Below are 72,089 nucleotides of genomic sequence, written 5' to 3' on the forward strand. Positions count from 1 at the left end.
CATGATCAACAACTAAAGCAAAGACTGTAATGGATAGAAACTTAACTAAACTCACCAAAATAACAGATGCAAAAACAAAAGGCTATTATTTATTTATTTTTAGCTTTTTAGTGGATAGGATGAACAAAAAATATATATAGATAGGGATAAACGATCCTACCGTGGCAACGGAGGCTCTGATACCAGATGATACGGATGGTGTCCCGATCTTCACGACGTAGGATCACGAACAAGATAACTAGCTTTAAAGAAGCTGGATAACTAGCTGCAAGTAGCCGGATAACAGTGCAACATGGCAAATAAAACTCGAAGCCAACCACCGTCTTTAACTGGCAACCTGAATCGAGGATTCGCCCAACCACACTCTCAAAGAACCAACCAACACAACCTGGAATCAACAGACTAGGAGCACCAATTGGGAGCCGATGACGCGGCTGCTTCTATAATCCCGTGAGGAAACCACAAGAGCAAAGGGGTAGAGATCGCTCTCTGAATTTGTTAGGACACAACTGAAGAAAGGAGTTTGTACTTAGATTATCAGAAATCTGCCTATAATAGTGATACAAGGGGGTATTTATACTAGGAACAACCCTCCTAGCTAGGTGTGAAAAGTTGGTGGAGTTTCCTTGAAGATAAGCTAGTTGAAAGGTCTAGAGTTGAAGAGTCTCGCGTGGCCTATTCAGCTTTTGGCAGTCTTTAGTAAATTGGCTATTACTCCTTATTGGGAAGTCAAAATGATGAATTGTTTGTTCAGTGTGAAAGTAGACTTGATTATCTTTCCAACCATGTGTAATATGCATGCCGAATCATCATAGGCTTGGTCGCATGACTCGTGAAAGTTGAAGCAGTTGTCACAAGACTAAGAGTATTAAAAGTTGTGGAGGTGGTTGATGCCCCCTCTTTGTGGTCGATGAGGTGGTCGACGAGATTGACCACTTCCTCTTCATTGTCGTTGTTTCTTCTTCGTGGTCGAGTATCTCGCTGCAATGCTCAGAACTGGTCGAGAATCATGCGGCACTGCTCAGAGCTGGTCGAAGAGCACGCGACGCTACTCGGAACTGGTCGAGGAGTATGTGACGCTGCTCGGAGCTGGTCGAGGATTACGTGGTGCTGCTCGTAGGCCTTTGTATCCAAAGCAATGTCCTTCTCTTCAGGTGTAAATCTTAGCAAAACAAATATACAACATTTAGGTAGTATAAAATTCTCATCATTATTAAAGTTTAACTCAGTAAGAAGCGAGTTCACCTCTTGTTGTATCTTTTTGGCGCGGCTTCGTGTAATCGGCCCTTGGACTAGCGGTGAAACATCTTGGTTTACATGACTGGTTGGGATGTCCGCATCACCCCGCAACACATCAGTGGGTGTCAGGCACTTGGTTCATTCTGAGTATGCAGTAGGATGCCTCGCCAAAGTAGGAGAAACATTTACCCTTCACGCAATGCATAGATATGTTATATAGGTCACGCATGGACTATATTTTGAATACTATTAGCAAGTAATCGAAAGGCTGATGCCATCGTGCAACGAATGTATCTTGTTTCAGTTTCACTGCACGATATATCATGTCCTTTGTTCGATAACAAGTTAATTTTACCATTTTTGGGAATTGACTTCGGTCAGCCAACTGAGGGGGGACCGAGGCAAGGGTACCACCCTATTGTCTAAAGATTCTTGACTCCAGGCCCCCAAAGTCAAGACCAAAACCGCGAAGGAGCCATTGTTAGGGGAATGGTAACGCGTGAGCCCCAGTTTGTTGACTTCGGTTGCAATGGTCAAATCATAGAAACCAAAATAGAGAGGCTAACGTCAAGGTAGGGATAATTCCTTTTATGTTATGCAGGAGTTAGGCTTGAGAAGGCATAGTAAAACTCAAGGAACGAAGCTCAGAGGTGAAGAGAAAGCTAAAGGGGTGCGGCAAAGCCCAAAGCTCGAAGAATGCAGCAAAACCCTGAGACCAAAGTGGTGCGACAAAGCTCGAAGGACGAAGGGTCCAGCGAAGCACTGAGGCCGAAGGAGGGCGGTGTGAGGACCTTCGGTGATAAAGCGAAGGCGTCTAAAGAGGAGCCGACAAGTTAGCTGAAACTCGATAATGAAATGGCTGAAAGGAGATCACTAGTAACCCTGGCGAAGAATCCAGTGCGGGTCCCCCAAGACACATGTTGAGATTTGGTTGTTTAAGGCAATATAGGTAGACAATGACCATAATGCACCTAAGATATTCTAGAATATTCTCTAGTATTAGCTGAAATATTCCTGTGTATAAGTGGTAAGAATGTAATGATGACAAGAGTGGTTGAGGTATGTCTATAAATACCCCCACTCATCTAATATAAGAGAAGAGATGAACATCTATTACATTGATAGTTAATACATTGTTCACTGTGTTGTGATCTCAATATATATATATATATATATATATATATATATATATATATATATATATATATATATATATATATATATATATATATTACGTTGGCACCAAGCTAATTATTTAGTATAATTTAAGAATATTTTTCCCAAATGCTTGACGCATTTGACCAACGGCCTTTTTCACAACTTTTTGTCGACATACAAATCATGTACTATATCTTTCTCGAAATGCCCCACTTAACATTAGCCACCTCCTCCATATTTGCACCTTGGTGCTCCATACTTACTAGGGAACTTTGTCACATTTTATTGAAAATATGATTGCCTAGTCATGCATTCTCTCACATCATCTCTGAAGAATGGTATTTTCTCATTCATCTTAGTCACATTAAATAATTAATTTCAAAAATCATATGTAAAGATACAGGGATGCAAAGCTTAATGAGGTCTGCTAGACGAACATCTAATGTTTAGAGCTATTCGGGATATGTAAACTTGTCTATGGACATTGAAACATTCTAAACAAGTTGGAGCGTCTCTAATAGTATAGATATTAATTATCTATAAGAGTTGTATAGGTCACAAATAGATAATACCATAGACAACATCTCTACTGGCTTAGATGTTACATTGTCTATAAAATTAATTTAGGGATACATACAATAAACTATAAGATTAATGGATTAAATGAGTAGAATATCTACTAATTATTGTTAGGATATATGGGATTCACTATTATATTTGAATAATTTTCTGAGAAATATTAAATATCTAACATGTGATGTGACGTTATAATTTTACTCTCATATTGATAGTAAATGTGGATAAAGATCAACTTAAAATAAGTTGTCTTCTTCACCGCTCACTCATAAGTACTTAGAATAACACACATGAACACTCAGCTCGTCTTGCTGGGGCCGGGACAAAGAGCTCACACAGGTGTGACTTTCTTTAGCAGTTTCATCCTTTTATTGCGTGCGAAAATAGTTAACATGATTATATACTTTATCAAATGAGTGCCACATGATATCATCCCCTTGTTACTGTACAGCGGTTCGCGATAGGACTCAGGAGGCTGACCGGGTCGACTGAGAGAAAAATCAAGCAATTCGCTAACTGGTATATGGAAGTAGGCCCAGCACTAGCATTGTTTTGTAAGACCCGTAGTGCAAGGAGTTTGAACTCGTTGGAATGCAGGTAATAAATCGCACGAACAAGAAAGACATTGAGGTCGCCTTTGAATGAGCCCTGCTATTTAGCGCGCGAGCAGGTCTTCTCACAAATCTTCTGACAGCCTCCGCTCTTTTTTTTGGAATTTTTTCCTCCCGTGTATCTTTTTTTTGGAAAAGTTTGCATGAGAAAATTTTGGTTAAAAAGTTTTGAGAAAAAAATTACACAAGAAAAATTTAGCTCAAAAAGTTTTGAGAAAAATTAACGAGAAAAATTTGCTTAAAAGTTTTGAGACAAAGTTTTTAGAAAAAAATTAGGTAAGTCCCACGCTGCAGTCATCCGTAACTTGGCTACGCGCGCTCACACACAAAAATGGATTTTCGCCTTTGAATGAATAAGTGGTGTAGGATTTATAGAGAATTCAATCTCTGTAGGAAAATTTTCTATATGGGTTTTTGGAATAAAGGAATGCTACCTAATAAATCTTTAAAAATCCTATCGAATGGACTACGGATGGTCGTGGATCAATGGATATCCGCATATATCTATGCACATCCCTAGAACGGGATATTCCTAAGCCATTTTACAGGAAACTAAGCATCATGTCTAACCTCATGTTTTTCTTCCATTGTGTCTTAGGATTCTTGTGTTTTTCGTGTTGCATCCAAATATTACTCTTTAGACTTTCTTGTCTTTTGAATTCTTATAGGATTCCAAGTGTTTGGCACTCCAATACTACGTTTTTTTCTATTACTGAGTTTTGAGAATCTTACATTACAATGAAGCCCTATATGAATGTGACTAGGTAGTGAAATCTTGAGAAAGAAGATGACGTGGATCCAACGTACCATATGAATGTGACTAAGATTTGAAAAGATTCCAAGTAATTGACACTAAGTTAGACCCAAAATTTAAATATGTGTGATTTGTACCGGTGAGAGTTAATATCAAATTACCATGTAATTCCAGTTGCGCATTTGCCATTAGACAACTTGTTAGGGTAGATCAAACTATGCCGTTTTCATGATATTGATAGTTTTCTATTTTTCAGCGAACCATGTCCATGAGGAGGCGATGAGGCGGTTTTCATGGCGACCAGCGATCCGGGCGGCGCGCCGTCATCGCTTTGTGGTTTCTCGCGATATCGAGGCTACAAAGAAGAAGGAGGAAGATGCACGTTGTGCTCAGGCTCGAGAGCACTTGGCGTGTGCTATGAAGGTTGGGTTTTTCCAGCCAGCTTCCGGAGGATCATGCCAATCCCAGGGCTGAAGGTTCTTTTATGGAGAAGTGTGCTCTTCCATCTGATTCGCAGTTGGCTTCAAATTCGGTGAAACTCGCGACAGCGGTCGATGCTCTGGTTCCAACGGGTGATCCGGCAAGACTCGAGGCGATAGGGGTGGTGCATAGGGATATCATCACCTCTGTGACATGACGGCATTCATCATCTCTGCCGCTTAAACCTTGGATTGGGCCGATGCTGAAGCCAAGGTCATCCCCGCTGAGATCACTCGGTGATTTCCTGCCTGTACAGTTCGTTCGAGGTGCATCGCCGTCGCCGGTGTCAAATCTGGGTTCCACGGTTTTTCAAATTTTGAATCAAGCTCCGCTCGATGGGCCTGGTTCTGTTTAGGCCTCGAGAAACCCCGGTTTGGCCTCACTCCGACGACGCCTTAGGGTTTTCCCTGTCAACCCTAGATGTCGTGAGTTTGTCAGATCTCGACGTCGTGGTACTACTGCTCTACGAGTCGCTCCGCCGCGGACTACGGCTCGCTCGTACGCGGAGGTGGTGTTTCACGGGATGGCTGGGGGAGCGTACCCTATGGGAGGACTTGGCGGGCATGGTAGCGGGAGGAGTTCTGGCTGTGGGAATGGTGGTAGGGACCCCCGTTACTTTCGGCAAGGTGGACGCAGTTCTGATGGAGCCGAATATGCGTGCTGAGGATGTGGCCCGAATGGTTGGGGTCACGGCAACAGTGGTGGAGGTTGTAGCAATGCCAATGGCGGTGCTTCTAGACATGGCAACGACCGGGGATCCTTGCGTGGTAACGCACCTCTGGTCCTTGGCGATGAAGCTAACAAGGGGCCTCAGAACCAGGAAGGCACTGATCCAGTCTCGGCGCAGTCAGAGTCTTTGGCGTCTCAATCGAAGAAACGATAGGTGAAGAAGGGTGAGAGCTCAAGTATGATTTGTGCAGAAGCTGGAAAGAAGAAGCATGGGGTGCTTTGCTGTCACATTTGTGAGGACGATCATCTCACTCCGGAGTGTCCACTTCTATGGGCACCAAAGCTGGCAGCTACATTTTGTGGATTCACAGGTGATAATCTTGGTTTCTTCCAAATACCTACAGCTGGCAAAATCTCTCCCAAAAAAGAGACTGCTACTGCCCTGATTCGTATCAAGGAAGGTGTGGTTCTGATCGATTTGATCAAGAAAGAATTGGTTCGACTCATCCCTGTAAAGTGGACGTGGTTGGTCCAGGAACATGAAGATGGGTTCATTGTCCCATTTCCATGCAAAGTGGAATTGCAAAGAATGGTGGCAATTCGAGAGGTCAGAATGGACAAAGGGGAGGGGGTCATGTCTTTTCATGAGTGGGATCACAAAATAGAACCTCGCCAATACTTGCAGAAAATGTGGGTTAATGTGTATGGGGTGCCTTTGGAGATTAGATCGTTCCTTTCTCTATGGGCTATTGGAACCATTCTTGGTGCTACCCAGAAAGTGGACATGAATTATACTAGAAGAACCGGTGTGGTCCGTTTATTGGTGGCTGTTCTGGATGCCAAAGGACTTGATGCCACAGATATAGTGGTAGACAATGGGGTGTATGAGATCTTTTTCAAGGTGGATAAGATCTTGCAGGATGGGAAGTGGGAAAACATTCCAGATAATGACAACGATGATGAAGAACACCCACAGGGGGAGGATGAAGAGATGGAAGATTCTAATGATGACAAAACTTCTCCTTTTGATGATACTCAGGGGGGAGATGATATGCAACAAGATCCTAAAAATGTGGTCTCCACAGCTCTTAATGATGATCGAGTGTTGGGCTTGATAGATGATGCAATCAACTCAGCTGTGGACAACCTCTTGCTGGAGCTTGCGGAGGAGGACTCTTTTGCTCAGGAGATGGCGATTCCTGAGGAGTTATTATCAGAGGCTCCAAAGGTGAATTTTGAGGATAATACTGCTATTTTGAGCTCTAACTTGCAGGGTGTTCTTTCAGCGAAGGGTGGAGATGGTGTTGTGGCTGCTGATAATCAGATGCTGGCGGATACTGATCTTCTGGCGCTGGATCTTCCACCTTGTGCTTGTGCCAAAATGCACGCACAGGGTGATGCTCTTTCGGTCGGTTCGCTTCCACCCAGAAATGCACCACCTGTTGAGGCTTCGTCCTCCCCAGATGCCCCTATTGTACCTCTTCAACGGGGTGATGTCGCAACTTCTCCTCATGCGGCAATGCGCGTCACGTTATGTGTGGCCCTGGACACCACATTCTTTCCAGGTGCTCCACTCGTGCCAGCTCACCGAGGTTTGGTTGATGTAGCGGCCGCTGCATCTTTGCTGGGGCTCTCTGCCAATCAGGCGGACATTTTTGTTGTTGTCAAAGCTCGGGCCTCCTTGTTTATCCTGTCTTGGGTCTCCTGGATGACGCTCCGCTGGTTCCCCTGGGTGATGCTGGGACTGAGGCAGCACCCTTGGTTTCAGCTAAGATGCTAGCAGATGAAGGCATCGATGATAATGGCATTGAGGTAATTGCTGATGATGGTCTGCACAGCCATCGGGTGCTTCAAGTCATTCCTTCCCCTATCAAGATTGGTGTGGCTGAGGGTTGTGACCACCTCAGGAGATTTGTGCTTAGTACATTCTCAAGACAACAATTGCAGACTCTTTGCAAGCAAAATGGTGTGCAGGCCAATTTGAAAAATATTGAGATGATCGAGGCTTTAGTGGTGTTTCCATTACTGGATGGCCTTGATGAAGCGGCCATTACAGAGTTAGATGCTCAGGAGGGGAAGTCCCCGGGTGATTTATTCATGGTCCCAGAGGATTCCATGGTGGCACAGCGTGCCTCTAGCAGGAGGTTACTAAAGGTGATATGCCCTAGAGGCAATCATAGAGATGATTATATCACACGTCTATGTTCATTTACTACCGAATAATGTGTTATTCCAAGAATGACTATTGTTTACATTGATTAGCAAGTATGTGACTTATTCATGAAACTCTTTGTTTATATCAGGATGTTATTTTTAGTCGATCCCTGGTCGCATATCATTGTGATGATACATAAGACCAGTACATGTATTGATTGATGATCACGTTTCATGGATCATAGGTATAGAGATACTAGGTCAATAATGTGGATATTTATGTTAGAGAACATGATGTTGGATAGACCCACCTTAAGATACTGCTGGGATTGTTATTTATGATGTGCCATCAGTTGTTATCTCAAATGGTGTACCTGCAGGATCCTTAGACATGAGATCGTCATTGATTCCTAGAATATGTAGTGGCATATTTTGAAGCTGTCAAATACTATTCCGTAACTGGGTAGTCATAAAGATAGTTTTTAGGTTTGTCATGGAACATGTCATAAGGTATGAGCGATCAAGATGGAATTTGCCCCTCCTTAATAACAGGAGAGACATCTCTGAGCCCCTCGAGGTAGTTGGGTTGAGAAAGTGCATGGCCATGCCAATATGATTAAAGAGTTGATCATGATGAATCCACTATTTGATCGAGTGAATGGTCAGGCTATCACAATAGTGGCACGTATCTTGCCTTGAGCTTGACTTGTATCGTGAGGGGAAGGGATCGGTGCATGTGTATATCAAGGTTCAGTCATGATCTTTTATGTATACTTGGGAGTCAACATGTCCTACTAGGGACGGCTATTGATTTCGGTTTGGAAAGGGTTTTCGAGTCGTAGCCATTTGTACATAAACCTAACGGATCAAACACTTAATGGGTTGGAATAAAACATACGAATTGGATTCATATATGGGTTTTGATTGGATTGTGATCCATGAGAAGTTAGAGTCTTAAAGGACTTTCAACATGAGAGCCAATTAGCAAGCTTTATATAAGGAGAGGCATGGGTAGGGCGTGAAAATGTTGAGCCACTCTGAAACCCTAGCCGCAGCCTTCCACACGATCTTCCAAAACCCTAGCTGCGCATGCGGTGCTAGCACATCGGCACTTGGCATTTCTGCTCGGTACGTGTGGATACCGTAGAGGTGTTGTTGCTATTACGGTGCTGATCTTCTCAGTGAGTTGAACATGACGTGGTCGAGGAGTTGGTCGAGGAGCACGATCGCATGCTCGGAGTTGGTCGAGGAGCACGATCACCTGTTTGGAGTTGGTCGAGGAGCGTGACCACCTACGTAGGGCTAGTCGCAGATCTGATCGAGAAGCTGCTCGAGGAGTTTGACACGCATAACGTTGGATCAATCTACTCTAACTCTTCTTCCGCTGCACTACGCGTCGAGCGGTAACAATCTATGATCTCCTACTAGCAAGATTTCCTGGGTGAAAGCGGTAGAAAATTTTTGTTTTAGGCTAGCGTAGCCTGCCCGCTCCCCAATAGTTACTTGCTCTCGGTGATGAAGATTCCATGACCAAGGCGAAGCATTTAGCAGCGAAGCGAAATCTAGAATGAGGTATGCATAATTCATCCTTCCTTTCTTTACCTAATCATGTTGTTTCTTCGAATATTAAAAACTTAGGTATTTCTATGGATAGAGATGATAAATCTATTATGCATTCTGTTATTTCTATTAAAAACATAAAGCTAGATCGTCTTTCTGTGGCTGCTAAAACACCTAGATCTAGAGGTAGAATTCAACATGATAGCAAGACTCAGGATCCTTATGATTTAGAGGATGAGGATGTTATGGATGGACTTGATGCTACCCTCATTCACATATGCCATGATTTAACTGAGGTTCTCGATAATGAGAATTTGGACCATGTTTGTGATGATCTAAACGCGGTCCCCAGAAAGAAAAAGTCCAATTCCTACAAGAAAAAAGGTAAGGTACCCCGCTTGCCTAAGAAGCCAAATACTCCTTCCAAAATTCATATCGGATGAAAGGTATATTTTGGAATAGCAGAGGTCTAGAAGACTTAGCTAAACACAATTATATTTCAAAAGTAGTAAAAGAACAGCATATCAACTTTCTCGCTATTATGGAACTTGTAGAAGTACTTTTCTTGCTTCAACCCTTAATCACTTCTGTGGTGGTTTGGATTATTTGACGCATGTAATGCCACCGCGAGGGAGATCGAGGGGAATGATTATTGGTGTCAATGCCTCTGTTTTGACATTGGTTCTATAGTTAAAGGGGATTTTTACTCAAAATTCCTTTTAGAAAATAGAGAAGATGGATTCCCTTGAGCATTATATGCGGTCTATGGGCTGGCTCAAGATGATTCCAAAGCAGGTTTCCTCGTTGAAATGGCTCATGTTTGTAGTTTGGAAACTTACCCTATGATCATGGGGGGATTTCAACATTATGAGACATCCTGAGGACAAAAATAATGACAATTTTGATCCTCGTTGGCCTCGTTTATTCAATGCAATAATTGATACGCTGGTTTTACGAGAGATTGAAATGATGGGTAGACAATATACATGGGCCAATGAACTGGATCCTCTAACTTTTGAGAAGCTAGATCAAGTTCTTATGAGTACTGAGTGGGAAACTAAGTACCCAAAAGTCAAGGTTGAGGCTCTTGATCGGTCCCGTTCGGACCATACCCCTTTATTGCTCAGCACTAGGGCTTCCACCCAGTTAAGCGCACAACCCCTTTTCAAATTTGAATTAGGATGGTTGATTCAAGATGGTTTCTTTGATATGGTTACCAATATTTGGCAAAGTGAGCATAGAGGGAATAATGCCATTGAAAAATGGCAACAAAAAATTAGAACCCTTCGACAGTACTTGAAAGGTTGGGCCAAACATACTTTAGGCATCTTCAAGGAAGAAAAGCAACATCTAACCACAATGATAAATGGTCTAGATAAAAGGGCAGAGAATAATCCTTTAACGTCTAATGAAATAGCATTTAAGCATTACCTAAATGAAAGGTTAGCTCACATACTAAGAGAAGAAGAGCTTAAATGGTATCAAAGAGCTAAAGTCAAAGAGCTACTAGTGGGAGATAATAATACAAAATTCTTCCACCTAGTGACCAATGGTAAAAATAGAAAGACAATGATTTACAAGTTGGAACATGAGGATGGAATTGTAATTGGAGATGCCAACCTTAAGAAATATATCACAAAGTATTACAAAAGTCTATTTGGCAAACCGGATAATAATACTTTTGCAATGGATGAATCAATAATTAGTAATATCCCTCAAGTGAGTGAAAGTGAAAATAAGATCCTTACCGCCCATTCAGAGAGGATGAGGTTAAAAGTGCAATTTTCCAAATGGAGCATAATAAATCTCCAGGCCCGGATGGTTTTCCTGCAGAATTTTCTCAAGTTTTCTGGGAAACAATCAAAGATGATCTCATGGCTTTATTCAAGGACTTCCACCATGGGAATTTATCTATTTTCAGCCTGAATTTCAAGGTTATTACTCTAATTCCTAAAAATAGTAATGCGCTAAAGATTCAAGAATATTGTCCAATTTGCCTCCTTAATGTCAGCTTTAAAATTTTCACTAAAGTTGCTACTAATCGGATTAGTACGGTGACTGAAAAAATTATTAGTCCCTCTCAGACTGCCTTTATACCTGGTCAAAACATAATGGAAGGAGTTATAATACTCCATGAGACCATACATGAGTTGCATAGGAAAAAAATAAAATGGTGTAATCGTGAAAATTGATTTCAAGAAAGACTATGACAAGGTTAAATGGCCCTTTCTCCAATAGGCTTTGAGAATGAAAGATTTTTTGGCACAATGGTGTGGCTGAATCCAAAGCTTTGTGGCTGGGGGCCATGTAGGAATTATGGTAAATGATGAAATTGGATCTGATTTTCAAACACAAAAAGGTTTGAGACAAGGAGATCCCTTATTGCCTATTCTTTTTAATATTGTAGCAGATATGCTTGCAGTATTAATTTCAAGAGAAAAAAGGATGGACAAATCACTGGAGTGGTTCCATACCTGATTGATGATGGCTTATCTATTCTGTAATATGCAAATGACACCATCATCTTCATGGATCATAATATCGAGCAAGCAAGCAATATGAAGCTCTTGCTATGTGTATTTGAACAACTATCTGAGCTTAAGATTAATTTTCATAAAAGTAAGATCTTTTGCTACGGGGATGTTAAACATTCCTGTGGTGGAAAGCTTAAGCTTCCACTCAAGATTAAGGTATTCCTGTGGTACTTATGTAAAGGTGTTATTTTGATCGAGGATAATTTGGTCAAAAGAAATTGGAAAGGTAGCCTTAAATGTTGCTTTTGTAATCAGAAGGAAAGAATTCAATACCTTTTTTTAGTGTCATTTTGTTAGGTTCATTTGGCATATAATCACTATTGCTTTGGGAATAAAGAAACCTAGAAGCATAAGTCATATTATTAAAGATTGGCTCAGATCAAGGGTAGCTAATAATAGATCGCTCCTTATAGGTGTGGCTACTATCTTTTGATCTATATGGTTATGCCGTAATAACATTATCTTTAATAAAAAAAACTTCTTTTACTATAATGCAAGGAATTTTCAAGGTATACTTTAGTTGCGTTTTTGGAGGCTACTAGTTTCTTTTATTAAAAAAATCAAACTATGGCGTATGTGGGGCATTTGCCACGGGTAGGAACTTAACTTTTGTCTTTGTATAAGATATCGACCTAGAACTCACCTAATTAAAGTAAATACATAAATAAATTAAAATAATAACCTATAACTACCCCTCGAATAGCATAGCTACCCGCCCGCAGTGACGCAGCTCGGCAGCTTTTGTTCCAAGCCGAACGCGAGGATTTCATGTTGATTTGCGGCGAAGCAGAGAAATAGTTGTATCTTCCGATTCGCTGTCCCCGGTACCCCTGTGGCCTCCTCCGCTCCCCTTTCGGCTTCCCCCTGTCTCCCCACTTTTCTTCCCTTGCATCTCCTCTTCACCAGTCTCCAGTCCTTTTCCTCGTCTTCTTCCTCCGCCTCCCACACCCCCAAAAAGCCAACACCTCTCTTTCTTATCGCCAAAAGCTCCGCCTTTTCCAATAATTTTCCCTCTGTCATTTCTCCTTCTCCTACAATCTGGTACTGCCGCTCTCCCTCCCCCCCCCCCCCTCCCCCTCTTTCTTATCGCCAAAAGCTCCCCCTTCTCCAATAATTTTTCGTTTCTCCTCCACAACCAGGTACTCCCGCTCTCCCCTTTTTTTCCCTTCTTTCTTTTCTGATTTTAACCAACATGTTGGTAGTTTTTTTATGGGTTCTTGGTTGGACGGAGCGGCTGGGCTCGGGGCTCCATCCTGTTGTGATTCTTGAACTCGGTCTGTAGGTTCTGTGGATTCCTGGTCTGTTAGTTTTGGTGTATGAGGGAGAACGCAGCTAGTCTGTAGGTGACCTGACCTAAGTAATACGCTAGCTTAGGTCTTAGATGATTAGGGGTCTTAAGAGCTAAGGAGGTCCGTTAAAAAAAAAGCTAAGGAGGAGACTAGATATTTTGGCCCGATGCTTTGATCGATTAATCGTTTGATGTGCAAAATATGCGTGGTTTGGTATGATTTATTAGTACCCTAATCTTATACGAGTTAGTTGGATTGGTTGATGGTTTATTGGATTGTGGGATGAAGTACTGAAGTGAGCTCTTAGTCTGCACAGCTTGGATTTTGCCTCTAGGGTGAAATTTCTTGTTGAATAGGCACATCAGTTATGGCAGAGGAATATTAGTATTTTGGTGCAGATAGAGTAAGCAAAACATTTGCAAAGTACATTTATTTACCCTTCTTTCAGTTTGATAATCTTTATAAATAGGTTGGTGTCACTTAATGAGACTTAACAGACGCAAATTTGTTGTGCAGATATTCTTGAACCATGTGGCAATGAAATATTAGAAAAAAATGAAGCTTTATAGAATGAATATGTCGGTTTGCTGACACAGAAGCTGTATTGTGCATAAATAGTTGACCTGTTGCATAATATATGCTCATTTGCATGCTGGATGAGATTTGGTGTGGGCTAACTGTGAATTGGGTAGTTCAACTGGGTACACATCCTTGTTGATTCGAGAAAATTGCATTTTTTATCCCTTAAAAAGGACCTTTTTTAGATCAAGATAATAGTCTTTCTGTTTATTCCAGACAACACTGACATGATTTGTATATGCATAGGTGACACTATGTGTTTGATGGCTTCTGTTTCTTGACTTGGGTGTATAATTTCCCCCCGATCAAGTTTTATCTCAAACATAAATGAACAAGTAGTGTTTGCACGTGATTGGCGAAATTAGTCAAGACGGGTGCTCTTTGCTGCGTGGCCGCTAGGCCACATGGGACAAAGTCTAATCCTGCTGGCAGAGACTGTTCCATGGATCCTACTGAGCCTCGTTGGCGGATAAATTCAAGCTTCTCTCCTCCAACGTCAAGGAGATGGGACTGCCGCTATTCATCAGATGGATTGCCTCATAGGGTTCATGATGCTCCACATGATCACCCACCTTACGTGTCATCACTATCACCGCATAGTAAAGGAAGCAGAAGTGCATTTGGAAGTGATCAGTACCCCAATCACCATCATTCTGTATCTGATGGAGCACTTTCTTATTTTGGGAGTCCAGCTGACAGCCTTCAGGCTCCACGCTGGACACCCCCTCTTCAAAGATTTGATCTCGGAGAATTCTCTACACCTGAAAGAGGTATGTACTTGTTCCTCATTTCATATGGTGGATTGTGAAATGAGCTGACCAGCTAATCAACTTGATTCTAAATGCTTAATACGGTTCTCTTTTCATAGAATAGAATTGTGAGATAGGCTAAATGGAGGCTTTCGCTGGAAAAACTAACACAATGCGCTAACTTATTTTCCATTGAGAAAACACTTACAATATATTGTAGCTAAGGGTAGCAATTGGCCGGGTTGGGACGGGACCCCACGGGTTTCAGACCCGATGGGGCCTGGTTCGGGTGCAAAATTCGGCCCGCGGGGCCATCGTGTTGGGCCCAGACCCGAATCGGGATCAGGGCCTGGGCTACATTTCCCCCGCAGGTGCCCCACAGGCCCTGAACCCGCCCTGTGCGGCCATCTCGCGCTCTCCCTTGGTGCTAGAAAAAACGGCGCATTGGCTTTGGGAATCCCAAGCCCCGGAATCTCCTCTTGTCTCTCCCTGCCTGCCTTCGTGGTGGTGGGTGTCCCAATCACCTTTGATTCCTCCCCCAGCTTCCTCAGATCTACAATCTTTATATCCAATCCTCAACGAGACAATGGGACGAGATCCAAATCGTGCGCTCGCTCGCCGGTTCCACTGCCTGAGCCCGTGCCCTCGCTCGTCGGCTCCATCTCAAGCTCCTCCGCGCGTGGCGAAGCTGAAGCCCGACATGTCGTTGTCATACTTGACATTGCGCTCTTGGGCAGTGCCACGTGTCTCGGGAGCTCGAAGTCATGAGCCTTGCACGTGGAAGGCCTCGACGGTGTAGCGCTCGCCGCTCTCCCAGACGCACCAGTTTGCGGCGCGGCAGTTCTTGGCGGAGAAGCCCACTTCCTGAAGCCACGTCGGGAAGGTAGGGCCCTAAGTCACATCGTCGGCGGCAACCACATTGGCAGCGAAGGAGGCCCTGAGGCGCTCAAGCATGGCCTCGAACAGCGGCGTCGGGAGCAGGGGCACAATCTTGTAGATGCCATAGCGGGAGGCCTCGTGCTCGATCTTGAGGATGCAACCGATGGGGTCGGCGAACTCCGCGGCAATGGAGGCCATTGTGCGAGCCCATGCGCTTGCTCGACGGCGGAGGAGGTCGTCGTCTAAGGCCGTGCGACACCGGCGGAGGAGGAAGCCGCCCGAGCCTTTGCGACGCAATCAGGTCTCAGGTCCCCCGTCAGGTGCCGCTGGGGTCGGGCCTGGGGTACTTTTGCACCCGATATGAGTATTGGGGCTAGGTCGGGTTTGGTGTTTCGGGTCAGGTACGTTCTCACTCCACCTGACCCCGACCTGACCCGTTGCCACCCCTAATTGTAGATGTGCATAGGCCTAGCTTTTGCTTGTAAATAGTTAGTGTGGAAGATGATTTTGAGACTTGAGTCACAATGTTGACGTTGGAGTAGTTCATTCCCCTTGTTGCAGCTCCATGATTCTATTGTAAATGTAGGGCATGGAAGCACATACAGATGAAAGCCTACGATGAACATGTGCCTATAAATCTAGAGAGAAAACTACTATATCTTTCTTTTGTAGATAATCTTCTACATTTTTGTTGCTTCTAAAATAAATTGGATTCTTTGCAAGTATGCCTTCTCTTGTAATTTGATTTGTTACTAACCACTTGAGTAGTAACTTTTAACACTAGGTTCTACTTTGTGTTAAGATATATAGCTGCTTATTTAGATGGCCATTTTTTCTACTGGACTTTCATGGATATGCACTCTTCTTACTTATGATCTTTCTGTTGGATGTATTACTATTTTCATACATTACAATATTACATGCTCTGTTAGTCAGCATGCACTCATTTGTATCAGGGTTGGACATGGTAATCATGCCTTGTTCTGTTTTGCATAAAATTGAGCAATATTTAAGCCCAAAAAGGACTAGCCCCGTGTGGATCGAAGAACTATATTTAAAATCATCTTAGCCATAATAACTGACAAGTGACGTAGTATAAAGTTATAGCCATGATATATAAATCTCTTTGTTCACTACACAAAGACTTTGGTCTCAACGGTCACTCGTCAACTGAATCTATTGGGGACTTATTTTTAACTGTAAACATTGGGGTAGGCATTAATAGTATTGCAAGTTAAAGACTGCTACGCCAGAATTTTTTCTTTATTTTATACAACAACTGGATGTTTTCCTGCAACGGTAGAAGCAACTAACCAGGCATTGCTGCATTTCTAGTATTCCTTGGATATCTACATACTGTATTAACATTTGCTTTATTCATTGGACCAGGATCAAGACCAGAAACTTCTGATTATCCTCAATCAAGTGAGGTAAGCTACATTGTGTCTTTCATGAGTTCTCCCCATTCCTTTGACAGTTTACATAGATCTAACGCAACTAATCAAGAACACTGCAGTCTGCATCACAATGCTGACATTTATGTTCATTTGCTGCAGAGGCATTTGACTGCCGCGAGCAGTTTCAGTTCTGCATCGCCATTCTCAGAATCAAGTCAGCTAGCATCATCTAGTAAACAATCAACTCCGTATCTACCACGCAATCATATGGGTAGGCGATCGTTCATGTCAAAACCGGTCTACCCACTTGTCTTCCAGAATCCAGTGTCAGAAGCAGAAGCCTCCAGGATGCCCGAGGCTAGTAATGCTGGGCGAACAACACCAAGTGATGACAGCCAAGCTTCTCCTCTGTGGCATCACAGCTTGGCGAGTCCAGAGCTCAAGTTCCATAATGCATTGAGTGAGCTTGGGAAGATGGAGGCTTCACCTGAACCAAACACAAGCTCAAGAAGGGAAGGGTTTAGATGGAGCAATGCTAGCAGCTACGATTTTGGATACGATGGTGATGCCATTGACATTTCAGATCATATCAGTATCGAGTCCCAAAGATCCCCCACAAGTTCAGTGAGATTTCTTAAGTGCGGGCTGTGCGAGAGATTCCTGCGGCAGAAATCACCCTGGACCTTGAATAGGATTGTTCGCAATACCGACATGCCAGTAGCAGCAGTCCTTCCTTGCCGGCATGTCTTCCACGCGGACTGCTTGGAGGAAAGCACTCCCAAGATTCAAACCCATGAACCACCTTGCCCCCTGTGCGCTCGAGCTGCTGACGACGAAGGACGCGTATCGTTCTCAGAACCTCTGCATGTTGCCCTCAGATCTGCCCGCAGGAATCTTTCCTTGGGTGGTGGTTCAGGTGGAAGTAGCAGCAGCGCAAACCCTCCTCGCAATGATGATCGGGGCTTGAAGAGGAATCATTCTGCTCTTGTGCCAAGACAAAGCGGCCGCTCACTGTTCCGGAACCGTGTCAAGAAGCAGTTCCCCTTCAAGGGGAGGATTGGGAAGGACCTCTTTGGCGGTAGGGTTTTCAATAAGGTTGGGTCATCTTCCTCTTCCGGTCAGAAGGATGATGGTCAACACTCAGCAGTCAAGTCTGACCGATTTATGAAGTAGCTAGAACTTGGTGGTGGCACAGAGTATATGATGTGTGCCCTACTGCTATTTTGTTCTTTTGTTATCACTTTTGGTATAACGTATCACAGCATGTGAAACTTGGTATCCATGCGCAGTAGTCGTCCAGGATGGGGTTGTTAAGTTTGGACGGTGCTATGCGTCGCATCGATGTGACACCCACCATTGGCTAACTTTGGGTCTGTTATGAATCCTTACAGTAAGAATCGATGCCTATGTTTAGTATGCTTATTGTGCTTTAACCTGTTTCTGTTGAATTGAGAGCTGCCCCTATTGTTCTTTGTTGAAACATGTGCAGCGTGCCCACATGCTGCCGGTGCTGCCCATGCAGCATGGCTTTGCTTCGACGTGCTGGCGGCGGACGCAGTACGTGCCTCTGCCTCCTCTTCCATTGTACCTTGAAATTTGGGTCAAGGGAATGTCCGCTTCACGCGAAGTTCGTGCGCGACGAGGTCGTGTGCGAGTTCATGAGACTACCAAAACGCGTGCGTTTAAGGTTCACCCAGTTGGGAGACGGTGCCGTTTGGGACTCTGGTCGGAACAGTGACTCGCGGCGAGGGTTGAAGGGTAGCTCATGCCCGAGCTGTTGTAGCGGATGGCGTTGTGGGGTTGCTGGCCAGATCCGACGCAATGACAAGCCTGGTGCCGATGGCTGATGCAGTGGGATTTGCACTTCTCCCCCACGAGACGCTGGACGCGGCCGCCAGCCCGGGAGCATCCGGATGGCCTTGACGGGTTCCGACTTCCGAGCGGAAACTTGCGGCACCACGGTGCTACGGCACCGATCGCAACTTCGCAAGCATTGTTAGCTTGCCACGGCCCACGGTGCTGTGCGTACGCCTTGACTGACCCCCTGCGGCACGAGAAAACGGCACGTTATGAGGTCCAGGCGAAGCCAGAGACAGGTGTCTCTACAGTTGTACTGGTACTAAAGTATCTATTTGTTTGTGTTTCTGTTTTTGATTTTTTTTAAAAAATATATTTTTGGTTTCTCTATAAAAAAAACTGCTTTTGAAAGTAAACTGTTGACTTCTATAATAATTTTTTAACTTCTCAACACATAACTTCTCAGAAAAGCTACTCTCAACTAGCTTTTCAACTTCTAATTTATTTTCTCAGAAACAAATAACCGTATTCTCTAAAAATCACTTTTCAGCAAATTCGTTTGCTCTAACTTCTAACTTCTAAACTTTTGACAGAAACAGAAGCCAGAAGCAACTGAAAACAATCAATCCCTGAGACATCTCAGCCCTGTCATCATGCCAAATTTGAGCTGACCTAGAGGCGCACGTGACTTACATTCAACACTGCCGTTAAGCCGGTCTATGAAGGAAAAACATTTCGAGATGCTCTCGCTGTTGAAGAAAAAGAGAAGGAAATAGGGATACTCCTAGTCTCCTAGACCAGTAGGCGTCTAGAATGACCCGTTCTCTAGAAGCGAAATACGCGGAAAGTCCTGCCGTATTATCGTGACCTTGATGTTGGTTGACTGCCGGGAGGAGAATTTATAGACGTCGTCGGACGGCCACCGGCGTTTTTGCTGACCTACAGCATGATTCAGAAGCTTCCAACCAGGCCCATTTCCTGCGCCTCTAGAAACCAATCGTGTCGTAGGAATGGTCTGCGCCTTTGTGGACCAAGTGCGCCTTAATGATGGCGCGACCATTTACCGGATTGGCTCAATTCCAAATTATCTGAACCACGCCCTATATATCTTCTCTATACTAAGGTTGAGTGCAGGTAACAACATATGAGAGTGCTACATCACTTCATGTTGTTTTCGATTTTGACACGGTCCCTGAAACAGAAATTTAACTGCTAACTTATATTATGATATATTCATAAAACTCTATAAAATCAATACAATCTGTATTTTTTTCGCTGCCATCAATTCAGAGAGAGAAACAATGTCGGACACGTGGGACAAACCGTGCAACATAGCATGGTAATTTCTAGTGCTTTTCTTGTTGTATATGATGTACTTCCTCTGATCCTAAATATAAGTCTATCTACTACCTTTGATCCTAAATATAAGTTTATGTACATTTATTCGAAGTCAAACTTTTTTAGCTTTAATCATCAATAATTAAAAAATCATATAGATTGACAGCATAAAGTTAGTCTTATTAGATTCATCATGAAAAATATTTTTATAATATATAACTCGTTCTATTGAAAAATATATTTTTATAGATATTATTGGTTAAAATGTTATATTACATACAACGTCGATATTCTAATAGACTTATATTTTGGATCAGAGGGAGTAACATATTTTCGTCTTCACCAAATATAAGTCTGTCAATGACTTCAAGTCACATTTGTGCCCAACTTTTCTAATTTGCCCCTATTTCATTGTGCCTATTCAATAAAGTAAACATTCCATCTAACTTAATAATGACCATAATTGTTGGGTAACATTGTCATTATACCACCCACCTTAATTCCTGTGCATGAGTCTAAGACTTATATTTTGGATCAGAGGAAGTAGGTACACCATTATTTTGTTTGTCACTACAAAGCTATGTCTAGTATGAACAGTATTAGGTGTGTTTCGCTGGTGATCGAACTTGCCCCCATCAAATTTAGCCCAAATATGGCATGATCAAAATTTGGTCACTAAATTGATTACTAAAATATTGAGCAAGTTCTGGCACGAAAATCAAATGCAAGTCAAAGAAGAAGAACATTGCCACAAATTTTGCCACAAACGAACTTGATCAAAATTACGATAAGACAAGCATTGGCATTTAAGTGATTAAAATCAAAAGCTTCCTTATCTAGAAAGTGACGGAGATGCTCTTCTCCAGGGCCAATACGGACGTACCCCTGCCCTGTGTTGTAGTGGCGTGAACCGTGTCCACGCGCAGCCAGGGCCGGCGCAAAATCAAACGCTGACATATTCCGGTCCAATTCGTGCACCCGCCAGCCATCCACTGACGACCTCTTTTTTTTTTTTCCCACGTATCCCATGCCATACCATACCTGAGCTCTCCTCCCCCCTGTCCTCTCCCGCAAGCAACACAGCGTCATCACGCTCGGCCTCTCTCCCTTCGAACTCCCCGTCCGTCCCCTGCAAACGACCAAGCGGCCCTTCCAAAAACTTGGTCGCTCCTCTCGGAAACTCCAGTCCGGGCAAAATAAGTGACGATCCCTTCTTGTTCCCCGCCTCGCTGAATCCAATCTTATCTGCGCGCTCCAAGTCGGTGTGCTTAGTTGGCAGCAAGTTCAAGCTACGAGCACAGCAACATGCGACCAGAACGGCCATTGCTGCCGCCGTCTACTCCGCCCCTGCCGCCGCAACAGACGGAGGAAGCGGCGGGACGAGCAAGTGTGGATGTGCCCGACAGGCTGCCGGACCCGGTGCCGTCGCCGATACTAAGACATTCGCCCGCGAGCTCAACCAGGCGGTCGCGGTCGCTGAGGTCCGTCATGGCCAACTCGCCGTCGGTCACCTTCGCGGAGGACATCAGGTCGGGCTCCAAGGCCGAGTCCAGCGCGTCGTCGTTCGAGAACTTCCAGTTCCGGCTCGCCGGCTCCATGACCGGAACCCCCGCCGGCGTCGCGCGGGTGTCCACGAGGCGGTCCGCGTCCGAACGTGCCGGCTCGCAGCGGGACCTCCGCGACGAGGACGCGCGGTTCGTGTACATTAACGACGCGGACCACACGAACGCGCCGCCGGCAAGGTTCCCGGACAACGGGATCCACACCACCAAGTACTCCATCCTCACCTTCGTCCCGCGCAACCTCTACGAGCAGTTCCACCGGGTGGCTTACGTCTACTTCCTCATCCTGGCAGCGCTGAACCAGGTGCCGCAGCTCGGCGTGTTCTCGCCGGTCGCATCCATCCTGCCGCTGGCGTTCGTGCTCGGCGTGACGGCAGTGAAGGACGCTTACGAGGACTGGAGGCGCCACCGGTCGGACAAGACCGAGAACAACCGCACCGCGTCGGTGCTGGTGGGCGGCGTGTTCCGGCCGAAGCGGTGGAAGGAGATACAGGTGGGCGAGGTGGTGCGCGTGGTCGCCAACGAGACGCTGCCGTGCGACATGGTGCTGCTGTCCACGAGCGACCCCACCGGCGTGGCCTACGTCCAGACCATTAACCTCGACGGCGAGTCCAACCTCAAGACGCGGTACGCCAAGCAGGAGACCATGCCCACGCCGCCCGAGGCGCTCGCGGGGATCATCAAGTGCGAGAAGCCCAACCGCAACATCTACGGCTTCCTCGCCACCGTGGACCTCGACGGCCGCGGCGCCGTCTCTCTCGGCCCCTCCAACATCGTGCTCCGGGGATGCGAGATCAAGAACACGACCTGGGCCATCGGCGTGGCCGTGTACACCGGCCGGGACACCAAGGTCATGCTCAACAACTCCGGCGCGCCATCCAAGCGCAGCCGGCTCGAGACGCACATGAACCGCGAGACCATCGTCCTCACCGTCGTCCTGGTCCTCCTCTGCTCCATCGTGACGCTCCTGGCGGGCATCTGGCTTGGCGACCACAGCGACGAGCTCGCCGTGATCCCGTACTTCCGCAAGAAGGATTTCTCGTCCAGTAACGCCGACGGCACCTACAAGTGGTACGGCGCGGGCCCGCAGGTGGTGTTCACGTTCATGATGGCGGTGATCCAGTTCCAGGTGATGATCCCCATCGCGCTGTTCATCTCCATGGAGCTCAGCAGGGTCGGGCAGGCCTACTTCATGGTGCAGGACAAGCACATGTTCGACGGCAAGAGGCAGGCCAAGTTCCAGTGCCGGGCGCTCAACATCAACGAGGACCTCGGGCAGATCAAGTACGTGTTCTCCGACAAGACCGGCACGCTCACCGAGAATCAGATGGAGTTCCGGTGCGCCAGCGTGCACGGCGGCGACTTCAGCGACACCGACGGCGGCGGCGGCGACGGGCATTCCGTGACCGGTAAGCAAGTTTCAGTTATTGGGTTGGACAGATATTCATCAAGCTTAGTTGACTAGTCGCCGAGAGCGGCAGTTTTAGCATATCAAACAGATAAAAACACTCTTTTAGATGACACTTGTCTGTTGCATGCTAAAACTGTCACTATTCCTATTTCGAATGCACGGGCACGGACTCTGCAGGAATTTGAGGTTTCAATCGATGCTGACCCAGAAACTGATGCCGCTGCTAGATACTCACAAGCACTGACACTTTGATATAGTTAGACGCAATGCAAGTGTCCATTTGACGCCGGAGGGTTCTAAAGAGCGCGTGTGTGACTGGAAAACCAAGCTAGCACGCCTTGCGCATGTCCTTCTTCCTTTCCCCCTTTCTTCTCCATCTCCGACGGGCCTCTTCTTCGTTGGGTAAGCCAGCCACCCTGCCCTTGTTCCACCGACGTGCTTCCGTCTTCCTTCGGCAAGCATTTCACCACGACCGCGACCCGCCCTGTCCTCCTCCCAGGGGCAGACCCACATTCAACTGAGCGAGGGCCTAGGCCCAGATCAAGTTCCCCAGTTAAAAAAATTAGCCATATATTAGTGCCCTAATCAGATTTTGTGTTGGATCTGCTCTTGTCTCCTCCTTCATCTCTGATAACTCCCACCATCAGATTTGTAACTGCCATCGTCTCGCTAACCCGATAATGCCAAATTGTAGATAAATCTTTCTCGTCGCCAACACCGGCCCACCACTAGTCCTCTACCACCACCACCAGTGACATCCCTGTCTCTCACCACTCCGCCCACGTCCGACGCTACGGGTCAAACATGCCCCCAAGCTATTCCTCTAAACCCGATCCCACAACCCAATCCGGAAACCTATCCTAAACCCCAACTTGCCAAGGGTGCTCGGCGGTGACCAGACTGCCAGAGTTGGTGGGGAAGAGGGTGTGCGATGATGGCATGTATAGGCCACATTTGTGATCTATATTTTTTCTCTTCCGCGCCATCTTGAATCAAACATCCGTAGTAGTATAGAACAGAAACTTAATCGTGCAGTACAGTTGATCATAACTGGTTGTGAAACTGTTGAAGTCGCTGCTTTTGAATTGAACTTTTCGCCCTCTTTAATCCCACAGAGAAAACTGAAAAGCCTCTTGCAGCAGTCAGACGTGACTAATGGGAGTGCTATGTGAAACTGAGATTGCTGCAGCTTTTGTTGCCATTTGACTGTCTTGATCGCTCATTACAACGCCAAGCTCCTAGGACCACTGATGGCCTTAGCCAAGATCTCTGTCGGATAACAATTACCGGATATCCTCAACTAATCCAACACTTATCTTTAGGACTCCATTGTCTCGGTAACAATGATTCGTCATCATTCGTTTGTCCTGGTCTCAGAGCCCAACACTATCGACAGAACAATTATCAGGCCAAACGAGTACGTCAGGTCAGGCTGCCTAAGCAGTACTGCTGTGTCTACGACCCTGCCATTAGGCGCAACATGGAAAATCACGTTTTGAAACAAAAAAAAAAACCAGCAAAATTAGCATTTCGAAGTCCCAGCGATGCTGCCATTAATTCAACTCTGCTTTTCACTCGTTAAAACAAAATTTTGACTTTGCTCTAGTTTCTGAATCAAAAATTGTCTGGTGCATGCAATGCAGGGGAGGATGGCGTTGTCCTGAGGCCGAAGACGGCCGTGAAGACGGACCCAAAGCTGATGGCGCTGCTCAAGGACGGCGCCGGGGAGAAGGCCGTCCGCGCCCGCGACTTCTTCCTCACGCTGGCGACGTGCAACACCATCGTGCCCATTGTCGTCGACACACCCGACCCTGCGGCGAGGCTGCTGGAGTACCAGGGCGAGTCCCCCGACGAGCAGGCGCTGGTGTACGCCGCCGCGGCGTACGGGTACACGCTCGTGGAGCGCACCTCCGGGCACATCATCGTCGACGTGTTCGGCACCAGGCAGAGGTACGTACCCTTCACCCTACTATCCCGTCATCATCTGGATGCGAATTCTTGCTTCACTTGGTTGCATTGCTATTGGTGAATTGTTTGCTTTGCTTGCTTCCCGTTGGTGATTTGATTGCATTGCCGTTCGTGAATGTGCTGTTTTTTTTCTTTGTTTTAATTTTCCGTTGTTTTTTTATAACAAAGACGACATAATTGGGCGGTGCGATGGGATTGATAGCTACGCTACACATAGGCAGATGTCAGAAAGGTTATTGCACGAGACAAAGGGATCGAAAACTAGCATAACGGGACAAAGCTTCCACTAGTGTCACCAAATCTTGGGCCCGTCCAGCCTGATACGTTTCTCTCTTCATCTGATCAGCAAAAACAGACTGCATGTCAACTGCTCCACTTTGCTGAAAAGCAAATTGATGTCGCAGAGGCGCAGGGCTGCTATGCTGATTAATCAGTAATCAGCTGTTAGGCTTTTCCTTGCTGGTGTGTAACTGCATACCAGCATATATAGTACACTGGCAGACTCATCAGTCAAAATCATTGGCCCTTATTCCCTGCTTATATGTGACGCGCAAAATCAGTGTTATTATATAGTTGCCAGTGCCAAATTGGTTTTGCGATGGCTAATGATCGCCATCATGGAGTTAAAATTTCTATTGGCCCTATACTTTTTTTTAAGAGCGTGATTGGGCGACGGCTTAGCTACGTGGACATCCAAAACCGTCGGCTTCCATCAGTAATCAGATGCTACGCCTCATCCTAGCGACTGCCCAAGGCAGACAGACCACAATATTCAAACTAGAGGGAAACACGGCATGTCTCTAACGTCAAGTATGAAAGTGATCGGAAATTCCCCTGATCATACGTTTTTTTTCTAAAAAAGAGAGAATTCTCACATCATACTTAGGATGGTTGGTTCAGATGAAAGCTGCCTATAGGACGGCGACCGATGGTCCGTGTCTGAGTAGCAAATGATCCAAAGTCCACTGTCCACGGATCATAGTAGTGGTACCCGGTCCCGACTCCCGAGTACTCGATTTGTTGCTGGGAGATGAATCGGTGGCGCTCCTACAGCTGACAAGCCTGAAGCCTCCGACGGTGCAGGCATGCATAGTTTCGCTTTGCATGTACCACACGTAGCGGCAGGCGTTTAGGTGAGCGAGAACGATGCGCTGGATTTGACAGGTCGCCCCTGGCAGACCACCTTCACCAATCATAGAAAAATTACACAACGAATGAGTACGGAATCGTTACCATTTGCATTACCATTCTTAAACCAAGCACTATCTAAAATGCAAACCACCAACGTGTGTGTTGGTACGTGTCGAATCGGGGATTAGGGACGTGATTGGATACAGGCCAAAGTATGTCAAGCCAATATTTAGCTTTGTCTATCGATTCTGGCTGCTATTTGGTTGGAGGCCAAATTTTGGCCGGGACAAAAAAAAGTTTAGCTAGCCTGCGCACAGTAAACGGTGGTCGTGGGCGTGAGCGCGGCGGGCGTTGGCCGGCCAAAGGACAGGACGATTTCAAAATTTATAGATTAACAAATTTTAAATTGCTATATCTCCTAAACCGTATATTCAAATTACTATCCATTTACACTGTTATATTTCTTAAAATTAAATCTACAAAATAAGATCTCACTCGAATATATTTTACCAGGAAAAAAATAATAATATATGAATCACACATGTCATACTCACAAACTTTTATTTAACCATATTCTAATTTTAATTATAACTAAATTTTAGCTGGGCTCACTTCAGCTACCAACCAAAAAGACCCTAGATCGTGAAGATTCTACCCCGGCTTACACGCGGGGCCGGTGCACCAAAGCACACGGGGTTCATGTGGCGTTCACATGTGCACCGTGCCAACTTAGACCCTTACCTTCCCCCTGTTGCCTCGACGATTATCTCACGCATTGCAGACTACGGAAGTCAAAAGGAGATAGATATTTTTATAGGAGTTGAGATTTATTTTTTTGATAGGAGGAGAGATTTTTTATGTATAGGAGGAGCGATTTTTTTTGGTGCAGTTCTGTTCCCCTGAAGCTGAAAACTCCTGCTGAAGTCCCCTACCCTAGCCCTTACCGGTGACCCATCATCATGCCATATTGATACATCAATCGTGCAACTGATCCCTCAAATCTAAAAAATTCGTGAATTTTCAACAAGTCAAACCCCGCGCGGCGACGGGCCCTGTAACGCCAGCCAGCTTTCGGAAGGTGCCCAGGAATTGACCAGAAATTCTTATTCCCACGCGCACCAGTTCTCTTGCTCACGCTGTCTCCCTCATAGATCCACTTTTCATTTTTTGATATTTTTTTTTCAAAAAATATTCTCAAAGCTTTTCTAAATTAATTTTTCTCGTTAACTTTTACTTAAAACGTTTTCTTAAAACTTTTCTCATTATTGTCTGAAAAACTTGTCTGGATAATTTGTTCGGACAAGTTGTCCGAAAAACTTGTCTAAAAAAAAATTTGTGAGAGGATTTTTTTAAAAACAAAAATGCGGAAAGAGCTGTTTAAAAATTATTACTTGAGTAGCTGGCGCGCGCGAATTAGAAATCCCCGGATTTGACCCGTGCGGGCGCGCAATCAGTAGCGGGACGCCCGGGATCCCCCCGTGCTCCACAAGCCATACATGTTTGCAGGCCCGTGCCGCGCCCGAAGAGGCCGGACCCGACGACGCCCGGCGGGTTTTCTCGAGACTACGGTCGCGCCCGGCGTGCCGGATCGAGACTATGGTCGCGCCCGGCGTGCGTGGATTTTTCCCCCTCCACCTGTGGACACGGTGGTGTTGGTGTGCCGTGTAGAGAGTCTTGCCGTTTTGCCATGCCATGCCATGGTTTACCCGGCGTTGCCCCGCTTTTATTTCGCGGTGCCGACCTTCATGGATGCGCAGGAGAAATCTTAAGACCAAGCAGCTGTTTGATCATTGTGAGGCCTGCCATGCAAGCTTGCCATACTACTAGTCTGTTTTCCGTGAGCACGTGTAGGCCTGATTGTTTCCCGCACCTTGGCTCGTTGTTAGCTGGTCTGCGCAGCCAGAATAGTTTAACGGGTTTGACTTGATCGAATTAGTTCTACAGCCCCCACATGATTCCAATAGATCCTTCCTTGATCATATCTTCGTCATAAGGTTGTCCTTCATTCATTTTTTTTTTGAAGGTCAATTTTGGACAGCTTAACATGGGGATATATTCCACAACTTTCTTCTCGTCAAACATGCATGAGCTTGTTTGACAAGAAATCCCATCCATACTTAACGAAGAGGCAAATTTTTCTGACACTCCGACTTTTGTGGCTTTTGTCACAAGACATAAAAATATTTATCAAAACTGTCGGATACTCTCGAGAGACTGGAAATTTGGTAGAAGACACCCGCGCCCATTAAAATAGTAATACCGCAGTGAATAGGAGAGAGAAACGGGTTCAAATGTCGTGTACTTGTAAGATCCGTCGCTATTCGGACGCAGCTCCGACGGCGTGGGCATGGCTCGGCGAGCCCAGCAGCGCGGTAATGGAGCCGTTGGATCTCGCTGCCAGTGGAGCTCAGGGACAATTTGCTGAAGAAGTTGGAGGGAAGATGGAGCGCATGGTCGCTCGATAGGCTCCGGCCGGCCGGCCGGCAGCTTGCATCTCAATTTGTGTGTGTCCGCGACCAAGTCCAAAGTGGCTACTAGCCTTCATCCGTTTGCTGTGCAGCAGAGAAGGAAGAAAAGAAAGAGAGAGATTGGGCAGACGCATGGGCCCAAAAGGGTATTGAGGGTATTTTGAACAATCTTTCTCTTCCAATCAGCAAAAAACTATATTTTAATTGAGTCGGTGTCCAGAAGCAAATATGCACTGTTTCGTAGTATCAAATAGCAAAAAGCAAAAAGGTTAGTGCCCTGTCGCAAAAGCCACGTAGTCGAAGTGTCCTATTGCAGAATTTGCCTAACGAAAAACCCAAAAAATATTTCTCTAACGAAAGACTGGGCCATTCAGTTACGATATTTTAACATCGAAAATTCTTCAAGGCCAACCTGTAGTTATCATGGGAGCCAGTTTATCTGCCCTTTTCCTGAAAAAAAGGAGCTACACAAGTGATCAAAAGCAACCAGGTTCTGCAGAAAGAGAGTGAAACAACAGACGATAAAAGGAAATGTCACTCTGTCCTCTCCTAGACACCTACCAGTAGCTCGATCGTACAAGTACTTAATGCATGCATGGCCCATCAAATCTAACAATAAAATACTCCTTGCAGAAATGCATTTTTTTATTCAAATCAACTGTGCGAAATGGCGTGGTCACTTCATAGTAGGGTCATCCATCCATCCATCAAGCTCTGAAATTTAGCTCTGAAATTTAGGACATTGCCTCCAGTTTGACATCTTTTCATTAATTCAATTCCGCACAGTGCACGTCCATTCACTGGCAAGTACTGTGAACTTTGATTCCGTAACCTGTATCTGTCATCATGACCACATCCAAGTTTCACGAAAACTTCGTGAGACCATATCCAAGTTTCACAGAAATTTAATCAGGATGGCAGAAAAGATATTTCTCTGTCATATCAGTCACCACGTACCAAATCCAAGTTGTGTTTATCACAGTGCCAAGAAAAACGTTTCTCTTCTCCCATCAGCAGCCGCCGCCACGCTCTGATGGTTACGTACACCCCAACGTCCCAAAAGTATTTCACGACATCGTCATCTCATCCATTGGAATTTATACTGCTGGACGCGAATAGGAACATGCACGTAGAACCAAAGAATTCGCAAATTTTTAAGTGCATCCTGGTTCGGTCATGGTAATGGGACTGAACATGCTGCTCCAGCCAATGGCGCAGGGTGGCACGGTAGGCTATATATCAGTTTAAGATTTACATCATTTTATAAATTTTATTGTAGTTCTGAAACACGGTTGTTATATTAAATTATGTTAAATTAGATCACTTTTATCTATAATTCTGGATCCGTCGTGGGCTCCAGCCCAACGGCGACACAAGCACTATCGTCACGCGTGAGCCATTTCTAGAAGGAGACGACGACCCGTCACGAAGTTTACAGCAAATGTCCGTATAGTTTATGGGAACGTTTCAGTCGTTGAAGGCCTGCTTGATGTCAACTGCTCCTTACCCGAGCTGCTTGTCCGGAAGTTGACCGGTGGCTGCTGAACTGAACGGAAGGGTTTGTCCGTTTGTGGCTCAATTCCGTGGATTTGGAGCAGTTTCCTGAAAAGATTCTCCATTGCTACTGTAGAGTATACTGTGTTGGATATTATATACGCCCACCTGTTGCCGTGATTCGAATTTAGTGTTGGCAGAACTTTGGTTTTTTTTTTTAAATTAAATAGATTATTTTTATCTTTATAATTTTTTTAGCCGGAGCTGTTGATCTATCGAGAATTTTGATTGAGATATTTTATTATTATTTTAAACTAAATATATATATTTAAATTATTTTATTTTATTTATAAACTCTAATGCTGGAGACACAGAACGGTGGAAAAGTAGAACGCGCGTGTGGGCACAGCAAAAGTCAGCTAGTCGGAGGTGCTACTCGTATCTCCGGCCCTGTGATTGCCGTGCAAGTAAAATAGGCAGATGACTTTTAGTTCTTCGAACAGAGCTGGATTAAGAGAAAGAGCTGTCTAATCTGTGGCAATCTTTCCATCAGCAGTTTCTTTTTGCGGGTTATTGCGTTGGGAATTTATGGCACGCCAAAATTCGATAGTTCAAAAAAATTCTTGCAAAAATTGTCTGCCCGAACTTATTCGTACCAACAATTTACAAGACTTTGCCAGTAATATTTATTCAGTGCCGTAATCTTGCCAACCACAATTTGGTTGAGAAAAGTACAGCTTGGAGTGGTATTGGTACTGGTTAATTAATTTAACTCGTATATTTTATAAATTATTAGATTATCTCTAACAGATATTTTAAAAATTTATCTCTTATAACATTAGTACGACATCCCGTAACACTATTGCCGTATTCTTTTTTTTCTTCAATAACTACTATATTTTGTATGTTCTATTACTCTACTTCTCTGCCTCTTTAAATCTATAGTCATTATCAGTGAATAATATCGAGAGAGGAGAGAAAGTATCACAAATTTAGAGTAAGTAGCTCTCCTGTTGTGTTACTATAGCAACGGGACTCTACAGTAAGTAGCTCTCCTGCCATGTCACTATAGCAGCGGGGACTGGAGTGACGCACACGGATGGGATAACCTCAAATCTGTGCTCTACAGTGACGCACAAGGATGTCGATCGATTTTAAAGACTCTACTAGGGTTGGTCTTAGCTGGTAAATAGTGGAGTATATCAAGTAAGGCAGTTAATTACAAGCAAGCAAATTAAAGTCGTCAGTTGCCGCCAGACTAGAAATGCCTGGGTTATGTTTAGGAAAATCAAAGGCTACGAGCGCAACGCCTTAAATTCAGCAGTCACTTTAGTAAAAAGTTTTCAACTCTCTGAAATAGAATATACTATCAAGAAAGGCTGTCATCATGGAAATATGGGAGCTAAAGGCTGCAGCCAAGGTTTCCTAAATAGGATGCAAATCCTCTGAACCAGATAAGACTAGAAAGCAGTCGTCCGATGTATGATCAACGCCTAGGATAAACTTTGGTCAAGCTATTTTGGGCCCACCCGCTCCAAAAGGAACCATCCCATCTGCCGTTTGGAAGCTTCAAGATCTCCGCCCACAAAGCACGGCAAAAGCCGGCGGCCGGCTGCCGGTACCGAACCGCCAAAAAAGAAAAATCGCGAGGAAACCCATCCCTCATACACGGAATGCTTGCCCTTTCCTGACTAGCGACATGTAATGATCCTAATATGTGACAGCTTGATTTCCCCAGCGTCTGATTTGAGGGCGCCCTTCTAAGTCTTAGGATTTGAGCTGTCCGAGTGCGACAGTCTACATGAACCCACTAGCTAGTATCCCCATATATTAAATCAGCTTTCTTCTTTGTTAAATTTTTGAGCTAATTTTTTTTCTTCTAAACTTTCTCTCGAAACTTATAAGCCGAATTTTTTTAATAATTTTTCTAGCTAACTTTTTTCTAGTTGAATTTTACCTAATTTTTTTTATCCTCAGAGGTAGCTAAACATTTTGTCGATAAATTTTTTTTCAAATTTGTTGAGATAATTTTTTTCTAAAAAAACGAACAGAGGCCCACACGCAGAAACACACACGAAAGTCTACTTCTCTCTCTCTGGTACAAACGGTGCCTTTGTCGTCACCCCCCCTCCCCCCCCCCCCCCGCTAGATTTTAAGCGCCATGATGAAACCATTTCAACGAGTCTGCTTCTATCCCCCCCCCCCTCCCATTCGCTTCCTCCTTCTCCGCCTGAGATAACATCCCCCGCCACCTCCGGCGAAGCCAATCTTTAATGAAACAGTCACCGTGGTTACTCCAAGGCGTCCGCCTCGGCCGACCGCCCACTCCTCCTTGCTTGCCTGCCAAAACCCAACTCGTCCTCTGCCCTGCTCTGTTCTGCGGCTTTCCCTCCCCTCCCCTGTTTCTTCAACCCAGCTGGGCTGAGCGAGCTCGCCGCGCCACCCCCGATCCGCTGGTCAAAATCCGACCTTGACGCGCGCGCCGGGACCAGGAGCGCCATGGCCGGGGACACGTGCGGGGATTCGAGGCTCCTTGTCTGACGCCGCGGGTTGGCCGCCGGTCACCGCCTCACTCGCACGCCAGCCATGTCCGAGGACCACCACGGGTCATCGCGGCATATGTCGGCGTCGCAGAAGGAACTGGGCGACGCTGATGCGCGTGTGGTGCGCGTCGGCAACGCCACGCGCACCAACGAGCGCCTCGAGTTTGCGGGCAACGCCGTGCGCACGGCCAAGTACTCGCCGCTCACCTTCCTGCCGCGCAACCTCTTCGAGCAGTTCCACCGCCTCGCCTACGTCTACTTCCTTGTCATCGCCGTGCTCAACCAGCTCCCCCAGCTCGCCGTCTTCGGCCGGGGGGCATCCGTCATGCCGCTCGCCTTCGTCCTCACCGTCACCGCCGTCAAGGACGCGTACGAGGACTGGCGACGCCACCGCTCTGACCGCGCCGAGAACGGCCGCCTCGCCGCCGTCCTCTCCCCGGGCGCGGGCGCCCAGTTCCTCCCGGCCGAGTGGAAGCACGTCAGCGTGGGCGACGTCGTGCGCGTCGTCTCCGACGAGTCGCTCCCGGCGGACATGGTCCTCCTCGCGACCAGCGAACCCACCGGCGTCGCCTACGTGCAGACGCGCAACCTTGACGGCGAGTCCAACCTCAAGACTCGCTACGCCAAGCAAGAAACCCTGTCCACGCCGCCCGACCAGCTCACCGGCGCCGTCATCCGCTGCGAGCGCCCCAACCGCAACATCTACGGATTCCAGGCCAACCTCGAGCTCGAGGGGGAGAGCCGCCGGATACCGCTCGGCCCGTCCAACATCGTGCTGCGCGGCTGCGAGGTCAAGAACACGGCCTGGGCCGTCGGCGTGGTGGTGTACGCGGGGCGCGAGACCAAGGCCATGCTCAACAACGCGGGCGCGCCGAAGAAGCGCAGCCGCCTCGAGACGCACATGAACCGCGAGACGCTCTTCCTCTCCGCCATTCTCGTCGTGCTCTGCGCTCTCGTGGCCGCGCTCTCGGGCGTGTGGCTGCGCACCCACGAGGAGGCGCTCGAGCTGGCGCCGTTCTTCCACAAGAGGGACTACCTGAGCGAAGACAAGGACGGCAACTACAATTACTACGGCATAGCGGCCCAGATCGTGTTTATCTTCCTTATGGCGGTCATCGTGTTCCAAATCATGATACCCATCTCGCTCTACATCTCCATGGAGCTGGTCAGGCTCGGACAAGCCTACTTCATGATCCGGGACACGAGGCTGTACGACGAGTCGTCCAACTCGAGGTTCCAGTGCCGGGCTCTCAACATCAACGAGGACCTAGGCCAGGTTAAGTGCATCTTCTCCGATAAGACCGGCACGCTCACGCAGAACAAGATGGAGTTCCGGTGCGCGAGCATTGACGGTGTGGATTACAGCGACATCACACGGCAGCAACCCGTTGGTAGGATAGTTTCTCTCTTATCCCCATCAATTCTTTTGATTAGGAGAGCCAGCGTTGGCAATTGATAGATTTTGGTTCATAGCAGAGGGTGATCGGATTTGGGCGCCAAAGATATCGGTGAACACCGATAGGGAGATGGTCAAGTTGATCAGTGATGGGGGTGACACGGAGCAAGGGAGTCACACCAGAGAGTTCTTTCTCGCCCTGGCAACGTGCAACACCATTGTTCCGATGATCATCGATGGCCCGGACCCTAAGAAGAAGGTAATCGATTACCAGGGTGAGTCACCGGATGAGCAGGCATTGGTCTCTGCCGCCGCGGCCTATGGCTTTGTGCTTGTCGAGAGAACATCGGGGCACATTGTTATCGATGTCCTTGGTGAGAAGCAGAGGTATTGATCGAGACATTCTTCTTGCGATTAAAAATGAAGGCACTGATTGGCGCTTTCGGTGGAGGGCAACTAACAGATTAGCATTAGAAATAGGGAGAACGAGACGTGCAGTTTTCTTTACTCTCGTAGTAGCGGTAGCTTGCCCTTGGTTTATATCTTTTATAGTAGTTGAAACTTTGGTTGTTTGTGCATGTTGCTTGCATCCTCCTTTTTGGGCTTCTAGTGCAGACAATCGATGGTGTTTTTGGTACCGGAGCAGCTGAAAAACTGTCTGAACTACTTTACCTGAATTAGCATAGTTCGATGAATGCAATTGATTGGTTCTCATTTATCTTGCAATGCATGGATTTGCCTATTGTTTTTGTACATGTAGAGGCTGGTGCTTGTTACTGTCTTTTTTTCTATTTTACGCAAGTTTTTTTTTTTTTGGCTCATGCCTTTCCTATTTCTTAGAACATTGGCTTAATTAATTGCCTTTTACTGGACTTGATTTGCAGATATGATGTCCTTGGGCTTCATGAGTTTGACAGCGACCGCAAGAGGATGTCTGTTATAGTTGGCTGCCCTGATAAGACAGTGAAGCTGTTTGTAAAAGGCGCAGATAGTTCGATGTTTGGAGTCATTGACAAATCGATGAATTCAGATGTTGTCCAAGCAACCGAGAAGCATCTCCATTCATATTCATCAATAGGCCTGCGGACGCTTGTCATCGGTATGCGAGAACTCAGCCAAACTGAGTTTCAGGAGTGGCAAATAGCTTATGAAAAGGCTAGCACCTCGCTACTAGGCAGAGGGAACCTACTCCGCGGTGTGGCTACAAACATTGAAAGGAACTTGCGGCTGTTGGGAGCCTCTGGTATTGAGGACAAACTGCAGGACGGAGTACCTGAAGCAATTGAGAAACTGAGGCAAGCAGGGATCAAGGTATGGGTACTGACAGGTGACAAGCAAGAAACTGCCATCTCCATTGGCTATTCCTGCAAGCTTTTGACAAGGGACATGACACAGATTGTAATCAATAGTCACTCAAGAGAGTCATGCAGAAAGATTCTAGATGACGCAGTCTCCATGGTTAACAAACTGCGATCATTCTCGACAGACCCGCAAGCTAAAATGCCCCTTGCTTTGATCATTGATGGTAACAGCCTCGTCTACATTTTTGATACAGATCGGGAAGAGAAGGTATGCAACCATACTAGAATATGTATTATCTCAGTAAATTCTTTTTTTCTAAACGAAGTTATCTCAGTAAATTCTGTTATCAACAACTAATGAATTCTCGATTTTGCAGCTTTTTGAAGTCGCGAAAGCTTGTGACGTTGTTCTATGTTGTCGGGTAGCTCCCCTACAGAAGGCTGGTATTGTCGATTTAATAAAGAAGCGAACAAGTGACATGACTCTAGCCATTGGAGATGGTATGTTTTCTTTTGTTTTTATCTACGAGTAGTTCAGAAGTTTCCATTATAAAAAAATGAGTAGTTCAGAATTTGAGCTATGAATTACTGCTCTCTTTTTTTTTTGGTCAAAATCTGAAAAGAAGTACCTTTTTCAGGTGCAAATGATGTATCCATGATTCAAATGGCCGATGTTGGCATTGGCATCAGTGGGCAAGAGGGAAGGCAAGCTGTTATGGCCTCAGATTTTGCCATGGGGCAATTCAGATTTTTGGTTCCTCTGTTGTTGGTTCATGGCCATTGGAACTACCAGAGGATGGGCTACATGATCCTATATAACTTCTACAGAAATGCTACTTTTGTCTTTGTGCTTTTCTGGTAAGCTCACCCCCATCATTACTAACTTGTTTCAATCTGTATTAAGGAACAAATATAAACTTGTTAACCATTGCAGGTATGTACTTTACACTGGTTTCACCCTGACAACAGCAATAACTGAGTGGAGCAGTGTGCTATACTCTGTGATATACACTGCTGTCCCTACTATTGTTGTTGCCATTCTTGACAAGGATCTCAGCCGGAGGACATTGCTGAAATATCCCCAACTCTATGGTGCGGGGCAGCGCGAGGAGAATTATAACCTAAGGCTATTCATCTTCATCATGCTGGACTCCATCTGGCAGAGCCTTGCAATTTTCTTCATCCCTTACCTTGCATACAGAAAGAGTGTAATTGACGGTGCCAGCCTGGGAGACCTCTGGACGCTATCTGTTGTCATTCTTGTCAACATCCACCTTGCAATGGATGTCATCAGATGGAACTGGATTACACATGCGGCAATATGGGGTAGCATTGCTGCGACATGGATTTGCGTCATGATCATAGATTCCATACCGATCATGCCTGGTTTCTGGTACGCAGACATTCTTAATATTTTTGCTTGCCTACATATATGATAAAGATAAAGATCTACATGCATGGTTGCTGATTCTGTAATTGTATGACAGGGCAATCTATAAGATGATGGGAACTGGATTGTTTTGGGCACTGCTGCTTGCGGTGACCGTAGTCGCAATGATTCCTCATTTTGTCGCAAAGGCCTTCAGAGAGTACTTCACCCCCAATGATATTCAGATTGCGAGAGAAATGGAGAAGTCGCAAGATTTGCATGATGCAACTCATCCAGAGGTTCAGATGAGTACAGTAGCTAGAGCTTAGGGGTAGGGGCTAAGGGGTTACACAATGATCTTTTTGTTCATTCGAACAGGATAGATTTATACCTTCTTTGGTTCTTTTTGTTGTGTGTATATTAGGCAATTCTTTTGAGCAGTGAGCAAGGTTTCTTTCAGCTTTGCTCCCTTGCCAACTATCCAAAGGATAGGTCCCTTGTACCCATTCTGTGTATCTACCAGCCAAAGTTTGTTGATTTATATGAAAGGAAATCATACAGGAGTTAACTGTACAAATGCAGAAACTGATCCACATGCTTTATAATGGTAAACCGTAGATATTCATCAGAGTGAACTGTACAAATTCAGATATCATAAAGATTTCTGTTCCAGCCTTATGATGGTTTCAAACTTTCAGACAGGGCTTGCACTTTATTTGAGTTCAATAATTTCGTTCAATCCAAAACCATTTTATTTAAAAAGAAACATTGTTATGGCTGGTTCAGAACTTCAGATAAACTTTGAATCAAATGATCAGGGGAATCTGGGAAATTTATGCCCCTGTTGCCGTCACAAGATTCAGCTGACCGGTACAATATCGTTATGTATAATGAGGCTGATTGCCTCGTTAATCTATCACATACAGTACAGGTATTCTGCCTTGCAGTCTTAGGTGTACTAAAGTTCGTTTAAGCAACCGGATGGAAGGAGTCAAGCTTCTCCGTGTCACTCTTTTGAAATTGAAATGTGTAGGATCGATTACTTATTAAATAGGTAATCAGAGTGGGAATGGTTACGGAAATCAAATTCAATTTATTATCATATTTTGTTCTAGACATACTGCTATCACGTCATAAAAACGATGTATAGAAAGAACCTATGTCCAATTGCTCTCAAATTCTAACAATAGAAACTAGACAATTTAGAAAACTAAACCAATAAGAATCAGGTCAATCGAAATCATAGATCAAGAGTTAGGACCCTTGCAAGCAAACTGTTACAGATGGTGATGAAAATTGATTAAATCCTAGTTTCACGATTATGCAAGAGTTATGAACATTCAGCCAATCAAACTTTTTAGAACCATTCTACTCCCTCCGATTGCAAATATAGGTCGTTTTAGACTTGTGCAAAAGGATTAAGAAAGTAGATCAAATGACCTTGTTGCCCTTCATTTATTCTGCATTGGAAAAGATAACTCATTCATTTGTGAGAGTGATAGCATTTATTAAATAATGGCAAGACGGGAACAAAAGAGAAAAAAATGCATAGAAGTTCGAGAACGACTTATATTTAGAGAATAGTTGAGGAGGCTAAAACAACCTACATTTGCAATCAGAGGGAGTATATGCTTAGAATGATTTTGGATAGATCAAACTAAAACAAATTACGTCAAACCAACACATCCAATAAAAATCAAAGCCAGAAAGACAAGAACGATGAACACATTGAAAGAACTAATCACCAACTCATCAACTTATAAAACTTACATTCATTTCATGAATGAGCTGGCAAGATGCCTCTCACAAGCATCCTATAAGAATTCTCCATGGATTCCTAAAACCCTAGATTTCTCTCTCTATATATCATGTCTCTGTCCGTCCGGGTGCTCTATCTCCAGAACTAACTGCAACCAGAGGCACCGCTGTTCCTTTAAATCCGCTGGCATCTCTAGTCTTCACCGAGTCGAACGGTCCTGGAGTTTGACTTTGAACCCCACCGCGTGTCTCCTCGCGCGTGGGCCGCGCTAGCCCACCTGGGCCACTGATGCGCTCTGTCTTGGCCTGGTTCGCCTCGCGCCAACCAGGCCACGCACGTCTGGGCCACGCCACTGCGCCATCCTGCCCACTGAGTTGTAGTGTCCACCGATGGGCCACGCCAACACCTACATGCCATGCTTAGCACAGTACATGCATGCATGACCATCTATAGTACTTGCTAGCTTTGAACTTTTTTCTTTTAATTACCAACAATACATAGGAAGCAACCAACCATTGTTGTTCCATGTGCCCTGGTGCTTACTGGCCACGACCTCCCGTACAACTTCGCGTCAGGAGTCCACAACTCCGCACGCGACACCAGTATATACGGCATATGCCTGATGCCATCATCCACCCATAGATTACGCATCTTCAATATATCTTCAACGTATCTTATAGTGTAATATATCTGTATATTGTTCCTTAGCCCGAACGTCTCGCGTGATCTTTTGATCACCTTAACTTCGGTTCCTCCTTTAACCTAGTCCTGGACCCGGTCACCAACCACATTAGCCCTCATGACACACCTGCATATGAATAAACAAACAATCAATTTACCAAGCATAAGTTCTAACTTAACTCAATGCCAGTTCACACAAATATTAATATGCAACTATGAGCATAACCAATGTCATAAACCACAAATATTACTATGTTACCATGAGCATATTCATGCAATATATTATCAACACATGCATATTATCCATAACTCTGAACTAAGCTTAGGGGAGAGTTAGTAGGTATGCTTCAAACCCTCCAGCGGTTTATCACGATAAACATTCCAATCAATGGTTGGACAAACCCTCAACCTACTATCTTTTCCTACAAACTCAACCAAGCCTAACCAAACCCACGCTCACTACATGTTCTTGATATTGATTGAGTTGGAGGACAAGCTAAAACACTTTACTTTTGCCAATTTTAACACTAAATCCAATCTCACAAAATGCATCAATATCAATAAGCATTTTAAAATGAAGATTCTACTAGGTATTCATGTCAAAGCAGGAACGTAATCTAGCAAATTCTGCATCATATAGTATCCACGTAAGTTATGTTTTACAAAAAGTATCTCAAAAACAAAAAAAATGACTTTCTAAGAGCATCTTCAGGAGACTACCAATAGCCATCCAATAAAAAAAACTGTCATTATTGGGGTTTTTGATGCTCCAACAGACTACCAAAAGCTCCCATCCCTTTATTTTTTTTGGTGGCCACCAAAAAACCAACCCCCTCCTCCCAAAAGAAAGGGAGAGCCCCCTCCCCAATAACCCAAAATTTTGGCGGGTGAACATTCTGACCCATCCGCCTTCCCTCCCCTCTCTGTCCCGACCTCCACCCCTCCGTCTGCCACCCCCAGCTCGGATGGAGTACACCGCCATCCCCATGGCTCCCCCGTCACCTCCGGTCTCCGTCCCCCTGCCTCCCGCGCCGTCGGGGCAGCCGTGATGCCACAAGGCCGACACACGCTCCTAGCCACGGCGGAGGAGCTGTAGCCCATCGGCGGCATGGAACATCACCTCCTAGAGTTCCCCGCCCATGCTACAGCGTTGGCCATCACCTTCGGATGGCCGCCACGTCTCCCCGCGCAGCCTAACATCAGACGAAAGGCGGTGGCACGGAAGACATAGCCAACGGTCTGGAAGGAGAAGGTGCGGCTCCCTCGAGATCCCGACCTGCTTCACCTCCTCCGTGTGACCTGCCCGTGGCTGCCACTGTCCCTAACGCTGGCGGGGACGTGTCCATGGAGGATGCTCACAACCTATTCAGCGTAATGGCCGCAAGGTATAAAGTTTTTCTTTTTTTTCCTTTCAATTTTGTTGATAAATTGCAATTGAATGTGGTTGCTATGTGATAGTTCAATGCATTTCAAAAAAGTTAGGCAGAAACTGGTGTAGTATTTTTTTATAGTTGAATGTATGTGTATAATGTAGTGATCAATCGTCGATTGGTGTCGACTCCTTTGTCAATATGATGAACAAGGCCATTGGCATAGATGACATCTCTATCAAAATGACATATGAAAGTTTAGATGAAGATCTCATTGAGATTCCTACTCCTCCTACAAAGAAAAAATGGGCAAGGGTGGCTAATTACTTAACACAAGAGGATGAGACCTTAGTCATGGTATGGGAGAGTGTGAGCCTTGATGCAATCACAGGGACTGATGAAAATAGTAGCACTTATTGGAAGTGCATTGATGAGCACTTTCACCGCAATGTCAAGAAACCCTCCAACCGAACACTCAATTCACTCTCACACCGTTGGAGTGCAATTCAGGAGTGTTGTAACAATTGGGCAGGTTGCTATGAGCAAGTTGAGCACCTCCATCCAAGTGATGTGCCAATTCAGGAGCACGTGGGTACTATGATCAAATCTTGCAACCTTGTTTGCTTATGAAATCTTGCAACCTTGATGAAAAACAGAGAGCATATGTGGATGCAATGCGTTGGCATATCATGGCATCAAAGATGGGTGGGTGGATGGGTGGGAACATAGGAGGCAATGGGGACTTTGGGGCCAACGGGAGTGGGAGTGTGTGATGCTTTATGTTTGAGAAATTGGGATGAACTTTGTGTTTTCATGATCTTTTGCTTTTGGATGAACTATGTGGTATGATGATGAACTATTTGGTATGATATGTGGTGTAATTTGGTTCAATTCTTGAGCAAATTAAGTTTGAATTTGAATTTGAATTTGAAAAATAATGGATTTAAAATGTTTTTGAATTGTGTGCATTTGAAACATAATAGTTTGAATTATTATGATGTGAAAATAGAGTTAAAATAGAGTTCATATGCACAAGGGAAGAGAAATAGAATGAAATGAAATATTGTGGAGAGGATTATTGGTAGTCTGCAGAAGTAGCTTTTCCAATAATACTGAAAATATTATTGGAGCTCTCTCAATAATAACTTATTGGGGACAGCTTATGTAACACCCTAATTTTTCTAATTCCAATTTTTTTTCAATATTTGTTAAAGTTCAAATGAATTTAAATATTTTATTTTAAAAGAGAGAAAACCCTATTTTATATGAAAGAAAAAGAAAATGACATAGGATATAAGTGAATATTTTGCATTCATGCTGAATTAGGCAAGTAGTATTTTATTTGAATTTTTTGATGAATTTATTTGAAGATATTTTGCCTGGGTTTTGAATTTGAATTTGGATTTGAATTCATATGAAAAAGAAAAAAGATTAAAACCTCTCACGGGCTGTCTTTCTCCTTTTCGGCCCAACACCTCGGCCTCGGCCCAGCTGCCCCGGCTTTCCTCTCCCGCCTGGGCCGTGCCCTGCCTCGGCCCACTCCCGCGCGCCAGCCGAAGACGCCCCCGCCAGCGCCGCTTTCACCTGTGCCACCACCGTGTGGGACCCGCCGGTCAGGTCCATCGTCTCCGAATCAAACTCTACCGCGCCGCCGAGTCCGAACGGGAGATCGACGCCGCCTTGGAGTCCTACAGCGCCCCGCGACCTCCGAGCCGCCTATATATGTGCCCATCCCCTCCCCGAACACATCTCATCTCAAATCCGCCGAGTCCAGAGCCGAGGTTGCAGGTTTCAAACCAGGCCGCCGCCATTAGTGCCGTCGCTCGGCTGCCCTCGCCGCTACGCCACTCCCGTGCCGATTAGCCCCAGCCTAGCCATCCCCGAGCTACACCGCTGTCCGCAGGAGCTCTAGCCGCCGTTACCATCGCTGTTTGGTCGCCGGAGCGCCATCCCCGACGAAGACCCGAGCCTCCCGCCGCCCCTCGTCACCGCCAAGCTCCTCCAGAGTCGATCTGCTCTCGGTAAGCCCTCAAACGGGATGCCCTCTCCCTCCTGATGCTTTTCCACCGCTCGTCGTCGAAGCTCGAGGCCGGCGACGACCTTTTTCCCCTGCTCCGGCGTGCCGCCGCCGTGCCGAGCTCGGCTCCGCCGAGAAACCCTCCGCCAACAGCCCCCTTTGAGCTTAGCCGTTGGATCTATCCTCATTGGCCCAGATTAGATCTATCCGTACCCCTTTGTTGGCCAATAGCTGTTCGCCACGTGTCACCTTTAAACCAGTCAGCATCCCATGCCTCGTCACCCTTCCACGTGTGCGACACCTCTAATGCTCAGCCCATGTGTCATGCCCAGTCAGATCCAGTCAGTTGCCACGCAAGAAAAGGGTATTTTCTAGTATAGAAATAAATCTGATAATTCCTTTAATTGGTAATTTTGCAATTTAGCCCCTGAACTTTTCTGAAATAACAAAAAGAGCCCTGTCTTTTTACAGTTAGGTCCCTATACTTTTTCATAATTATATTTTGGTCCCTCTATTTTTACAAAAAGGTCCCTGGACTTTCTGATAATTCAATTTAAGTCCTTTTCTTTTTCCAGATTTAACCCTAGACTTGTTTTAACCCTAACTTTTCCATCGTAACTCCGGTTTAAGCGATTCTTGTGTCGATGGATTCGTTTTTCAGTGCTCTTTCTTTTTAGCCAGTTTTTATCTCGTTGTTCTTTTGTTTTGTGCTGTGTTCTTAATATATCTTGTTTGTTTGTTTGTCGGTAATTGTGCGATTAGCCGATAACGTCCCGGATCAATTTGAAGAACATCAAGACCAGGAGCAAGAATACACTGAGCAGCAGCAAGGAGAAGGCAAGTGTCCTTGATCATATTGAACCTATGTTTTAATTGTTTTGTTTTACAAAACTGCATACAATGTCTGTCAATATGATGGGTAGTCACCTATGTTATGGTTTTCCCTAGATATTCCCTCATCATCCCTTGGAACCTAGATGGTTTATGGTTAGGAGTCTTTTATGGGTAGATTGCTTAGCCTTGGTTTTGGAATATTGGGAAGTGTCATAATTTTGACTAATGAACATATGCAGTAATGATGGTTAATATGATAATGTTTTAGCAACATGGAACCTTAGGTCTTGAGCATAGGGATGTTGGTGATGGTTGTCATGTTTATGACATTGGTTTAGTGTTTGCTCAAGTAACCTAAATAAGGACCGGTTCGTGGAGCGACAACCCAAGAAGTAACGTACCAACCACGAGGTTGATATGGGTAAAGTGTGACATACTGATTAGAGTCTGTCCAGTGTGCGTTGGGTCAGCACAAAAGGGGGCTTCTGGGTAGGAGCTTTGCTTGCGTAAAGCCTGGCGGTGAAACCTAGTGGGCAGACATGCACTGGATTAGTCTCTGGTTAGTGGAAAGTGTCATACAATGATTCTTGGCGGTACACCACTGGCGTGTGTTAAGTGTCTTGCAAACACGGTAACATAGAATTCACTGACTCGTGGGTAAAGTTGGACAACCTCTGCAGAGTGTAAAACTGTTATAACAGCCGTGCTCACGGATATGAGAGACTTGGATCCTCACATGATTAGATGGTGGTTTGGTTTTGATTCTGGTACAGGGAGTACTAGATGTTGTGATTTTGGTCGTAGTACGAGAAGTACTAGACGGTTGTGGTATGCAGGGTGGAGAACCTTGTATGCTAGATGATGGATTGTTGGGTTACATTCATTTAATACATGTCTAATACTTTTGAGTCCAAATGTGTTTTCATTACTCGCATTTCCGCAAATAATATCTTGTGTCAACCTACTCTTGATATAAGCCTGCATGTCATTATTTTCCCACACTTGCTGAGTACATTATGTGCTCACCCTTGCTTTCTCCTACCAAAAATATATGCTGCTCAGTGGAAGACTTTGAGGATTTTCAAGACGACGACCTGGTGTTCTAAGGAGCGTATCTTCCAGTCGATGCCTGTGGAGTTTTGGTCGCTAATGCTTTCGTTCCGCTGCCGTCGTTTAGATGATGTCGTTTAGGTTAAATTTTGAGTTTTGCTTAGGTAAAGTCTTTTATTGTAAGAGGTGAACGTTTAAATAAATAAAGTATTGCTTTTGTTACTTCACCTATGACGTCCTTATGTGTGTTAAACTTCCTGAGCACACATAAGCCGCACTTGATTTTGGCCGTTAAAACCGGGTGTGACAGCTTATTGGTAGTCTCCTGGAGATGCTCTAATGGAAATTGTGTCACTCCTCAGTAATTCAAAGCCAAAGCGACTGCACAGAATTATCTTGACGTCCTAGGCCTCCTATAGTTTTTTTGCTTTAACATCAGCGAAGCAAGATGAAAAGCAGCAAAAGTACATAACAAGTATGATCGTTAGAGACAGAATTATCAAAATTCACCATATTTCCTATTCCAAAATTGGCATAAATTAACTCCAAGCGATTCATTTTGACCAAAGTTCTACCAGATCACTAGTAAATTTTCTACAACCTTTTTTACCCATTCGTGTATGGACATATTTCATTATTGAAGAAACAAAATTCAAGTATTCATATGTTTGAGATATCCAATCTGATTCGCACTACAAGCATGTAACAACTAACACAGATCAACTTTTGAGAAACCAAGTTGATATATTCCTTGCTTTATATGTGATAAGTCATTGTCAATGTCTAAATTGAGTTGATTTTAGTTTGCATGAGCTTGTTTATGCATGATTTTGATTGTGACTAACCAAAGTTAGAGAGAAAAATGGAATTAACAAATTTGTCTTTGAGTCAGGAAAAATAGCACTCACTGGATGGTACAGTGTTTAGTGAAGTGGATACACCGGATGATCCGGAGTTCAGAAAGTTTTCACGCCAGAGTATTTCAAGTCAGAGGCAAAAATAGAAGTGTACATCGGATGGTCAGGTGTTCAAGTGAATATACACAGGACTATTTTTCAGGCATGAACATCCGGACCATCCGGTGTTCACGTTTTCAGTGTGATGAGATTTTCAACAGAGATTTGTAAGTTTTGACTAATTGGAGATAGAATTGGAGAAATATGTGTGTTTGTTTTATGATGTGCAAGTGATGGATGCAACTTGACGGTTGATGGCAGGATGATAGTGTCTAAGCAGGGTGCTTGATGTCGGGTGATCAAGGAGGCCAGGTGAAGTCAATGATGATCCTAGCCGTGCACGTGGATATCAAGCAAAGCATGAAAAGGTGCATGAAGATGACATGTTGACAAAGTCAAGCAAAAGGGATACCGGCGCAAGTGACAAGGCAGCCCGAGAGATCGAAAGTAGGGGAGATTTGCCGGCGATCAAGATTGCAATACGGAGTGCACGCATCGACATCGGATGGCTTGCTTAAGGTGTAGGCAAGTGGCAGTGAGTCACACTTTAAGAAGCGTGCGAGGCGATTTCGCAGTTTGGCCTCAAAACCGTAGGAAAGTGTGAAGTGCATGTGGCATCATCGTGAAGCTTATGTCGAGACAAAGTTAAGTTATGAAGGCGCCACATCCTTTCAATGGATGAGGAAAAAGATAGATGAAAATACCCTCGGTGGTAGGTAGAAGTGTATCGGAAGAGATGGATATTTTGGGAATAATCTAGAAAACTTAGTGGCCAAAGAACTTAGGCTGTAAATAGATAGGGAGGGCTGGTTGAGCCTTTTTGAGCCAGCCATTTAAGATTGTGTGTTAGGATTTTAGAGGAGAGGAAGTGGAGAGCTTAGCCTTTTGTTAGGTGAAAGCTTTTTTTAAGCAAAAATATTTTGTAATCTGCTGAAAGTAGGGCGTTCCTCTGAAAAAAATGAAGTTTATGTTTCCTCTTGTGCTTGTGTTCATCTCCTTCTAGTTTCCTTCTATTGGCTTCCCTTTCAATTCTATAAGTTTTTTGGTTTTTGTGATGATTTTCATTTTTGTTGAATAGCTTCTATTTTCTATCGTATATGAGTTGTTCTTCTTATTGCTAGAGGGATAAGATTCATATATGAGTTGGTCTTGAACCATTCTCCACCTCTAGATCCATCAACTTGAACACTTTCTTCTTCCAATGTCTAGATCTTTAGATCTCTAATTGTTTCTTCCTTAAGTTGCAAGTGTTTGTGAGCGATGACACTTGGATTAACTTTTAATAGAACCTAGTGTTCAGATTCATCAAATGGAGCTATGGTTTTTGTAAAGATGCTTGTTGTTAACTACGTCTCTCGATTTGTAGCTTCCACAATTTTGTTTTTGAGGCATGTTGGGTGAAAGATTGTGATAGGCTATGCAAGAAATTGGTGAGTTTCCTATTCACCACATCTACTCGCCTTTCTCGATCCTACAATTGGTATCAAGGTCTAGTTTGATCACTTATTAATCTTAACCGGCTTTGTGATCTGTAGGCAACAATAGAGAGACATAGGAAGATTCTATTCTTTGAATGTCATGATTTTTCATATTGGAAGGTGCGCATAGAGGCTTATCTCTTAAGACAAGGAACTAACTTATATTGGTTGATATGTATAATCTTAAGGAGAAATATATTTTGTTATCTATATCCACTATTTCAATCTGGTCTGGTTGATATAAATATATGGTTTCATCATGGCCTAGTGGATACAAGCTCTGCATCCACTCATATAGGCGAGCTCACTTGTCAGTGTCACAAAATCATCTTCATAGGAGTAACCAATAACAATCTCAATTCTTATATCCATCTATGCGGTCTCAGATTCAGTCAACAAAACAGAAACTCAGCTCAGCCTGTCTAAATATATACAACCAACCAAACGCTTTTCTTTTTAACAAATATGATTTCGTCCAGCTTACTTTCCCTCACCATACTTATACGATATAACTCTATAAAACCTTATTCGAGAAACAAACATATTTTGAATTGTAAGATTTTCATAGGAATTTTAGAAGATTTCAATTCTTACAAAATTTTCCAATAAGGGTCCTGTAGAACAAAGAAATAAACTTATCAAATTTCATTAAAAAATCTATAGAATGGCTTCTTTAAAGTTTGAAAGAATTGTAACATTAAGCCGAATCTTATGGATTTTTTTTATGTCCATCTCTCTTATCTTGTTCATGTATTTTTTTAAACTCCATTCAAACGGTTATTTCTACAATTTTCCTATATTTTTCATTCTATAAGATTCAAATTACTAAAACATTTCAATCCTATATTTTTATTATTCCTGTGTCTTCACAATACCGCATTCCAGAAGGCCTAAGGCTGTGGCATGCTCTGCCGTCTCTGGCGCCGCGGCACTGTGCGGGGCGATCCGCCACTGCTGGTTCTTGCCGCCGTAACACCGGAAGAGGATCCTACGTCGTACCGAGGGGTGGCCTGCTCCGCGTCAAAGATGTAGTCGGGGTTGTTGATCATGTGGACACACCGGAAGCAGTCGCCGAGGTTCTCCTTGCTCTCGGCCCACAGGACCGACTCATCCACGTATCGTGGGTCCAAACTGATCACACGGACCTCACGGAAAACACGCCAAAAACGCATTTGCCTCGGATCAATCCTCCCAACTGCACCGAGAACTGGTGGCTGCAAAAACTCAGAGTGGTTGGCGTACTGGGCAATAGTAACCAAAGGAGTGCTTGAGTGCTCTGTAGAACTAGCCGTGCACAAGTCTGAAACAACGTAAGGATGTTGGCTTAAAAAAATCTAGTTGATAATCAGCTAATTTTCTTTTGAAATGCAGTCAATTTTTCAGCCAATAGGGAGATGACATGTAATCAAGCACACTTTTTACAAAAAACAAAACTGACTGAAATATTTTTTATAGTAACAGATATTTGTTACTTGACCAATTATTTTAAGATTTTCAATCAACTTTTTGGCTGCACCGTCTTACATAGTGAGCTCCATATATTTTTGACATGTAGCTAGTGCATGTGACGTCTCATTTGCAGTAACTGGTGCCGAATTTAGACCTTTTTGAAATTTGTACAAGTCCCGCTCAATGATGGAAATAGGGGTTACCGATCAACAAACACAAAATGGAATTAACAAATGAACATGTAAAATTGATTAATGAACTGTTACAAAAAATGTAAATAATTATATTTCAATTAGTACAAAGAAAACCATTGGATTAATGAACTCCTAAAAAACAAAAACCTAATCCTACATACAAAGTGATGGGATTAGTGGTACCTTAAGAAAAGAAATACAAGAGGTGATATTGTAAGGAAAGGAGAATTATTTTCATAAGATGGCAAAGAAATTTGAAATTAGTGAACTCCTACAGAAGCAGATGACAATTGTTTTTTGGAAAAAAAAGACTAGAAAAATATGGGATTAGCAGACTCTTAAAAAGTAAAAAACATAACACCATTTTTTCTTAAGGAAGACAAGAAAACATGGGATTTTTTAAGCCCCCCCCCCCCCCAAAAAGGCATAAATAAAAATACCAATAAGCATACTTATATGGGTCAACAGTTGATATAAAGAAGGTAACGTATAGGAAACTTATAAGTTATGGTGATAAAGTTTAGAATTTACAACACTATTGCAACTGCAAGAAATATTTACAATAACCTTTCAACAGTAAACCAAAAAGGAGAAATATTAACAATACTGTTTGCAAGAAATATTTACAATCCTTATATTCAGCTCACGAAGCAGCTAAACCTGAAAGTAGAACCGATAATAAAAACTGAAAAGACCAAATACACATGCCAAGCCTAAAACAAGAAGCCCAAGACACGCACAAAGCCGACCCACGATGTGAAACCAGTCAGCCCAAAAGAATCAGCCCAAGGGGAGCCTGAATCATAAATCAAATCCAACGGCCTAAAATCTGACTGAAATTACGAATTAAAATAGCTAGCTACTATATAACGGCTGCGTAAAAAAAAACAGAAGGATGCGAGAAGCTGTGTGTTATTAATCCTTAAGGAAGAAGAAGCTAGAGCAAGGTTCTAAAAGATAAGAGTGGGAAACCAGAGGTGGAAGAAGAACAGTGGAGGTGGAGAACGGAAAGAAGCCGAGAAGAAGAGCCGGTTCTGATCTATTCTCGTTGATGCCTTTCTCTGATGGACTTGCTCCCTTTTGTACCTGTTGGCCCCACCAGCCAGTGAGTGCCAACCTGGTGCCAACTGGGTACTGACATTCTCTTCTCCTTGAATTGTGGCTTGCCTCTGAGCTGCAGTCATCGCATAGCCTGGATCCCGGGGCACTTGGATTTTCTATTTGCCAGCGCGCAGGTGCTTGAGAGTAGCAACCCACACGTGTGCGAACCGCTGAACGACATGTTGAAGCCGCCACCCCGAATGACGGGAACCATAATTCATTTGGCTGGTGCACGCCGTCGCCCAACTGCAGCACGTCCTCCAGGGTCGGAGGGGGAGTTTGCCGAAACGCTGAACTCCACGTCGCGTGCGATCCACGCCCATGTCTCAGACGAGAACACTTCAACCGCGGCACCACGGTCGCGCCACCCGATGAAGTTGAGCACGTGGTAGTGACGAGCGCTGAACGGGTCGAACACGAGCATGGACAGCCGCGCGTCCCTCGATGGCCTCGGCAACGCCATGCATCGCCTTGTCACCGGGTCGACGATGTAGAACCGCGGTGTGCCGGCAGAGCGGAACAGGAGAAGGCCGTTGCAGGCGTTGCACACAACATTGCCCTTGCTGAATGGGAAGAAGCCGAGGTCGTAGTCCTCGAGCAGATGACCGTCGCTACCGGCCGCGCCCGCGAACTGCAGTGTGGCCACGACGTCCAGCGGGATGAGCGCCTAGTCTTATAAGAATTCGAGCTGGCCAACGAAGGTGAAGATCTTCGCACCCAGCTCCAGCCAGGCCGCTGCCACCCATGCCGCCACAAGGCTCGCTGGTGACAGTGCCACATCGGCGCCGCAACAGGATGCGAGGCCATCGATGAATGTGAGGCTCCCATGTAGCCCAGTGCGGCGCTTGGTGATGGTCTGCTTGGTGAACTCCTTCACGGCACGCATGGCCTCCACGAGTGCGCGTTCATCTCCTCCTCTATGTCCCGGCCGTTTCCCCTGTTCGACAAAATGATGATGTGGAACGATGACAAGTGTAAAATAGATTGGGAAGCGTTAAACCCTCCCGGGCCGCTTTGCGTGTTAATATAGATGACAAGAAGAGCCCCCGTCGTGGCAATCACAACAGAACTGAAGATTACAACAAATACTAGAAGATTACAACAGATTTACAATTCTATCTCTAAGCATGTATATCTTCCAACAGCCCCCCTCAATCATAACTTGCACAAGTTAAGATTGCATCTGAATTTTTCCAACTGCTGAGTAGGGAGAGATTTTGTGAATCCATCAGCTATTTGATCCTTTGAAGATATAAATCGAATGTCCAGGACCTTGCGTGCAACACGTTCTCGTACAAAATGGTAATCAACTTCAATGTGTTTAGTTCTTGCATGAAATACTGGATTAGCTGAAAAATATGTTGCACCAATATTGTCACACCAAAGACACGCTGCTGAAGGACAAGAGATGCCAAGTTCTTGTAATAATGTCTGTACCCACATTATCTCAGCAGTTGCATTGGCTAAAGATTTATATTCTGCCTCTGTACTTGATCTTGATACAGTGGCTTGTTTCCTGGCACTCCATGACACAAGATTAGAACCAAGGAATACTGCAAAGCCACCTGTTGACCTTCTGTCATCTGGACATCCAGCCCAATCTGCATCTGAAAAGGCACTAACAAGCATAGATGACGATCTCCCAAAACTTAAACCAATACCTAAGGTACCTTTAAGGTACCTCAAAATCCTTTTTACTGCAGACCAGTGCAGGGTGGTGGGTGCATGTAAGAATTGGCATACTTTATTCACAGAGAAAGAAATATCAGGTCTAGTTAAAGTTAAATATTGAAGTGCACCAACCAAGCTTCTATATTGTGTAGAATCATCAGGACCCAGTAAATCTCCTTTGGCTGTGAGTTTTTCTGCAGTAGATAATGGTGTACAGGCTGGTTTACAATTGTACATACCTGCACGTTTTAATATATCTGAGGTATACTTCTCTCGTGTTAACAATAGACCATTATGTGTCCTTTTTACTTCTATGCCCAGGAAATAATGAAGATCACCTAGATCCTTGAGAGCAAAATCCTTCTCCAAGTTCCGAACAAAGCCTTGGTGGCATCCTGAGATGAACTGGCAACAATGATATCATCAACATACACCAACACAAAAATTGTGATTTTGCCCTTGTTGAAGAAAAATAATGAAGTATCAGTCTTTGAAGCAACAAAACCAAGATCCTGTAACCTCATGCTCAACCTGAAGTACCATGCTCTAGGTGCTTGTTTCAAGCCATACATGGCCTTATCTAACTTACATATATGATGTGGTCTGGTCTTATCCTCAAAACCTGGTGGTTGCTTCATATAGACTTCTTCCTCCAGAACGCCATGAAGAAACGCATTCTGTACATCCAATTGGCGAAGATTCCAACCCTTTGACACTGCAACAGACAAGATAATACGAATAGTGGCAGCTTTGACTACAGGACTGAAGGTGTCCTCATAGTCAATTCCATATCGTTGTTTAAATCCTTTAGCAACTAAACGAGCCTTGTATCTATCAATTGTACCATCAGCCTTTCTTTTAACTTTATAGACCCACTTACAATCTATAATATTTCTTCCTTTGCAAGGTGGAACTAAATGCCATGTATTATTTTTCATGAGAGCAGAATATTCATTTTCCATAGCCTTTTTCCAATCTTTACTACCAAATGCTTCTTGAACATTTTGTGGTTCACCAGTAGCAGTCAGGAAAGCATACCTTATTGTACCATCTGTATAGACTTTTGGTTTTGCAATACCTTGCCTTGATCTGGTAACTGGTCTTGTCAGCACTGTTTGCTCGGTCACCTGTTGTTCCAGCGCAGAAGATCCAGGCGGCAACTCAGGCGCAGGATGTGACATCGGTCCTGGCTCAGCTGAGAGAGATCCGGACGCGACTGTCGCAGAAGCCTGCACGGAGTCTGAAGTTGTGCTGAAGAACGCATTATCAGACGCATGCTCAGGAACCGGAGATGATGTCTGCTCGGGAAGAACGCCAGGAGAATCACTTCTGTTTCCGTGCAAAGAATTGCCTGGAAAGGTGCTGCTGTCTACATCGCCAGTACTGCTGTTCCCGTGCGAAGAATTGCCGGGAAAGGTACTGCTGTCTACATCGCTAGTACTGAAAACGCCTCCATGTACTACACCGCCAGGATTGACGCCGGGATTAGCGCTGCTGCCGCCATGTACGCCGGGATTAGCGTTGCTTCCGCCATGCACCCTGTTTTCACCTGATAGCTGTTCTTCACAAGAAATATTAGCAGCAGAATCATTAATCATAGATTGATCACCTAATGTTACACCCCCTTGATCAATATGTGATGGATTTTGGAGATTAATGGGAAGCAAGGAAATTTCAGACCGAAGAAGAGGACCAGCATTGGGATGAAGATGAGCAAAAGGGAAAACATTTTCATCAAACACAACATCCCTAGATATATAGACACGCCCTTCAGATATGTCTAAGCACTTGAATCCTTTATGGAGAGAACTGTATCCCAGGAAGACACATTGCTTAGAACGAAATTGGAGCTTTCGAGAGTTATATGGTCGAAGATTCGGCCAACACGCACAACCAAACGTGCGAAGGAAATTGTAATTTGGTTTTTCATGAAATAGATATTCCAAGGGGGTAGAATACTGTATGACCTTGCTGGGAAGACGGTTGATTAAATATGTAGCAGTAACAAAAGCTTCATCCCAGAATTTAAGTGGCATAGGAGCATGAGCAAGAAGGGCTAGACCAACCTCTACTATATGACGGTGCTTTCTTTCTGCCGAGCCGTTTTGCTGATGAGCATAAGGACATGAGACATGATGGGAAATGCCAATTTTCTGGAAGAAGCTATTCAACTTTTGATACTCGCCTCCCCAATCTGTTTGCATGGTGATGATCTTTCTGCTAAAATGTCTTTCTACAAAACTCTGAAACTCATGAAATTTTTGAAAAACTTCAGATTTTTCTTTAAGCAAGTAAATCCATGTAAACTTGCTATAATCATCAATAAAGCTAACATAATATTTATTTCGTCCAACAGAACTGGGTGCAGGGCCCCAAACATCTGAAAACACAAGTTCTAAAGGGAAACTTGAGACACTTGTAGACTTAGGGTAAGGTAACTGATGGCTCTTGGCCTTTTGACATGCATCACACACAGACTCTTTATTGAACTTATCTGAACATGAAAGTTTATTTCTACTAACGACTTGTTGGACAATAGATAAAGATGGATGACCCAAACGACTGTGCCATCTTGTGGGTGAAGGTTTGATGGCACCACAAACTTGTCGGCTTGGACTAGATGATGAGGAAGCTGGCGGCAAAGGATAAAGACCACCCTTACACTTGCCGTGAAGGAGAGTTTTCTTCGTTGCCTGATCCTTGATCAAAAAGAAGTTTGGGTGAAATTCAAGAAAGGCTCTATTGTCAGTAGTAAGGCGATGAACAGAAACAAGATTTTTGTTGGCCTTAGGAACATGAAGCACATTGTTTAGATGCAAATTGCGATTGGAGGTACGAACAATAGTATGACCAATATGATTAATGTTCATACCTGCACCACTGGCTATGTGAATTTGATCATTACCAGTATACTTGTCTCTCACAGTCAATTTATCAAGGTCGCTTGTGATATGATCTGTTGCCCCCGTATCGGTGTACCAGTTTGTGTCAACACCATATGAAGAGGTAGCTGCAACAGCACTTCTTTCTTCTCCTGAAAAAGAGGTGTCAAACCTTTTATAACACTTGATAACAGTGTGACCGATCTTGTTGCACAGCTGACAGATTGGTCGGTTGGATTGATTGGAGTAGCCGCCATTGTTGCTTGATCTGCTGTTGTTGAAATAGTCCCTTCGGCCACGGCTGTTTCCACGGCCACGGCCACCGCGTCCGCGACCATCACGTCCACCACGCCCTCTTGATGCAGAGTTGACAGAGGACTGCGAGCCACCATGAAGAAGATCCATGCGCATCTCGAACGAGAGCATTTGCGCATATAGTTCGCCCACCGTGATGGGCTCAACTCGAGCAGCCATAGCAGAAACAAGCGGATTGTAGTCGATGTCGAGGCCAGCGAGGATGTAAGACACCAGCTCTTCATCGTCAAGCTTCTTGCCCGCAGATGCCATCTCATCTGCTAAAGACTTCATCTTGCCGAAATATTCAGCGACGAACATGACGCCCTTCTGTGTTGTTGACAGCGCCATGCGAGTATTAATAACTCGTGCTCGGGATTGTGAGGCGAAGATACCTTCGATTGCGCGCCACACATCAGCAGCCGTCGGCATGGTGGCGACTTGAGTAAGGATCTCACGCGACAGAGATGACAGCAGGAAACTAAGGACTTGCTGTTCTTGAGCTGCCCAGCGTTCAAGCGCAGGATTTGGGACCTTCTCGATCTCGTTGCCACTCTTGACGATTTCCAAGGTGGCAGCCGGAGCAACAGCATTGCCGTCGATGAACACGGCCATCTGTGCACCGCGCAGGGCCGCAAGAATTTGCACCTTCCAAATTGGATGATTGGTCTTCGTGAGCTTTTCCGTGACCGACTGGCCAAGGAGAGGGGATCCAGACGGAAACGCCGCCATGGATGAGGAGGAGCTAGATGAGAGTGAAGCCATCGCCATGGATGTGGAAGAGGGAGGACCTAAGCTCTGATTACCATGTAAAATAGATTGGGAAGCGTTAAACCCTCCCGGGCCGCTTTGCGTGTTAATATAGATGACGAGAAGAGCCCCCGCCGTGGCAATCACAACAGAACTGAAGATTACAACAAATACTAGAAGATTACAACAGATTTACAATTCTATCTCTAAGCATGTATATCTTCCAACAACAAGGAGGAGGAGTAGGTGTCCTCTTCGGCACCAGGTTTGAGTACGCTGAGCCACGCCCACTCCCTACCGAGGTCGTCACACGGTTTGAGGATGGTATCCTTGGTCTCAGCTTGGAGTGGCTACGCATCCCACTTCTTCGCTGCGATGTCGATCTGCTCACGCAGCTTCCTAATCTTAGCGAGGAGAAGGGCGTGGTCTTCATCTATCATGATGGCCACTCCAGGAAGGGGGCTATAATACTAGTTGTTAGCAACCCTTGAGGAATAAGAAGCTAGAGGATGATTCTAGAAGGGAGGAGTGGGAAACCGGAGGTGGAAGAAGAATAGTGGAGATGGAGAACGGAAAGAAGCCAGGAAGAAGAGCCGGTTCTAATCTATTCTCATCGATGCCTTTCTCCAATGGACTTGGTAACTTTTGTACCTACTGGCCTTGTCAACCAGTGGGTGCTAACCTGGTGCCAGCTGGGTGCTGACATTGTGAAATCACGAATGTTGAAAAATTGAATTTATTGTAAAATTGACAAAAACAAAAGTGTTTAGCGTAGTGATAATATCACGTAGATTGATGTGAGTCAAGTTTGAAGAATTTATGCTCAAAAGTGGTTGGTGATTTTGTTGAGGTGTAGGTGTGTTCTGAGGGCAAAATGTTCGGTGATAGAGACCTAAACTAGATTCAGAGAGGAATCAGGATCGGTCAAGAGGTCAGGCGAGATGTTCAGGCTAGAAAACGGTGCACATGTAGATGGATTACACCATGAGATATAAGATGTACATGAAAGTTGTATAGTCTATGGTGTGAAGATGGATCGAGTGACTTATGGCGTGAAAAGATTATTTAACAGCCATGCATGCGTGTGTGTTATGGAATAAAAAAGGAAGAATTAAGAAGGAGAAGGTATTGTAAAGGCGATAGAAGCCCGGCTCAGCTGCACTATTCATGGTGTGGCCTAGAGGGCGCATGGTCCACCTAGTTGGCCCAGTCAGGCTAGGGGATGGTGGCCTAACAGCGCGTGCATGAGGAGGCAGACAGAGGCGTGGCCCACAAGCGTGAAGGCGGCGGCCTAGGCGGAGCACATGCCGGCCCAAGCGCTTGGCTAGGCGTGGCAGCATGTAGCAAGCCGAAGTGAAGGAGCAGCCCAGCAAGGTAGCTGCAGCCTAGGTGGGTGTCAGTGTGCGGCCTAGTGAGCCAAGGGCACTAGGCTAGCCTAACAGCATAGCTGAGGACCAAGCGTGTGAGATGTGGCCCAGGAGATCGATAGACAGAGACCGAAGCCCAGATGTAGGTTCATGAGACAGATCTGGAGTTTGTGTCGGATGTGAACAGAAGAAAAGGCAAAGTACCGATCCAAAAAAAAAAGAGTGTCTAGTTATCTGATGATAGATTTAGATATCTTAATTTTGTCAAATTTTTGACTCTTTATCTAAATCAGACGCTCCAAATTAGTCTCAGATTCATACATACATACATGCATATATATATACACACACACACACACTAACCCTAATCCACACTCCACCCTTCTCGACTCCCACCGCCACCTCTCGACTCTGCCCCGCTCGCCACCACGCTGCCACCCCGCCACCTCGCTGGCGCCATCCTCGGTGATGACGCGGCCCACCGGCGGCCGCCTCTAACACTAACCCTCCCTATTCCCACCTACCGTCGCAGCCTCCTAGCCCCTCCCACCTCCCACTCGCCATCGCTTCGTCGTTGCCGTTGCGGTTCTAGCGTGGCCCATCAGAACACCACCGCCCATTCCTCCTCCTTGAGGTCCCCACGCCACTTTCCTCCTCCCCGAGCTCCCAAACCTCCTGCACCGCCCTGCCCCACTCTAACGGCGCCACCGCCAGATCTGCCCCCCCACCCCGCGACTGCTCCCTTGCTAACCTATCAGCTATGCTCGTCCCCACCGCAACCACATGCCAACCAGCCATCCCCCACCACCGTGACAGGCGGCACCCCCATTGCCTCGCCATCCCGTCCGCCACCACCGCCAGGGCAGTAGCCTCCCTAAGCCTCCGTCTAAGTCGGCAACCCTTAAAATTCTGAAAACCCAAACCCTAACCTGAAACCTTACCCCTAACCCTAACCTCACTATCGCCGGAGAAGACGTTGCCAGAGGAGCTCACCAGAGGAGATGACCGCATGAATATCCAAGTTCACCCTACAGTACGAAATTCGACAGATTTCCCTCTCTAAATATGCCGATAGATAAATAGCAAAATTCAAAAAATAAATAGGAGTGCAACATAACCGAGAGAGAGATATAATTTTTCTTTTAAGCAAAAAAGGGGAGAACCATCTATTGTTTAGAATTTTTGTGGAGACTCCTGTAGGGATGTTATGAAGATGTATCTTATGAACTCATCCATACAATGAAGATTAAATTTTGTAAGTTCATGAATTGGTAATTTTGTTCTTCATCCACATTTTTCGTTTCGTTTCTCAGTGTTGATTTTTGGTGAATCCTTTGATCAACGTAATTTGTTTTGGTTTGATCCATCCAAAATCATCCTAAAGCATTTAGATAAGATTCTAAAAAATTTGATCCATCCAAAATCATCATAGAGCATTTAGATAAGGTTCTAAAAATTTGGTTGGTTAATTTTTTGTAATTCTTGCATAATCACAAAATTAGAGTTTAATTTATTTTCGTGATAATCTTTCGTAGTCTATTTGTGAATGTCATAACTCGAGATCTGGTTAATTTGATTTTTGGAATAGTTTCATAATATTATCTAGTTTCTACTGTAAAATTTGAGGGCAATCAGACCTTACAGATATTTCTGTATATTATTTTTAGTGATAGGATAATAATCTGTCCCAAATTGAATATGAGATTAAAGTGTTTGATTAGGATTAAATAAATTTGAATTTACCTTTCACAACCATTCACTCATCTAATTTCATATGTTGTGCATAACCCATCTTACGGAAGCAAAGAAGTAACAACCCCTTGCACAGTTGCACCTGACGGTCGTCGCGAGGGTCGGCGACGGCCTCGCCGTTGACGACTGAGAAGCTGTGGTCGTTGGGACGCGCGGCAGTGGATCCTGAACGTGTAAGCCATGGCGGTTGCCCAGTCCTATGTGGTGTGCGTACGAACAAAGCCTTGGTCTTTTTTTTTTTCTGTTTAGAAACAAATAAAAACTTTGGACTTGTACCGTGCTTTTATACTAAACTGTGGTTACTACGAGCAATTGAATCGACAATGACTTCGCGACGGTTCATGTTCGGAAAATCCTGATTCACCTGTATTTGTGAGGAACCAACTCTTGCATCATGTACAGCTTACAGAAAACTTTTTCTTAAATTTTTTCCTTAGTATTTTTTTTTCAAAATTTTGTTTGATTTTTTTTCTCGGCAACTTTTATCTTAAAATTTTTGAGCTAAAAAAAACTTTTCAAAAAAGAAGTTACGGAGAAAAAACTTTCTAAAGAAGAAAGTTTTGGATTGTTGGGAGATCCGCGAGCTATCCTCCAAGCATGCGCGGATTAGCAGTCTTTCATGTTCCCAAGACATGGAAAAGCATAGCGTCCTTCGTCCGTGAGTGAATGCTCTTGCTTTGAAATATGGCCCGAATTCATCTCCCATATTGGAATTTGGAACGACCCTGCAAACTGCAAAGTTGCTGCTTCTCGAGGGCACCCTGCAAGCTATACACCGAGGGCCTGGTGCCAAACTGCCAATAGAGCCGGCCCACCAGTGCCGACGGCCTAACTTTGTCTCTGGTCCAATCAGCCGAACACGGACCAACCAGCCCCTGAGGCCGTCCCCCATGAACGAGTTTTTTTATTTATATTTTTTCTATTAAATATTTAAATAAATAGGCTCATGATGATAAGATTTACAGAAACAGACACCTACCATCCTCTAAAAGGGGTGTAGCCCTTTCATGAGCTCTTTCAGAAGGCGATAAGGATGCCACGGTGGCACCACCACCCCTTACTGCCCTCTCAGACGGGTAGGCTTACCGCCCTATGAGAGGGTGGGTAACCCTAACCGCCTTAACAACGGGCAGTGGGAAAATTTGTTTTTCAATTTAACGTTTGTATACGTCAATTTTAAAAGTATTACACATTCATTCGGTGAAAAGTGTTAGTTGCTGATGTTTTAGAAATTTTGGATCGAAACGGTTAAAAAGTAGCCAAAACGGTATCACGAAGTAGTTACTTTTTGGAAATTGTGGATCGATATAAATTTATCGATATTTATTTATGTATTTGATGTAAAATTGTACCAGTAATTTTTGACGTATTGTTGGGAGGATACAAAATCTAATTTTTGAACAATTATAGATGTGAAGCACTCTTAGCATATTATTCAGCACGGAGGTTACATATGGTAACGAATATTACATGGGACATACGGTGACAAACATTACATATGACCCTAATCATAAAGACACAATGGCAAAAAGATAGTGGCATGTACGGTACGCCTAAATACCAACCTAATAGCGTGCCGTTACTAATCCTAACATGCCTTAGGGGGTGAAAATATACCGGGTTACATTAGATGCTGTCTACTGAGTGCACCTAGGATATTTGCCCTTTCTCAGGGCATCGGGGCCAACCGCCTTAGCGCGATGGATCCTCTCCTGCTTCCTTGCCTTCCCAGCTTCACGGGCTTGAGCCGCGGTATGGTCCTGCGCTGCCTTCCTCATGCGTTCCTCTTGCTGCCACTTCAGTCGTAGTTCCTCCTGCTGTTACTCGTATTCCCGGTGTGCGTACGCTTTCCTCCTCCACTGCATGCTTATGTCGACCCACCGCTTCTGGTCTTCATTTTGCTCCATATCGAGCCATTCAATGAAGTCACAGATAGGTGGAGGAGACTGAACAAATAAAATAAGATGAGAGATTAGTAAAACATTGCGTGAAATCGGGAACAAGATGTGAAAAGTGCCACATGACTGATCTATGTCGCTATACCAGTGGGTACTCATACAATCTATGTTGAGGCTTGTCATATTGGTAGTTGGCACACATAAAGAAATGTATGCCATAGGTGTAGGAGATATTCTGAGACTTACGAAGCCTACAAAGATCGCCATAAAAGTACATCGATGGTTCGACCCCCTAGGGGATGAAAATCCCCCAATATTTCTTGAGTGGGCTTGGTGGAGCTGATGATGATATTGCAGCTGAGAGAGCTGAGGAATGAGTGATCTATCCATGGATGAAGGTGGGGTTATTTATGGTGGCTGGGGGCTGGTGCATGGATTGAGCGCATGGGCTTGGTGAGGGGCTGGAGCATTGGATTCTCTGTTAAAGAATGGAAGTTATGGCATTGATGCTGGGCAGAGATTCCATGTGTCAAGATAGATGTGTTGTCATTTAATTTGTGGTTAAAGCTCTCCCATGTTGTCACTTCTTGTCTGCAGCCTGCGTTAGGATAGAGGTGTTGTTATTTCATGGTTAAAGTTGAATCGTGTGGTCACTTCGTGTCTACAGATTACGTCAGGACAGAGGTGTTGTCATTTCATGGTTAAAGCGGAGTCATGTGGTCACTTCGTTTCTAAAGCTAAACTTCCGACAGAGGTGTCGCGTGGTCACTTCGTGTATAAGTAGCTTTGTAAGAAATGCTTTTCTAACTCTGTCGTGAACGATTCATACAAAGTCGAGGACGATAGAAAGTAGCGTGTGGTCATGTTGGATTAAGAAATGCAACTAGCATACGGTCACGTTAGATTAAGTAATGCAGTTATGACATGGTAAGTAGACCATAGAAAGTAGACACGTCCGAATATGTAAGACTAGTTCGCTAATCGAAGATACATCATGAAACAGACATATAAGTTACAAAAGCAAAGGTACAATCCTCTTGCTGTCTCCCCCGCTGCCGTCGGCCATTCCCACCATCATGGTCCCGGAGCCACTACCTCTAGTTCGCCCTCACGTAGCCCTTAGAGTAGGTCAGGGTGTCTGGTGGACCAACCTGCCTGGTAGGCTTGCGTGATGACGTTGTAGTCCGATGTGGCTCCGAAGAAGTCCCTCATGAGGTCGAATGGGGGGTCTGGCCCAGGCTCATCCTCCTGACTCGGGTATGATGACTACGAAGGTTCCGCCGTCGTCCATGTTTACTCACTTGAGGGGCCTATGAATAGATGAATTTATTAGATATGGTAAATGTGCAAATGAAAGTATTTGTATAAAATGCAATGTTGTACCTGTATGGTATGCAGGTGCAACAGTAGATGGACAGGCGTGAGTGCCATAGTAGGGTGTGAACGGTGGAGCTCCGAACGGTGGATGTGCGACCGGTCGAGGTGCAGATGAAGATGGCCCAGCTTCATCATCATAGTAACATGCGAAATATATTAGATATACTATTGAATATATTGAATACGGTAATTTATTGTCGCCCACTACATGAGAGGCCTGCAAGCGGTAAGGGTGTCGGCATTGGGCATGGTCTAGGTGATAGCGTTGAGACGTATGTAGGTGCACCTAATATTTGTTTGAAATTAATGCATCAGTAATAAAAGAATATTTTTAACTGTCATGCGTATGAAAAATACGTACCTATTGTGTCCGAGCATGGAGGGCGTGGTCCAGGTGGCCATGTGGGTGTCGGTCCCGGTGGATAGCGTTGCACATCAGATCTCCTAGATGACTCTATGTGGACCCCACTTGACCTGGCAGGAGCACCGACGACGTCTGCGGTGGATCGGCAAGAGGTAAGCTTTAGGGTCCGCGTGGTCTTGTCGAAAACCCGCTTGACAAACCCCGCTACATCCACCGCACTAAGCTACACCCCTTCCCAGAGGCGGTTCATGGTTCCAACCGCATCCCTATGGATATCGTAAATGATATCGGCCTATTGAAATAAACATGAAATGAGAATTTCAGTTTATAGTCGTTCTTATGGGATTATATAATCAATAAATGAGATATTAATTACACATACCGCTAATACAGCGTCCTCGTCCCAATGTCCCGGGTAGGCCTCCGTAGTCGACGCGATGTGGTGCCGGACAGTATATGGGGTGTAGGTGACCCATGTACATGTATGCGGGACATACCACCGCAAGTACTCCTCGAAGCTCGGCACGGTGAAAGGATGAGGCTCCTCGATGACATCCTCAAGGGCATGGGACCACGCCGAGATGTATGGCACCAAGCGATCTGCCTGGAGGTTGCCACCTGGCTTTCCATTTCGTGTATACCTGCAAGTCAACCACATTAAATATACTGTCAATGAGACGAATGCTATGGGTTATTTATTTGATTTTAGTTACTTGTGGACGTGGCCCGGAACCGTGCGAATGTTGACGAGGGGGAAAGACTGGAAGCGTCTGAATTGCCTCATCACACGGTGGGTGAGTACTCCTCGACATAGATGTCGAAGACGAGCGGCTTCTTCGTAAGCCAGTACTCCTCGTCGTGGCTACACAACGGAGACAGACCGACAAGCGCACGGGCTTGGATGAACAAGTGGCTGTAGTGGGTCCAGATCATGTCGTCTGGACGCAGACGGTTGAACTGTGACCTAAAAAGCTCGTACACGCTATGGGCCAGCTCGTGTGCCCAGTGCAGCTCTGGAGAAACATAGTAAGAAACCAGAACTAAAACATGTGGCAAGTGAAGCATAACTATATTTCATACGTATCCGACGTCAACACCACAGCGAGCCCATGGTGGGCCTATCCTCCTCGGGTTCGCCATACCAATCCTCAGGGTACGGGGACTGGTCCACAATGGGCCAGCCTATGGCGAATAGCTCGTAAGACCACATCTACAGTAGTAGTGGGCACTCAACAAATGTGGCCAGTAGCTCCTTCTTCGTGTACGCATTGCACAAGGCCCGATACGTCGCAGCAAGGACATCAGAGGCCCAGCTCAACTGGGGGGCATCATCGGGCTTCGCATCTGCGATCCATCTTGCGTATGGAACAAGGGTCCTCGACACCAGGTGGCCTTGAGCGCTGGTGAACATAACCTAGCTGAACAACCAAAGCAGGTAGGCCTCCAAGTGCCTTGAGATCGAGTACAAGCCGGCCTCCGGGTGCATGTATGTAGGCTACAAGTAATGCAAATGATGATCATTAAATATCTTTAAAATCGTAAAGTAAATGGGAAGGTAAATTGTAAGGTACCTGGAACTGGAGGATTCACTTCTTCGTGGGCCCTCGCGGATCTGACAGGAACTCGGGCACATAGGCCGGTGCGTCGTCCGTCCGCTGAACAGGGTCGAACCGCTGATGCATGACGTTCATCCAGTCTGCATCCATGTCGGCGACTCCAATGACAGCTCCAGCGCAAGGTAAGCCTAACAGGTAGGCTACGTCCTGCAACGTCGGAGCCATCTCGCTGCAGGGGAGGTGGAAAGTATGGATCTCAAGCCTCCATTGGTCAATTAGTGCAGCGATCAGCGAGCGGTCGAAATAGAATCACCTCGATACTACCTCAGGGTTGTCTGTCGCGCGGGCCTCCATCAAACGGCACAGCGGTAGGGGTCCAGATGTTGCCAACCTGCACCATTTAGAATATAAAGTGACTGTAGGGCATGCAATAAATAAATAAACTAGCACATACATAGCTAATTAGCGAAATACCGGTGCTTCCAACGATCATCGATCATAAGTAGCTCCCCAGGGCTACGTGGTCGGAAAACCCCTAATTCCGTCTGGTGAACGGCAGACAAGAAGCTATAGTGCTTCTTGTCCACTACAGGGTCAAGAAGCTCGGGGGTCGGTGGGTGTGCTATATCTGCAATGAAGCCAAATATACATGAATATATTACAACATGTAGGCAAGAATAATATACATTGAAACCAAATATACATGAATAATATAAACAGTCTGTTACATGAAAATATACACATAGTCTAGTATCTGTTGGCAGTGGTCCAAGAGCAATCGGTTCATCTCCTGTGGCTTCTAGCTTAGCTATCCGCTTCATGGTTAGTTCGTCCAGTCTTGCTCATAGGGCATTGAACTTTCTCTGCTGGTTTTAGCTGCACAATTTCTCGAAAAGAATCATCAAGTCTTTGTTTTTGAATTGTTACTAGGGATCCAATTGAAAATGGCGTATCAGCTACTTGCACACGCCCACTATAGTCCTCTCATTGGCTCTACTAAGTCCCTTAACGACATGCTGAAATTCAGAGAGATCTACACCGCTAGGACCATAACTAATTTGACCTTCACCATAATATATCTGAAAATATAATTTATTTGACATCCCTAAAAACATCCGAAAATATATCCAATGTTAATACCAAAAAATTATATTTCTGATTATCGAAACTCTAACAAAATTACCGACACCGATGATCACCTAACAATAGGTTTATTTAATATTGCCCATAAGCAAACTAACCAAATTAAACTAATTAATCATCCATCTATTTAATAGTTTCTAATTAGCTATAATTATTACTTACATTATTATTCTGTAAAATCTAGATATTCGAAACTACCATACTCTAAATACTACTATGCATTTGATGGCTATCATACCATATCGTAATTATTATTTACAATATACTACAAAATACAACATATTCTACATTTCTAAACCCTAGGTTGTATCTAATATAACTATTGTTATACCGCTAAATCCTAGATCTAGTGGTACTTTAATTACTAATAAAAACATAAGTATAAAAAAATTACCGAAAAACGAGATCCAAAATTTGCAGATCAAAAGTAGTAGGGCTTCACCGCACTGCCTCTCTTTCATCTCCTCTCATCTTCCTTTTTTTCCAGATTAAAATGAGGTTTTTCCCTGAATTTTAGCCATTATATGGGGTGGAGGGCGGGCAGGGGCATCCCCTAACCGCCCCCTAAGAGGGCGGTAAGGGGGCTAACCGCACTGTAAGGGTGGCAGGCGCAGGGAGGTCTCTACCCGTCCTTTGGAAAGGTGATAAGGGATGACAGTGCCACCGTGACATCCTTATCGTCTATTAAAAGGGTTGAACATCTATTTATGCAAGTTTTACCATCAAGAGTATATTTATTTAAATATTTAATAAAAAATAAAAAAAACTCCCCATGAACTGCGCTGCACTGTGCAGCAATCCCGGTTTGGTGGATCGGGCCATGCCAAACCACCTGATTTTCTATCCTGTTTAACTTCTTCAAGTCGTACTAGTGTGTCAAATTTCAAACTTGGCAGCTCCCTGCTACAATTTTTTATGTGCATGTGTCATCCTCCCCTGCCAAAACTGTTCCCACAAACGTGAGCTTGCACTCCCTACCCTAGTACGCAAACCCATATTCCCGTCAAAGTCCAAAGCACGGGCAGCTGGAAGACCGGTCCCCAAGCTTTGTTATTTTTCAGTTTGTTTATGGTATCACCACACGCACGTAGTGGAACACGGCCAAAAAGGCTCGGCAGCTTGCTGCAATAGAGATTGACTTCTGTGGCCAGACACCATCAGCACAACCTGCACTCGTAAAGAAACGAACGGCACAAGAGCAAGAACTCCCACGAGGCCAGCCAGACACTCGGCTAGAGCAGTAGAAGCCACGGCTGGAAAGCGAGTCGTGTGTTGCCGCCGTGTCCCGCGCCGTGGCGACACACCCGGAGCCCTTTCCTAACCTGGACAGCACGGGCGTGACCCGTGCGTGCGTGCCGGTCGACGGCATGCTCCTCTGTGCCCTGCCCACGTCCCAGTCCCGCCGCGGCAGCCGGCCCTCTCGTCTCGTCTTGCCAACCGCGGCGCCCAAGGCGACCTGTTTGCGAGGCAACTTGCGCGCACGGGCGCCATGCCGTGAACCTACCGCGCCGCACGGCGGAGTCGATCCTTTCTTAGCGTGTCGCTTGGTGCATCTGTGTCTGCCGAACTGCTGCCGGTGCACTGTTTCGGTCCTTTTGTAGGTCGCCCGCCGAGGCAGAAAAAGGCAGAGCACGTGCCGTTTGTGCAGGCCGGGTAGGCCCAACTGCTAGAGCAGGGATAGGGTGGATTATTTTTTAAAACAAAGAGGTACAACTTTTGGCTTCTATATCAACCAAATATTAAGGCACTAAGAATATATATATAGCTATTTTATGAATCTGACTATACGTATCAAGTTTAAGACTTAAATCTGAGGGAGCAAGTTCTACTGTTGAGATCCTAACCGACTGAGCATACCTCAGTTCACTTGAGAGATCTTGATGTGATGGATTTGTTTGCTCCGGTGATCTCTTCAGAGATCTTGATATGCTCGCTGAGTGCTGTGCACGTACTGTTGGCCCACACGCTCTCGCAGATAGAATCTCCAAACAGAGTGAATGATGTTACACTTGTTGACTTGCACCTTGTTCGTTTGCGTCACAAACAGCTCATTTTAACAAAGCAATAAGCCTCAGCTGGATAAACATCACTGCATGAAGTAACATTCTCAATCGAGGGCACCGACAACTAACAAACCACATGAGAACCAAGACAGCTTTTGAACGAATGCTACTTAAAGGTTGCTCAGAAGCGATGTTCACAGCTCAGTAGCCGACCGTGCAACTTCAACTGCCTCGACAAGTTTCGAACAAGCAGCAGTACATCACCGAATGTTAATGTGCCATGGATCAGATGAAATGCTGGGGTTGCACCAACCAGCTCATCAATTTGCGCCTATCTTTGTAACTCTATTTTACTCTCTTAAATATATATATAGAACTTTTTTTTCTTCGAAATTTACCCTTAATATGATAGTACACCTATATAGGAATACTAGTATTTTAGGTTTGACCTCGCTCATCGCCTGGTATCATCACCTTGTACCGGCGGCTGGAATTTCCATGTACCCTAACCCTGACGTCGAAACAAGCTACACTTCAGCTGCAAACTCTACGGCCGGGCGGCTGCAAGTGAATACTACTGGGCGCCGAACCACTTAAAAGGCAATATTCCATCCGTTTTAAAATAGGTGGCGTTTTAATGTTGAGCATAAATGTTAAAATAAAAGATAAAATTATCATATTACTTTTCTAATATCATTTATTATGTGAGAAATGAGATTTGAAAAAAAGTTATTTAATGAAGGAGGTAAGAATGGAAAATATGAGCTAAAATTATCTCAGAATTATGTAGCGTTATATATTTTAAACATTGTAGAAGAAGCTAAAATGTCATCTATTTTGAGATGGATTTAGTAATATTTTGAGAAATCAAGTTGAAATGTGTCTTAGTTTGTATATGATGGGTCATTGACAATGTTGACTTTGCAATGATTTTGGTTGACATGAGCTTATTTGTATGTGATCTTGTTTATGGCTAACTAAAGTTTAAATTGAAGTAGACTATTTCAGAATTCAGAAAATTATGCCTCATCAAAACATCCAGTGTGTGGATTTTTTACCATACCGGATAGTTCGACGGTACGGTGAAGTGAGCACTGTAGTATTTTCAGTGCTGAAGCAGAAATGAAAGCAAATACCAGATGGTCCGGTGATGGACATAGAGTGTCAGAGTATTTTCTGCACAGAGGAGATTTTTGGTGCCAAGTTTTATTATATATGTCGGATAGTCCGGTGTTGAGTTTGTGAACACCGGAGAATGCGACAGACCTTTTGTTGTAGATGTTATAGAAGGATGGTTTGGTGGATTGGCACACGCCGGATTATCTAGTAATGGACATGAGATCACCGGAAGCTTTGATCAGACCTTTTCTTGCAGAGAGCAAAATTTTCCTGAAACAGATAATGCTATACTCACCGGATGGTCCGATGTTCAGGAGCAGAACACACCGAAACATCCAGTGTTCACGTTTTCTGCAGGATGTGCTTTGAGTTAAAATTTTTGATTGTGTGCTGAACTGGAGATGTTTTGGAGTATGGAGAAATGTGTTTGCTTGTTTTAAGGTGTACAGGTGATGGATGCAACTTGGTGATTGACGGTGGTTGATCGGGGCTAAGCGGGTGCTTGGTGCCGGACGATCAAGGAGGATCGGACGGAGTTAAGGGTGATCCTAGCTCTACGCATAAAGGTCAAGCAAAGTATGAAACAGAAGATGAAGATTGCGTGTTGACAAAGTTAAGCAAAGGGATGCTGGTGTGAGTGGTAAGACGGCCCGAGGGATCAGGAGTGAGAGAAACTTGCCAGCGATCAAGATCATAAGACAGAGGACACGCTATAGCATCTAGGCCCCTAAGAGGTAAGAGTTTCGGTGATTAATGATAACCATATCATTATGACTAACATTTGAGCTTTTGAGCAGTGTAAAGGATAAATAAAATTTATTTGACAATGATGCCTTGATACTCTTGCCCGTTAAAAAGCTTATATGGACGATCAAAGGACCGGAACTTGAAGGATAAGGATCTTATAGATCTAAGTGTCACAAGGAGATGAAGGACACTTGGAGTAGTATATGTTCTATTTCTATTTAGTCTTTTGACCGTACTATAAAGAGAGGTTAAGAGTTGTAGCTTGACCTAAGTGAGTCTAGACATAGTCGATGCACACTTGTGACCTTATATTGCTAGGTCAATCTCAAAAAGCTTTTTGTTCAAAATCTAGAAGTTAGAACTCAAAATGGTTTTGAAACAGATAAATTCAGCAAAAGTTCAATTCACCGGATGATCCTTTGTATCAGAGTGAGTTCACCGGAGTAAATTCCTAAGAGTTCTGACTTGAAAATTTGTTGAAGACCACGCCGGATAGTCCGGCGTTCGAAAGGTGAAATCACCGGAGAAATAGAAAGCAGTGAAGTCCAGAACAAATTCTACACACCGGATAGTCCGGCGTAGCAAAACATGATCACCGGATGAATTTACACAGAGAGGTTGCAAACTATCATCTGACCCATTTCAATGCGCCGGATGATCCGCCGTAAGTTAGGATTAATCACCGGAGTTTTAACGGCTAATGGAACAGTTAATGGCTATTTTGTTAGAAGTATTAGCACTGGATATTCCGATGTGAAGCGTGTTATTCACACCGGACCTTCCGGCGTTAAGAAAAAGTTCTGGGTTGTTAGGCAACGGCTAATTTTTGATCCTTAGCCTATAAATACCCACCCATTTGGACCTCTCAGCATCTCTTGCGACCCTGTAACAGCTCATACACTTGGTGTGTCATTTAGAAGCAAGAGAGAGAGCACTTGTGTCAATTCAAAGTTCTTAGTTGAAGATTAAGGACTCCTTGAGTGCTTGAAGAGTAACAAGTGTGCATCTAGCTGTTGTCTAGGCTTGGTCTTTGTCAAGTGAAGCTTGAGGCTTGTTACTCGTGGTGGTTGGCAACACCTAGACGGTCTTGGTGATCGGAGGATTTCTCGGTGAGATCTTGGAGGAATTGTGGGAGCCCCAGGAAAAGAAGGTGTACTTGGTTTGATACCCGCCAATCCGGAGATGGAGAAGGGGTAATCAAGAGGGAGCACTTGAGCCTTGGTGACTCAAGGGGGAGCTACATCCTTGGTGGATGCTCCAACGAGGACTAGGGGGAAGTGCCAACTTCTCGAAACCTCGGAAAAAAATCGGTGTTCTCTTCTCCAACTATTTACTTTCTCGCATCTTACTTTGAGCATTATTACTATTGCAAGTTCTTCTTTAAGATTTTCTCTCTTGTTTATTTTTGCTTAATTAGTTATCTTGTTAAATCCCGTAGTCGCATTCTTTTTTAGTTTTATTTGCTTAAGCGGTAGAAGTTTTATTTATTATCCCAATTCACCCCCCCTCTTGGGCTATTCGATCCTTTCACACGCGCTATCATCAGAGCGCTTGCTTCTGGTGGAAGCAAGTGAGGACTAGTCACGCTTTGAGAAGCATGCTAGGGTTTCACGGTTTGGCCTCAAAACCTTGGGGGGATTTGAGAGTACGTGATACCATCGTAAAGCTTATGTCGAGGCGAAGCCAAGTCGTGAAGGCGCTGAGGGCGTCTGATGAATGAAGAAGAAAATAGACCAAAATATCCTTTGTGGTAGGTAGGAGTGTACTACAAGAGAGAGGTATTTTAGGAAAAAACTAGAAAACTTAGGGGTCAAGTTTCCTAGGCTATAAATAGAGGGGTAGGCTATGGGAGATGATGAACCAGCTATTTGAACAACTTGTGCCACCCATATGAGAGTATTATGCTAGGGTTTTAGAGGAGAGCATGATAAATATTTAGCCTATGTAATAGGTGAGAGTTTTGAGAGTAAAATCTTTATAATCCATCTAAAAAAGGACTGACCTCTTTGAGTAATGAAATTTATTTTGTTTCATATGCTTGAATTCCCCTCCTTCTAATTTCCCTCTTTCGGTTCCGTCGCCTTGTGTGCAATTTTTTCCTTTTTGGTGTTGAATTTTGTTTTTGTTTTTGAGTTAAAATTTTAACACCTTGGGAGGTTGTTCTTCTTGATGCTAAAGACATAAAATTCACATACACATGCATATGTGATAGGGTTTTGAATTACCTTGCCTTTAAACCATCATCTTGAAGATCTTCTTCACCTGGTGTTTATCTTTTGATCCTTGAGTGATCTTTTCTCAAGATTCAACCTTTGTGTGGGAATGAGTCATGGATTGAGTTGTTGTGGAACCTAGTGTTCGATTCCAACCATGAGACCCACCTTTTCTAGAATCTTCAAGTTTGGTTTTTTATTTTTCTTGGAAAATTCAGACTCTCGGGTCCTACCTCCGGAGTCTTTGAAATTTCTGGGTAGGTGCAGTTTTTCTGTTGTGTGTTTGTGTTGCATTCTGCTGTGATTCTCTTTTAGAGGTGTATTTGGTGATCAAATAGGAGAAGACTATCAATTTTGCAAGAAATTTGTTGAGGCGCCTATTCACCCCCACTCTAGTTGTCACTCTCGATCCTACAATTGGTATCAGAGCTAGTTTGATTACTTGTTGATCTTAACCGGTTTTGTGATCCGTAGGCGACATAGAGAGAAGTGAGAAGATTCTGTTGTTTGATGGTCGTGATTTCTCATACTGGAAGGTGAGTATGGAGGCTTATCTTCTAAGCCAAGGAAGTACAATATAGGAAGTAGTCGATTCTAACTACGAGATCCCTGCTGCTCGTACGACTCAGGTTCAAATTGAATAGTATAAGGCCAACAATAAGACTAGAAATATTTTGTTCACTAGCCTAAGTCGGAATGAGTTTGATAGGGTCCAGCAGCTCTATACTACACGAGAGATCTAGAATACTGTAAGTGTCTTTCATGAAGGCACTATTTAGATTAAGGTCAGACGCTAAAACACATACAACTAAGAATACAAAATGTTTGTGCAAGGCCCCAAAGAGACTTTGGATGCGATATTTGCTCATTTTGATGGGATTATTAGCAATCTTAGATCAACTGCTGTTTTCCCTAGTCTGACCACGAGAGAGCGATCAAGCTTCTCTATGCTCTTGACTGTAGCATATGGGAAGTGAAGATCTCAAGCATTGAAGAGTCTCCAAGTTACAACACGTTAACTTGTGATGAGCTCTTTAGCAAGCTCAAGTCCATCGAGATAGTTAAGGCGGCTCGGATCGGTCTCAGAAATCTCCTCTCTCAAAATATGGCGTTGGTTTCCAGACCTGATGGTGGCAATTAGTCTGCAGCTGGCTTTTCTTATGCTAACACTTCATCGAGTGGATTTGCCTTGTCTTCCTTGGTTTTTGTCACAAAGGGGCATGTGGATGCGCTGGATGATGAGGACCTTGTGTTGATTGTGAAGAAGTTTACCCGCTTCTACAACAATCGCCGAGATCGGAGGAGGGGTGGTTCTCATGCCTGCTTTGAGTGTGGTGACACTACACACTTCAAGGCGGACTGCCCCAAGCTCAAGAAGAGGGAGGATGGTGACCACGACTATAACAAACACAAGAAGAAGAACAAGAAGCCATTCTTCAAAATGAACCGTGACAAGATGGCCAAGAAAGCAGCCAAGACAGCTTCTATGGCGTTCGTAGCAGCTCAGCAACATTGACACCTCTTCCAGGAGGAGGAGAGCTCGGAGGAGGATGAACCGCAAATAAAGAACAAGAAGAAGGCCAAGAACTTTATCGGCCTCTGCTTCATGGTGAATGACAACAATGATGATAGCGACCCTAAGCTGGATCCTTCCAAGG

At 44.7% G+C, this 72,089-nt stretch overlaps 2 protein-coding genes and 1 non-coding gene across 5 annotated transcripts; 2 read left to right on the plus strand and 1 right to left on the minus strand.

Annotated features, from left to right (window-relative positions):
* The first annotated feature begins 14,041 nt into the window (after nucleotides 1-14,041).
* LOC133916190 (uncharacterized) lies at nucleotides 14,042-18,048 on the plus strand. Its single transcript, XM_062359749.1, has 3 exons — nucleotides 14,042-14,373; nucleotides 16,621-16,661; nucleotides 16,788-18,048. The coding sequence occupies exons 1-3, from the start codon at nucleotides 14,046-14,048 to the stop codon at nucleotides 17,799-17,801; spliced, it is 1,383 nt and encodes a 460-aa protein (XP_062215733.1). The 5' UTR covers nucleotides 14,042-14,045; the 3' UTR covers nucleotides 17,802-18,048.
* Nucleotides 18,049-20,792: 2,744 nt separating this feature from the next.
* LOC133916191 (phospholipid-transporting ATPase 1-like) lies at nucleotides 20,793-37,034 on the plus strand. 3 transcript variants are annotated; one of them, XM_062359750.1, is made up of 7 exons: nucleotides 20,793-22,734; nucleotides 24,380-24,686; nucleotides 34,621-35,305; nucleotides 35,415-35,538; nucleotides 35,676-35,895; nucleotides 35,972-36,430; nucleotides 36,525-37,034. In XM_062359750.1, exons 1-7 carry the CDS (start codon nucleotides 21,069-21,071, stop codon nucleotides 36,733-36,735), a joined length of 3,672 nt encoding a protein of 1,223 aa, XP_062215734.1. In that variant the 5' UTR covers nucleotides 20,793-21,068; the 3' UTR covers nucleotides 36,736-37,034. The 3 variants fall into 3 exon arrangements, with proteins under 3 accessions (XP_062215734.1, XP_062215735.1, XP_062215736.1); XM_062359751.1 differs by lacking the exons at nucleotides 20,793-22,734; nucleotides 24,380-24,686 and adding exons at nucleotides 31,977-33,731; nucleotides 33,814-34,123; XM_062359752.1 differs by lacking the exons at nucleotides 20,793-22,734; nucleotides 24,380-24,686 and adding exons at nucleotides 31,977-33,731; nucleotides 33,817-34,123.
* A 17,224-nt stretch (nucleotides 37,035-54,258) lies between these two features.
* On the minus strand, nucleotides 54,259-54,397 carry LOC133917230 (small nucleolar RNA Z247). The gene has a single exon (XR_009909634.1). It is a non-coding gene; the product is annotated as a small nucleolar RNA Z247 (small nucleolar RNA).
* Nucleotides 54,398-72,089: the final 17,692 nt, after the last annotated feature.

The sequence above is a fragment of the Phragmites australis genome, chromosome 4, assembly GCF_958298935.1.
Source record: "Phragmites australis chromosome 4, lpPhrAust1.1, whole genome shotgun sequence".
NCBI classification, from domain to species: domain Eukaryota; kingdom Viridiplantae; phylum Streptophyta; class Magnoliopsida; order Poales; family Poaceae; genus Phragmites; species Phragmites australis.

What these genes read in the sequence shown, in the direction of transcription:
- LOC133916190 (XM_062359749.1), top strand. Translation starts at nt 14,046, where the DNA reads ATGGATCCTACTGAGCCTCGTTGGCGGATAAATTCAAGCTTCTCTCCT. An exon ending in ATTCTCTACACCTGAAAGAG is followed by an intron (nt 14,374 to 16,620) that starts GTATGTACTTGT and finishes TCATTGGACCAG; the next exon opens with GATCAAGACCAGAAACTTCT. An exon ending in ATTATCCTCAATCAAGTGAG is followed by an intron (nt 16,662 to 16,787) that starts GTAAGCTACATT and finishes CATTTGCTGCAG; the next exon opens with AGGCATTTGACTGCCGCGAG.
- LOC133916191 (XM_062359750.1), top strand. Translation starts at nt 21,069, where the DNA reads ATGCGACCAGAACGGCCATTGCTGCCGCCGTCTACTCCGCCCCTGCCG. An exon ending in GACTCTAGCCATTGGAGATG is followed by an intron (nt 35,539 to 35,675) that starts GTATGTTTTCTT and finishes TACCTTTTTCAG; the next exon opens with GTGCAAATGATGTATCCATG. An exon ending in TTTGTCTTTGTGCTTTTCTG is followed by an intron (nt 35,896 to 35,971) that starts GTAAGCTCACCC and finishes TAACCATTGCAG; the next exon opens with GTATGTACTTTACACTGGTT.